Here is a 72,089-nt window from a genome sequence, read left to right as displayed (position 1 = left end):
ATACCAATGCAAACACATCCCATACCACAGAGAATAAGTGGGATGGCAGAGGTGGCAAACATGTTCTTATAGTGGCGCCTCATTTAAATTTCAATCACCACTTTTTATTTGTTGACTCTCTACTACATCTGAACCTAAGTCTAATTTATGTTCTTGAATAGGAATATAATTCAAATCAATTTTATTTGTATATTTATATAGTTAAATTTTAACAAACATTATCACAAGACAGATTACAACCCAACCCAAAAGAGCAACAGTTAGGAACAGTATAAATGAGACAGCACATTCTAAAAAAAAAAAATCGATAAACTAAGAAAAGAGAATGACATAGTAGAATAATAGATTTAAGAAGTTAGAAATAGATTCAGACCCCAAGCCTTGAGAAAGCAAAGCACAATAGCACTCTATGAAAAGCTGTCTTTAAGTGTTTTCAATGTGTTTTCAAGCTCTTGGTGACAGTGAGCAGGAAAAACCTCCAACAGAACCAGACTCAGGTTGGTCGGTCGTGGCCAAAGAAATGGGGGAGAAAGGAGAATGGGGGAAAATAATAAAATAATAAATAATAAAAATAATAAAAGTAATACCCATAGGTGTAATGGTGTTATCAATAATAACTGCAAAAATAATTGCAGCACCAATTAATAATAATAATAATAATCACAATAATGATAATAATAATGATAATAATAATGAGTGTTGTAGTGGCAGATCTGGATGCTGCACCTCCAGAGTCAGAGATAGCTGCAGAATGAGGAGTGAATGAAATCAGGGAAAAGAACATTTCACCTAAAAAGTTTTTTTCTTAAGCCAAAAAAAGCAACAGAGAAAAAGCACTTTGAGTTCTGCAGCAGTTCAGTCTCATGCTTCATTTCTAAATTTATTCACCCCTACTTCCTTCTTCTTATTTCTAATAAATCTCTGCTCCAAATATCCATCTTACCCTTCTCCATCACGAAGGTGTGACTTCATTATGTTTCACTCACAAACCATTGTTAGTCTGACTAATAATAACTGTTAGAGTTTTAATTATTTGCCGGTTGTCATATTCAAATGTGCATTGCATTGCGCGCTACAATACCAGTAGAAGAGTTCAGTGTTGCTACAGTTAGCTCAGGATGTTTCTCTATTATGAGACGGCAATGACTCATGAAGGAAAGAGGGACCAGTACCTGCAAATTAACATGTCAGGTCTTGTTTCAATGTACAAAAGGAGAATACTTTGAACTTTACACATCAGCCAGGCTAATAAAAAATATGAGATTTCAGAGAGTCCAAATCAGTGTAAACTAAGGGACTCATCAATATTAAAATGACAATTTGTTTGAGCCATACTGACAGAGCTACATTCTGTGTCCAACCTGAACTTCATATTGCATTTCACTCTGTGTAGCAGTTTTCAGACAGACTCACTGATGTTCTAACTGGTCTGCCTCAGGCATTTAACATTCAGTACATCTCATATGGAATGGTATTCCCCTATAGCTGTCCTCAACGTGGCCTGGCGAGCTCAAGGATGCAATCTGGATTGGTCACAGTGCGAGGACAACGCCGCCATTCAGCCAGCCAGCAGACCTGACAGACAGCCAGCAGGTCAAACAGTCAGTCAGCCAGTGTTTCAGCACGGACATGATTTAGAGTGGACAAAGTCACGTTCGCCATTTGTGAAGTGAGATGTGCCAACATGAGCTGTATGAGGAGTGGTCGTTTGATTGTGCCTTTTTGCTTGTACATTAAGTTATTCACTTAATGCAACACAGTCTGCAGGAGAAAACATCAGCAATGGACAAGAAATGCAGAATTTCCCCCAGTGCAACCATTCTTTTATTTGTTATGCAGAAGCATGGCAGTTATGTTATAGTTCTTTAGCCATGTGATGAAACAAGATGATTTTGGCAATAGATCAATTACTTCAGCATATGAAATAACCACTTAGTATTCAGGGACACTGTGTTGCCTGATAGGCCAAATATTGTTTATATCTCCGAAACCACAGATAATGTTTGCAATTGTTGACAACAATGGAAGTACTGTGGGCACTAGAGAGCAAAATGAGCTCATCCCATAGCATCGCTCTGTCACTGGAAACCCACTCTCAGGATCTGAGGTTGCTGGTGGTTGTTTCCTGGTAGGCATGTCTCCTCAATTCGTTGGTTAAAACCCTAAGAATCATTTGACAAATAGCTGTTGAGTTGTCAAATTACGCATATGCACCTTTTCATATGGCCAGTCATCTGTCAGTCATTTGTGTTGTAATGTTTTACAGACTCTTCTATTTACACTACTGTTAATTGGTATTTTGACATTTGTGTTTTCTGTTTAGATTTTCTTCTTTCATTTTCATTTTTTTCCAAACAAAGTAGCAACATAAGAATACAAGAACCAAAAGGTGAGACTGAGCTTTTCAAACATTTAAGTAGCAGTGCACCCAAAATCTATTTTAAGTAGCTGTTTTAACTGTTGAGACTTTTTTATTCATGGTTACGGGAGGCATTAGTCCAATACTAACAAGGTTCCATTTATCCATCCATTAGCTATGCTTTGTGAAATGATTGCAAACAATTAAAGTCTAAATATCATTGACCAAACCACCACGTCTTCGTTATCTCCAGGTTGGACTCCACAGGTTGTGGAGTTGGACGCATGTGAAACTCACTGGCTGTTTAAAATTGAAATAGTATCAGACACTCTGCAAGCAAAAACTGAACTCCATACAACACCCACACTTAGCTGGTTATCAGCCCCGTCAGCCAGCTGGAAAGTCATGCAAGCAGACTACAGATAGACCAGCAGCCACCTACTCAGTCCACTCAGCCAGTCAGGATTGCATCAAGACTGAAACCATTGTCTTGATGCACTCAGCCCTGGGCTGAGATGAGACGGAGGCTGGAATGCATGGAGAGGCGAGAGTCAAGCCAGACTGCTCTCGCTTTGCACAAAGTCCTTTATTCTGAGGCCGACATGAGAGAAAAGGCACGGTAGTTATTAGACCGGCGGAAGGAAGGGGTGAGAAGAGACTGATAACCAGCTGTGTAGAGAAAATGAGTGAAGTTACAGACATCAAAAACGGCGAGCGACATCTCTGAAGCGGGGTTTGGCTCAATATGTTTTCTGTTAAATTAAAATCCAGGAAATGGAAATTCAAAAGGTAGACCACATTAACGTTCCCCTTTTTCATTTCCAATTTATAAAAACATTACACAAATAGAACAGTTGTCCATTAAGTTGTATTTTGCAGGTTTTTAAAGGTAACATTTTAAATCAGGCAAATTGAAAATGAACTGCCAACAGAGACACTTCAAGTCTCCCTGAGTCTGATTCTCTCTCGCTAACTCGCTGCCGCTCCTTCTCTCTCTTTCATGTGTGTCAGTGTGCAGGCATATCTTAACTTTGACGATGCTATCACAGGATTCCTTCTGGCCCCCGGCGGGATCTGACAGAGGAGCAGAAACACAGACAGAACAGATTCGCTCGACAGCGCAGTGAATGAGCTGGAGTGATGAAGAGAGATGAAGCAAGCTGAGAAGTGATTCTGCCATGAAAAAGATGAAAATGGGGGAGAATGGGGGAGCTGAGATGTACAGGCCCTGGCTGAAAGGAGTTCTTATCTCTGTCAGCATGATGCCGTCTGACTATTGCATGTAGAGAGTGAAGGAGCTATTCTTTTTCAATCCCCAAAGAAGCAGATGGGAAAGCAGCAACCTTTAATTTCCTACATGTTGCATTCAAGTATTCAAATTAATTTGGATACTTTTTTTTGATTGCCCTCAACAAATTAGACTGTGGTCCAAATAATTATTCATGGCAGGCAGTATTGCTCATTTAAAAGTTTCTCAAAACAAAACCATATTCCCAAAAAAACCCAGTGCGTTTGATTCTAAACAGGATGTTGGATCTATTTATGTTGAAAGTGCAGTGCATCTTCCTGTTTTGTGCCTTCAAGCAATCTTGTCTTGTGCTGCGTAGCAGTATATAATCACAATATAAAATGACAAGAATAGCATTAGATGACATTTACGTTTATATCTTGTGTATCCATGGATATGAATTAACAGAGCAATGATATCAAAATGCTAATTGTAGCACCTACATGATAGTTAGAGCTTAATTGCACCAATACTATCTCTTCAAAAAAAAAAGGTTCAAGATACACTTAGTATCTTTCTTGCTGAGTTAGATCAGAGACAGTTGAGAAAGGAGATGGCACATTTAGAATCATTTCCTGTATCTGTGTCAAATGGGTTTCTCCACCTCCCCGCCCCTTTAGGAGACCAGCAACAAGTCTGTTCATTCCAATGGAAGAAGTGAACATGATCACATATTACGACTGATTCCTTCGCCCCATATAGTCACCGAAATAAATATTAACACAATAACACATTTTTGACAAGCCATAGATCTTCCGAATATTCTGACACTAAAATGTCATTTTTCAGACAGACAAAGCAGGAGAAAATTGACTTTGTTCGAGACCTGTCTCTGTCTCAGCAACACAGATAACTCTCTCTGCTGCTCTGGTTTCACTGCTACAGTGCTGCTGACATCGCTTTCCAGCCGGATAAACACAACTTAAGAGGGACTTATACAACCATGAATTAAAAGTTAAAACTGAAGTCAGTTTCTTTACTGATATGATCTTATTTGACACAGACAAGAAATTCATCAGTTTTTGTTAAAAAATACCCAAAATTTTGTGCAGCAATAGGGTGTAATAACAGAAAAAAAATATGTATTTTCTTTCCCAAAGAATGCAGACATATAAGTTTGGATAAGGTTAGATATTAATATTAGCTCCTGTCACATTTCATATCAGGTGCATAGGCCTGAATGAGCTAGCTTGTGTCGTGTGGCAACGCCCACTTAGGAGACAGGAAGTGTATACCATTTCATACCATATATGGCCCTGCTTGTAATGCTCATCTTTGTTATAGAGTATCTTTCATTATATCGACACCATTATCATGTGAGAGCGTTTGATACAGAGCTGGAGCAAGAGAGCGATTAGCTTAAATTAGCATGTGTACACTGTTTGCTAAATCCAGCCCCACATGGGATTTCTAGGGATTTTGCATTTTCTTTTTTGTTTGAATTAAACAAACAAGACACACCATGTTAATTAGAGAGCTGTAAAAGTGCTGGTAGGAGTATTTGGATCTCTCCTGAGTGTTTTTTCAGTTTGTACAAAGCCAGGCTAACTGTTTCCCCCCTGCTTCCAGTCTTTATGCTAAACTCAGCAAAGCTAACCACCTCCTGGCACACAGCCGTAAGAGTGGTATTGATCTATTCATCTAACTCTGAGCAAAGAAAATGAACATTACCCAAAATATTTAACCTTTAAATATATCCTACCCATAAAATATGATGTCATGCTGGATATAAATGATTTGTAACCATAGTTTGGCAAATCTCCAGTGTAAATAGTTTCTTTTTTATTTTTTTTTCTTCTCGTAAAGCCATTTCAGAGCAATTGGATGTAGGAATCCACCTGGTTCATAAAACCTTCCCATTTCCTCAAAGATACTCTCTCTCTTTCTCTCTCTCTCTCACACACACACAGACACACACTAACATACACATGCACTTGCCTCATTCCTTTCTCCATTTGGCATCTGTTTGTTTTATGTTAGTTAGTAACCTGCCTCACCATTCCTGCTCCAGCTGCCTGGAAAACATGACGGCATCTCCAGTCTCTTCAGGACCAGGGGCTCCCCTCCTGCTGTGTGCCCCACTACTGCTGCCTCTCATTGGGCTCCGCCGGCTCCAGATGTCCCCACCCTGATGGAGTTTCTCCAGATGAATGTAGTTTGTGTACGTATGTGTGTGTGTGTGTGTGTGTGTGTGTGTGTGTGTGTGTGTGTGTGCCACCCTAAAGGCTGTTAGACTGTTACCCATCATGGGTATATGCTCACCTCACAGTATCTGTGTGTTTTCTACGGTATCAGCAGTATATCCTGCAATAAACACACATATCACACACACCCTCACAACAAACTCACACCTACCTTCGGCTCAAAACATTTCAACTTCAATCTCAAACATTAGGAGTAACGTGCTGCAAATTCAAAAACCATTCAATTCAAAATGTCATATGAAAATATAAAACAAATACAATGATGGAAAAGTGCTGAAAACCTTAAAAAAAACATGCTGCAGGAAGCCAAAACAAATACACACTAAAAAACCATAAACACACAAACCCCACAAAACTAATGCAGTAGAAAAAACACAGCTTATCCTGTCAACAGAACAGGAGTTCTTCAGACCTCTAGGGGGAGAGATAAGTGGAACAGCATGAGCCTTGACTTAAGAGACAGAGACTAGACCTACGGACCAGATGAGAGGGAGAGTGTGAGGAGAAAGATGGAGTAAAGAGGCGCCATAAAAAGGCACATGTTCTATTTTGCATTTGGCCTTAGCAACAGATTTATCTAGCTGGGGTTAGCATGCTGGAGACTTTGACTTCTACTAGCAACAACGTAGAATGCAAGATCTTGCATTTTGTTGCTCTTTTATAATACTTAGCCAGGCCTTGGGACCACATACCATGCAATATAATTACTGAGGACGTCTTACAGGGGTCTTACATCCATGTTCCTTCAATGTTCACTTATCCACATATTTAACCTGTCTTCTGCTGGAAACCATTAAAACAATTGGAGAAGGCGTCTGGTTGATCCATATGTTGTAAACAGACACCTGACAGTGTTAACTGTCACTTTCCACCCACAAAACACATCATCACTGTTTACAAACACAAAAAAAACCCTATAGTGTCCACTACCAAGGTTTTGACAATGAGAGTATTTACATATTGATCTGGCCTTGTACCACACACACACACACACACACACACATACACACACACACACACACACACACCACACACACACACACACACACACACACACATACACACACCCTTTCACTCTGAACAAACCCAAATGGCAAACTAACACTCCTCAGTCCGGTCTGTCCAGTGACAAAACTTAAATGAATCCTGGCAAGACAGCAAACAAGATCCACTATAGGTAGTTGTGCGCACATCTGGACTAAAGCTCCCAAAACTTTCTTGAACTTAAAAAAGACTCCTTTTGAACCCAACCAATTCTTCATCAGGCAAAAGCCCAACATGGCAAAAGACAAATATGTAGTTATTAAGTTGATTACATCATGGTGACTTCATGTAAACTCACCAGACTGAAATACATACATAGATACATTCATTCAAATTTCAAGTGTTGTTATATGTGTAGTTGGTCCAGTAAAGTTTTCTGAGCTTTAATCCAATGTGCAGATATTTTCCTTTTCTACTTACAGTAAAAAACCCAACTTACTGAACTGTCAAATCAACAAAGAATTATGTAACTCCAATGTAATTACTTGCCATTAGACTATTTGATACTGGAAAAAAATTACCAAATAACATTGTGTTACATTAAAGGTCTCATGTTGTATGAAAGTAGATGTCCATGTTTCTTGATTATAAAGCAGGTCTAGGTTCTGTATTAATACTGTGAAAGTATCAAAGCGCTCAGTCCACAGAGAAATGGCTCAGAGCCTCCTCTCTTCTGATTGGCTCACTGATCTGTTGTTACTAGAGCTCCAGAGAGAAGCCTGAGAGAGGAGATGTAAAACTACATTAAGATAGTTTTTGGTTCTTAAAACCACAGATTTATCTTCTTAGGGATCAAAACTTCAAATAAAACACAGGAGAAGTGTAAAATATGGGACCTTTAATGTGTTACACAATGATGCATCACTGGCCAAAACTGAACATGGTCTTCATGTGTTGTACTGACTGGTCACAGTAGACCTTCATTGCTTTCTCTCACAACAATAACACACACACACACATACACACACACACACACACACACACACACACACAACACACACACACACACACACACACGAGCGCGCGCACACGCCATGTGTCCCTTGGGATGTTTTGCTCATTAACTTTATTACATCCATAATTTTATGAGCTTTCTTGCCGGTTGTTATGATAATAGGTTTAACATCAGCGTGAAACCAGACTCTGCAGGTTTTATCTGCATACACACTCTAACGCATTGCACATGATAGTGTAAACACACACTTGATGCAAGTTTTATTGTACAGATGAGGGAACCTCATATCATGATAACACATGCGGCCGCAGCAGGTTTGCATTAAATCTCACCACCTCATCTGTGTTCCCTTTGTATTCTCTTTTTAGCGCAAGCCGCTCCGCATCAAGAATTGATGGAGGATGCAATAAAAGTTTAGAGACAGTAATATAAAGTCAGGAGAACATGATGACCAGGTAAGGCTTCCCATGACTGTTGTGCGATTTCCCTGTGGATTTGATGCGTGAGTTGAATGTAGAGGGTTTGATAGCTGGTCTTAAAAATGTTCCCCACAGGGTGAAGGATGTTCTAGATATTTTGGTTCATCTAGAATTCAGTGATGTAAGTGTGTAGTGATTGAAAAGACCTGTGGGAGAGGAAATAGATTTCTTCATCATAGTTTGATTAAAACAACTAATGTTTATTCATGTAATTATCACAAAATGAGTCATTTAAAATGGTTCTGTTACCAAATTATGAGTTAGGCAATATTTCTTCATTTCCCTAATGCTGAAAACCGTGGCCTCACAGATGTGACAGAGGATTAATCCTGAGAGTATGTCTCCTGTCATTGTGTCTCATCTCTCCTGGGTCTGTGGAGGTCAAAGGTTCATAACACAAGGGGTTGTGGGAAGTGAAGAGCCTTTTCGTCTTTTAGATTCAGCTGCTGTGGAGACGAGGTCAGAGCTTTCTCTCAGGAAAAGAAGTAATGTGAAAATTTTGAGGAGACATTTCTGATGAAAATGGACCACAGTGCAAATTCACAATCACAACACATACAGTAGAGTGTCTGTAATGCTCATTGTTTTTGGTTTTTACAGGTTTTTACATGTAGCACATATGCAGAGTTGTGTTTTCTGCTGCAAGAAGACACTGACTTCTGCAGTTTACAGTTAACACCAGCCTGCTGTGGGTTTGAAAGCTCAGAAAATTAGGTGAAGTTAAGTGAAAATACAGGAAAAATTCAAATCAGCCACTAATTGAGCAGCAGTGTCTGTTGTAGAGAGGAAAAGTGAATACCAAAGCAAATAGTACAGCATTTTTGTGCTCCAAATTTAAGAAATAATAACAAAAAGGGAAAATGAAGAGTTTTAAAGCGATAGTTTGGGATATTTGATGAGGGGTTGTATGAGGTATTTATCTATAGTCAGAGTATTACCTGCAGTAGATGTGGATTGGAGTGATGTACTGCTGTTAACAGGGCCATGGTATCTTTCATTGTCCACCACATATTGTGCTGTATCAATACTTGCCAGCATGTGTGTGCTATAAGGTATTCACACTGCATCTGCACATGTTAATTTGTGCTTTCTTGGTATGTTTGCGTGTCCAGATGGAATTTGCGAGCACATCCAGGTGTTGTTTGGGTCCAGCTGGCTTTCCTTAACTGCTGAGTGGGCAACAGATTTCTACACAAAGTCAAGTGCAGAATAATTTGATGATTTACACAGATGGAACCTGAGTATAAGTCTAAGTTTTGACTTAAAATGATCTTTGACTAAATTTCAGTAATTACATTAAACAGTAACCTCTCGCCTTCTCAACTGAGGAGTGACAGCAACATGACGTTTAGGTAATAATCTGAACCATCCAGTTCATGACAGATGTTTTATTTGATTTAATAAACACCTGTGTACTAACATAATTATTGGTGGTGCGGGGCTCCAGACCTCTAGGGGGCTCTCTACTTCTGAATAACATAAATTCAGATTTCTTTTCTTAATGATTTAAAGTGATTTCATAATCTTAGGGTTATCACTGCTTTTGAAGGTCCAGTTTTCATTTTTCTATATAATGCAACATTTTCAGGATTCATCATAGGCATCAGGAGCATTGTGGTGTTGACTGGCTATCACACTATTGAACCTGTGCTACCCTTTGGAAGCATATCCACACCGTCTGCTGTGGTTACAAGTGCCAAATGTAGCACCAAAACACTGAGCTCCATTACTGCTCCAGATGTTGTCTCAACATTACCTCAGTGTGAAACAATAAGAGTGAAGGAGGAAGGAGGGAGACAGGGAGGGGGCGTAACAGAGAAAAGAGGAAAGGAAAATGGAAACTGTGTTTTTATGGAGAGGAATTTATACAACATTGTGTAAAGAAAAGAAAACAGTTTGAAAACTGGTTTACTGAATCCTGGTTGATTCTCTGACACCGCACTGTTTTGTTTTCTTATTTGTATTACATTAAATGGCTATTTCCTTTATTTAGTTTCAAATTACAAATAAAGCCACATTTCACCCCATATTTGTGAGATGTGGTCTATCTTGGTGAAAGAACAAGCTGTAACTCTGTACATCTGAGGTGTTTTTTTTTCTCTTGAGTGATTAAAAGGTTTTATTGAACTGATGGACCCTCACCTGCTCAATTTCCTTTTTCTTTGCTGTATCCTTTTATCTGCTGCCTCAGATCACCCACAGCACTCATCAAAGTTTCATCTAATCCAATCAGCTAATCTAAATAAATTATGTTACACCTACGTAAAAGTAAAATAAGATTGGAGAATTTATAGCACTTTTACTACTGTCTACATCTCCAATCGCTTTAAGATGCATGCTGATGTAATGATGTGTTGACTTTTCACTTTTCAACATTCATTATTGAAAACAGAGTGAGACTTTGGTCCAAGGAACAAGGTCAGTTCACTCTAATAACCATGGCAGAAGTTAAAGTTTCATCTGATTACAGGTGACATGTCATGGCCTTTAATCTGGAGGTGTGAGATGGACAAGATTAGGAACTAGTGGTACGTTATCTGCCTGTGAAACACACTCCCAAGCACAGTGCAGGTAAGAGGAATTTCATTTATGGGATCACGATATCTGAACAAGAGTCAACAGCCAGGTGAGCAAAACGATAAAGTCACCATGTTAAGAAACTCACAATGACAATGCTAACACGCTGATGTTTAGCAGGTATAATGTTTACCATGTTCACTGCAGTTTGGCATGTTACGATTTGCTCATTGGCACCAACACTAAACACAGAATCCAGCTGAGGTTGATCGGAATTGCCATTTGTAGTAAGTCATAAATTGAGGTACTGGGTAAATTAAAAGTCATGTGATCACCAAACTTCAAATAATTCATCATGAGGAGGACATGAATGTCTGGTTGTGGAAACTTTTTTTTAAAAGACCATGAAAGTCGAGGAAAAGTCAGGAGATCACCAGAGTCAGCAGGTTTCATCCTCTGGGAACCATGAATGTAGAGCTGTTGAAATATTTTAGTCTGAACATGACTTACATCACCATCCCTGCAGCTACACCTCTGGGATTACTGAAATCTCTTGCTAGAGATAATGTCCTTGTTTCTCTGGATAATCCAAAAAACTTGTTTTCATAGAAACACCTTAATTAGAAAGTAGTTCCAATGATGACAAAATAAATTTAATATTTTACACTTTTTGTGTGTTTTATTTGAAGTGTTGATCCATACGAAGATATATCTGTGCTTTTAAGAACCCAGATCTATCTAAATGTAGTTTTACTCCTCTCTGGCTTCTATCTAGAGCTCTAGTAACAGAAGGTCAGTCAGCCAATCAGAAGAGAGGAGGCTCTGAGCCTCTCTTCTGATTGGCTGACTGTTTTCTGAGTGATCAAATAGAAATATAGCATTTCAGGTAAACAAATAGAGAAACCAAAAATCTGCAAGGTTGGATGTTGGGTCCAGATGGGTCGGGCTTGAGGCATGGCCAAGAGCAGGGACTGCTTTATTGTGACATCACAAAGTTCCAGAAGTCCTGACGGCTGGTTTTAAGGCTCAATGTCTGAATACAGGCTGTGTGTATTTCTCTGCGGACGAAGCGCTTTGATACTTTCACAATATTAATATAGAATATAGTCCTACTTTATAATGAAAAAACCCATGGAAATCTATGTTTATACAAGACGGGACCCTTTAAAATCCTGATGCCCACTCATTTAAATTAAAACGCTTAACTGTTTGTATATACCACTTAGGATGCCCAACAGGTACAATACTGTAACATATTCTTGAACAGGTGGTTCAGCTTCACCACGTTCAGACATTTGCAGCAGAGTACTTCGCTGTAGCTGCTAGTAATTAACTTTGTGTGTGCATGCATGCTTTTGTGCGCTGTGGGGCTGAAAGTGAGTTAATTTTCTATCCAGAGGAAAGAGATGGCTGCAAGTAATTATGGGACTCCATGGGGTGTACCTGGTGATAACTGTAGCAGATAGATTTAACGAGCAATGATCCTGGCCAGACGCAGACTTCACTCACACACATGCGCAGCACGAAAGCATTAAATTCATGTAAACACAGAGCAAAGCAGGCCAGCATATACACACAAGACATGCACCATTAAAGTTGTTTGTTTACAAAGTGCACAGAGCTATGTCTGACAGCGCATCTAAAAGTAGGTCATGGGGCTGGAAAGTTTGTACACTCGTTGTGTATCCATCCTCCAAATCAATAATTGGACCAGCAAAACCGCCACTCATCTTGATGTTGGTAGGTACCTATTAGTGTAAGAATTTACAGTAGAAAAAAGTACATTTCTCAGGTATGCTAAAGGCTGTAGCAACCCTGGAGGATCATTACTGGTCTTAAAGCTGTTCTAATCAATATTTCATATTAACAGTGGCTGAAATGACTACACATAAAATGAAAATATTACCCGGTAGTAAAGAAGCCACAGATAAATCAAACCCAACTTTGCAATTCCCATGACCTCCGTGGAATATTTTAGAATATTTCAGCTTGTTTTGTTTTTACGCCCCACAACTTTTCAGTGTCTGTTTCCATGTTGTTGGCTGATTACAATGAAAAACTGACTGCTCAGCTTGAAAAGCAGCAACTAGCTGGTGAACACAGTGTAGCATTTAGCAGCTATAGAGTCATATATGTCCATCAGGATGTGGTGGAGATCAAAGCAAAGTGAATATTAAATTTACGCAGTTGGTTATTAGAACGACTCTAGATGAGCAGGATGTGTAAATAAGCATCTGTTTGTGAACATGTTGCCCTTTGTCACTGTTGTGTGTACAGCTTTTTGTACTTTGGTGTATCATGACAAAAATGTGAATGAGTTTGGAACCTTTACTGATCATAGAGATGGACCATGTAAGTGGATAATGCTGGAGGACAATGGTGGGTGAGACTTGATGGAATCTATTGTGTTTATTGTGCTAGCTGTGGCTTTTAAGCTACAGACTTTTCAGAGCCACCTTACAAGCCAACAGACGGTGAACAATAAATAGACAACAGGTTTTCAGTGCCGTATCTGTGAGTGTTGGGACCGTTGGGACATGTGACCTGTTGATGGCACCAGGTGCAAAGTCAGAGAATCATCAAATAATAAGGGAAGTGATATCCTCAAAAATCCCATGATCAGACCAAAAACAGCAATTGACTGAGTCGTGTATTTAGTGCTTGATATAGATAACTTCTTCCTTTGTGCCATACAGCTCCATTGTTGTCCAAAAACTATGGAAGCATATAAATAAGTGACACTGATACACTGAATGTTTCTTCATTACCCTGAACATGGACTGCTTGTTTTGAGTCAATGCCATGTTCACAGTGCTGCTGCAGTAAATGCTTTCCCTGGCTGAAGATTCGTATTTTCCTCCCTTCTCTTGTGTTTCCCTTGGGTCTCGTCCTGCCCTGTTTGTCTGCATATGCGTGTGTGTGTGTGTGTGTGTGTGTGTGTGTGTGTGTGTGTGTGTGTGTGTTGGGTGTGTCTACCTCTCCTGGCGGTCCTACACACCTGACGGCAATCTACTCATCTCCAACTGTTCACTCCTCGCCAGATTCCTCAGCCTGCTTCAGTAGTAGCAGCACATAGGCCACCAAGTATTTACTTGAGATATCTTTTGTGTTTTCCCTCGAGCTCTTTGCTAATCTGATTCACTCTTCTGCCTCAGTGATCCCTTGAACCAGACCAGAACTCCAACCCACACTGCCTCCTCATCTGCCATACTACACCTCAGACCTCAGTCTTCAGTTGGATGCCATCTCACCTCCTCCCCCAGCCTGTCTCCACCCTCACCCTTCACCCACCGTTAATCCCATTCTACTATTTTCCGACTTAATACCTTTCCATTTCACTCACTCAGAGTCTAGTGTCTGCATCTGGGTCCAAATACCTGAACCGTCACAAAATGTACTTAAACTCCTGTTTGACTGAAGTTTGCTCAAAACTACAGTGCCGAATCATAACTGAAATTATTTATTTGTTATTTGTTTTTTTTATATTTACGTCTTCAGTAGGAACAAATGGACATGGGGCTCACAGATAGGGAGGTGTTGAGAGATGGACTGGATGGTGGTTGTAGTATTTGTAAGTGATCTGACAATATTTGTGTCCTTTAAGTTAGGATTCATGTTATGGAGAACATTGTTACGTGTGCTTAATTCCAGCTATTCATCCAATGGTTGGCAAGGTTTTTTCCCTCTGGACCAATGCATCAGACAGTATCACTCCGTGAGACATGTCTTTACATCATTTCAGTCCTGCATACCTTCTCTTTGTGTTGAAAGCTTGCAGCCCTCAGCGATGCTCCTCAATTAACTGATCATGAGGACTCAGATGAAGACGGAGTAATTATCACTTGGTGTCAATTTTGGCCAATTACGCCTGCGATGGGATGTCAGTTGCTGTCACTTCATTTTCAGTCTTAGAAACAACTTAATCCAAGTCCCCAAAAACACCTCATTAAAGTCTGCCATCAGTCTCTGTTCTGACATTTAGGTGATGGGATAAAATCCATCACGGAAAAAAAAAACAAAAAACTGTGGTGCTGTGAACAATGAATTTCCTCTCAGCGTGATGACACCATCGCCTGCTTGGTTTCCTATAGGCTCTACACGCTGCTCGCTACTTCCTCCCTGCTCACGTGGCTTCCTGGCAGTCGGCCAGACCGCTCTCTCCCTTCTCTGCTCTGCTGCCTGTCCCACGTGAGACAGGAAGCAAGGCTCTATGGACAGTGACCTCACTGCAGGAAGAGAGTAGAGCGTGTGTGTGTGTGTGTGTGTGTACCCTACGTGTGTGTGTACATGTGTGTGCAGAATGTTCAGATAGTCAGCTAATTGTATATATACCTGTCTCTGCATAAAAAGCACTATTTTGAATATTTTCAGAGCATTTTTTTAATGTGTACATGTCCAGCATGGCTTGTTAACACACTCAACTAGAGGTGAACACACAACAACACAAATGTATAAAATCTTACATTTTTCTACACAAAAAAAAAAACACACTAACAACCAATCAAAAAAAAAAAAAAAAAAAACCTAATTGGAATGTTATTAACAAAAAAATGTCATATCAAGTTTGGAAAGAAAAAAATAAACAAAATCAAAATAAGACAAATTATCAAGGACAAACAATTACGTCTTGATCGTCTGCTGATTTCTTTTTTTTTGCTTTTTTTTGCATTTTTTCCTCCATCTCGTCTCAATCAGGGACGATGATAAAGTTGTTTTTTTTTTTCCGAAAGTCACTAAACCATTACTCAGGTAGTAATGAAGAGAGAAGTTCAAGAGAGCCTAGTGTGAGATGCCAAGTATCGATGGTCAGTGCAGAATTGACTGATTCCCAACAAAAACCTACTCTCTACTGTAGCTGCAGTTAGTGGATGACAACAGTTTTCTTAAGTTCAGCAGCAGTTTCAGTCTCTGCGTGAAGCACGGCGAGAATCCGCTGCGCTCGTCCTGGAGAGAGGAAAGAAAAAGCGACGACACATGTGCTGAGAGTCATTTGTCAGCCTCGGTTTCTGTTTCATCCCCACGATGAGAGGACGACTTGACCGAATTATGATTTAGAATGAGTGGTTTCAGAGTGGATGGGGCTCAGTGAGCGAGGTGAGATGCACTCTGGGGGAAAGAGAGAAGCATCTGGACAACCCACAATCCTTTAGGGTCGAGCCATCATGAACCACAGAGCTGACCAGAGTGAAAGTCTTACTGTACTCCGTCTTTTTTTCTATTATTTGATCTTTTCAGTCTCTTTAATTTCTTTTTTTATGGATGTGGTTTTTTTCTTCGTACAATTCAGCTGATGCAGTGGCTTTTTTTGAAGCTTCTGGTTATTAGGCAGTGCAGGAACACACTGCGACCGCAGGAAGCTAAAACACAGGAAAAAAGTAAACAGAGTGGAATAGCACAGACGCAGCTGAAAGAATACCTGCCTCATGAATGATTGTGGAGATTTAAACGGAGATGTTCATTAAGATATAACAAAAACAGAAAGGTATAAAGCCTGCGCTCAGAGCCAAAACGGCGAGGCTGAATGAGGAAAGCTTAACGTGCAGTGTTTACAGAAATACATCCTCTGAGAGATGAAAGCTCAGACAAGCTCAGCGATATGTCCTAACCTCACCTAAACTTTGCATCAAGGGCCCGCACTTCAAAACACACAAGGCATTAACATAAAAGAACCTCAGCTTTTACATTTAAATGTGACAGGTCTTTGTTCGACAAACTGAGAGCCTGACAGGTACAGTGTTTGTAAATGAAGCCTTCCACTGTGTTAAATGTTGCTGAACAGGGAGGAGGTGGATCTAAAAACAGGCTCTGCTCTGTGAGGCTGGACCTTGGCCTGGACTAGTTTCCTACGGGAGGGAGGAGAGGGGAGGAAGGTGAGGTTGGGGGAAGACAATAAAGTGTTTGTGTCTGTGTCTGTGTGTGTGTGTGTGAGTGTGTATTAGGGAGAGAGAAAATAGGGGGAGGAGAAAGAGTGAAAAGAAAGAGAGAAAGACAGAGAGAAGGCCATTGTTGTTGTTATGATCCCCCTGGGCTCAGAGGGCTGGGCTGAGTATGCAGAGGGGTGGGGATAAAGACAGTGTGGGAAATTTACAGTCAGAAAACAGTCAGGCCTCGCTTGTAGAGGGTAGAGCTGATTAAGTCGACACACTCGACACGCACACACACACACACACACACACACACACACACACACGCAAACATTCATCAATCAGCCTTGACATATTGCTCTCCTCTCTGCTGCTCGGTGTCCTGAGACAATGAACTGAGCTAAATTCAATCCCAGTCAGTGTGACCGCACAGAGAATCTCTCTCAAAACTGCTTTGTCACCGAAAAAAACTGTAAAAGCAAATTCAAGTAAAAGCGAACTCAGGTATCTAACTCTATATAGGTTTCCAACTTTGAAGTGGTTACTTTAAGCTTTGAAGTGGTTCGCTCCCTGTGGGCTCTGCGTTTGGAGGTTACTGAGGAGGAAAAGGAGGCTCCGTACGTCCAACGTCGTGTCAGTGAGTCTGCATTTTCCCAGCCTGTCCAGACGCTCGGCTGTCTAAGAACTCACTGATGCGTCTGTGGGACCAGTGGAAGAGCAGGACAGGAGGAGACGAGGGTGGGGGGTGGGGTGGGGGGGTGTGCTTTTAACACTGATTAGCTGCGTCCGCCAACCCCCCCACCCCCCGCAGCCTTGACGATGAGGAGGTGAGCGATGGACACAGGACACCGTTTCCTGGCAACCGCTATCGACTGGCCACTGGATCAATCTCCAGACTTCTGGTGATGGCTGATTATGCTCTTCCTTTTTTTTTTTCCCCCTTTCTTTTCACTACAGTGTCCTGTTAACTTAAACTCTGTGTGTCTCACCTCAACCTGTTTTCACCTCGCTGGAGAACATCAGGGTTACGTGTCTGCTCAGTCTGTCAACATACAAAGGGAAGACAGATGAACTGCTACTGCTTCAGAATAAAAGATGGAATCTATATGTTGATGTTAACCTGTTACCTGACGCCCCCATTTTGAAAATAATATACCCAAAATAAAAAGGTCACTGCTCTTCAATCTTTTTGATTACAGTCATAATCTTGGTCTATTTTGAAAGGTAAGTCTTTAAATTTTACAACCAAAAAAACCAATTCTGTGCCAACAACTGCTGCAGTGATATACACAGACACAATCAGGAGACTTAGAGCTTTCAAACAGCGTACAAAACACACCTAAAAGTAGTGCTACCAAGGCCGAAGCATCCCATGCGTGGGACTGTGTATTTTACAAGGTTCAAACATGTAACGGGGCAGATACACAACCACAAGCGAAGCACTTACAGTGAGCATTCCCACAAAAGGTCTGTCACCTACTGTAAGCTTAAGTTTCCTCTTTGGCCGGCACTGTTGTTGAGCTAGCAGGAGAATTTGGGTCACATGGGCTGTTGCCAGTGGGAGCCATCAAAACCCCCCCCCCCCCCCCCCCCCCCCCCCCCCCCTTCCCACCCCTCCTTATTCCTGAGATCCAAACTTTGCAAGCTTAGGCAGAGAGGAGGTCAGCCTCCCGCCCCCTTCCGTCTTTCCTTGTCTCAGCTGCAGGAAATTGGGTCTCTCCTCGCCCTCCCCGTCCACATCTGTGTAACCTGAGCTGGGCGAGCTGAGACCCCTCTGGTCAAGAGTGGCAGCTTACTTCATGCTACCTCAGATAAGCCTTCCTCCGATTCATATTTCAAGTCACACTCCCAAGTCTTCCACCCCCACACTCTCGCTCACCTCAGCCTGCTTTTTAAACTCAAAACCTTATTTTTATAAAAAAAAAAAAAAAAAAAAACAAGGATGAGAAAAATGTTTTGTTTTCAATTACTGCTAGAATTTTATGAAATCTTCAGATAGGGTCATTCCACAAGTATGTGGGTAAAGCCACCTGACACACACAAAAAAAAAGATTTTAAATAATTGATTTTCAATGTTTAAGCCCATTTACTGCTATTGAAAAATGTAGTAATCATTTTACACCAACCATTTAGCAAAACATGCTGTTTTGTTTATGTATGTTTCCATGGCAACCGGTGGTTTCCATTCATGTCTTTACAGTATAAAAATCAAATTTAAAACTTGTTTGAGTTGTATAATCCATCAAAGTGAACATCAAGTCCGTCAAAGTTACTTAAGTTATTTTTGTGGTTAAACAGTGTGATAACTGATTTTCATACTCTGTTCAAATGAATGGAAACCAACGGCCACCAATGGTAGAAAACATACATACAACAATGTAAAACTCCACGGCAAGCATTTGAAAATGGTTGGCAATGATTTGTGATTGAAGTAGCTTCATGGCATGGCCCCTTTAATCCTTGGCTAGTCATTATGAGAAGTTAAGATGGACATTTTTCTGTGCACGCACTCCTCCTCCATCCTGTCTCTGGTGTTGTGAGATGAAACGGGAGCGGGGAGTGTTTTGATTCTGGGAGTTCAAGGTTTAGTTTAGGGGTCACAGGGGTTAACAGCATTTGCACACACCTGCTGTTTTTTAATGAAGAGGATTAGTCTGCGTTCACATGAGCCCGATCCCACCCTGGTGCTTCACAGTTTCGCTATCTTCATAACAAAATTGTCCTTTAAAAAAAACAAAGAAAAAAACACTAGCAGTAAAAAAAAAGTCTTGTTATGAACTGCATTGCAGTGTAGTTGCTCCCTGCGAATGCTGCGCTGCATTTCTTGGGTTACATCCTATGCTGAAGTTAAAGGCCACAGCTTTGCTTTGTTTCTCACACACACAGATGCAATGAATGCTACCTCTCCTGTGCTATTTCACAGTGAGCTGACTTTTTTTTAAATTAACCATTAGTCTGTCTCCTCTGTAGCACAAATAAAAGCTCTTATTGTTGACAGAAAAACAGAGGCTCTCTGAGAATTAGCCACATAAATGAGCGTTAAAGGAAACAGTCCCCTTTAAAGTCTGTTTACCGTTTCAGCCAAATAGGTCTTTAAATGGTTTCCAAGTATGGAAAGAAAGAAGGTATTGGACCTATTATCTAACTGTGTGGGCACAGGATAAAGAAGGAAAACAAGGTGGTAGCGGCATGAATTTAAAGGATAATTCTAGTGTGTCACAGCTGTGAGTTTTATTTTTGTAGTTTTAGCTATCATTTCTATCTGTTTATCATATTTAAAATGATTGCAGATATCTGTGAACACAGCAGAATGGCGGCAACAAAGCCTGACGAGGCAACAAACACGATCAGTCAGACAATCGGCTAAATTTAAAAGAAGTAATTCAACATTTTGTTTGCTTTTTCACTGAGAGTTAGATGAAGTCTGGCTTTGTTCAAAGCTAAAGAAATCTGTTGAATTATTCCTTTAACCCCTTTTTCCTTTCTTTTAATTTGGATGTCATCCTCGCTCTACACCTGAAACTGTGGGTGCACAACTATGGCGAGTAGTGCAGATCAAAGTGAAGCCTTGAACAAAGTGGAACCCGGTCTGTAGACTGATTTATGTTTGTAACAAACATTTTACTGCCCGTTCCTCATTTACTCTGCCAGATAAATTGGGCTAACCTCGGAGTTGTGACTGATTTCTTTTTAGCAGTATCCTCAGATTCCCACATTCCCAGATCTCTGCAATTAACTTGGTGAGTGCAGTGTTATTATACCCATCAAAATCAATGGCCAAAACCTCAAAAATAACAGGGTTAGTTGTACTAAATTGGACTTATCTTTTACTGTATAACCAAAACGGTGCCTGTATGAACAACAGAGCTCCAACCTTCAGATCTTGACCTTCCAACCATCATCAGACAGAGTCAAAAGGGCTCACACTAGGCCTCCAAACACCTCGTACTGTCAGCTACCGTGAAATATCTGATATGATCAAACCCTGTTTCTCTCTAACTCGTCCCTCAGCCCATGACAAACTGTGCTGCAGAGAGAAGGGAGGAGACAGAACAAGGTGAAGAAGAGGATGATGAAAGGAGGAAGGTACTCTACTAAACCCTACTTGTGTAAGCGGTTCATTTATAAATCCGTTCTGACCCTTTGCATGTCTTTCATTTTGTGGCAACTGTGATAGCATAAGCAGATGTCGAGCTATCGGCGAGGAAAAAGCCCCTACTGAGATTAGGGGAAGGAGGAGGGCGGTCCAAACCCGGCAGAGAGAATAGAGCGGCCTTCCTGGTTTAGAAATAATAATAATAACAACATAAAGTCACACAAAATGAACCAAAACAAAACAACGAGAAAAAAAAATACAATGTGCAAACTTCTCTCATATAAATAGACTACAGTCAACGCATTGTAGAGCACCATGGGAGACAAGAGGAGGTTAGGATGGTGTGTGGATGTGTGTGAGTGTGTGTGTGTGTGTCAGACATGATTTATGCTTGCTTTTAGTGTGTGTGTGTGTGTTTTATCAGTACAGTATTTGCATGGATCTACTACCACATGTACTAAGAATTGCAGAAGCCACTGAGCACAGAGACTTGAGACAGATGGATCACTCGTGGGGGGAGGGGGATTAGAGGAGGCGGGTGTCTAAAGTCCAATTTAAGTTCAAAGTTCAGCGTCTCCTAATGTCAAGGGTCACACCCAGTCCTGCAGCGAGCGCTTGCAGTGCACCAGCAGCCGCGGCGCCCCTTTGCTCTGCAGCGTGTTGATGATGGCGTAGATCAGTCCCAGGATGCACAGCACCAGGACCAGCGGGATGGTTACCATCAGGATGTTCATGGTCCGCTCCTCGCTGTCGTCCACCTTCAGCACCACGTCCACCTCGTTGGTGTCTTCCTCGCGACCCTCGCGGTAGTCGTCATCTTTGTCATCTGATCCTTTTCCCGTGTCCTTGTCTGTCCCGCCTCGATCCGTTCCGTCATTGTCTTTGCCCTTGTCGGCGTCACGTCCGGCATCTGGGTTGAACGGTGGACGGTTCACATCTGGGAATTTGGGTCCCGAGTCTGTGTCCGTGTCTCTGTCCGGGTCCAGGTCCACACTGCAGCCCATGAAGTCTCTCAGGATGGACTTGGGGTAGCCAGGCTCGCTCTTCATGCGGTGGTTGTCAAACTTCCAGTATTTAGAACCCTTGTAGAAGAAGGTGTAAGCTGGAGAAAGAAGCAGAGCAGATGTAAGCAAACACAACCATGTGAAGACAGACAATTTAAATGAACAGTTCAACATTTAAGCTGCTTTCCCATTTTCCCAAACGTTAGAGGAGATTGATACCACCCTCAGATTTGTGCCATTAAGACCAGATGCAACGCACACGTGTTTATCCCTATAGACTAGATCAGGATAAGACTTACGCACATTTTACATGATGTCGTCATCTTTAAGACACATGAACGATGAAATGCACTGTGATTTTCTCAAATTCATGTCAGAAATGTGTAATGCATTAGGGGAAATGTATTGCATTTGTTTTTCTTTAGCCTGCAAACAAATTTTTAAAGTCGCGGTTCAGACAATGGATGACAACCTGAGTGAGGGGAGTGATATCGCAGCAGTACAGCAGTTACTTGGATGAAAACAACAATGACAACAACTTAGAAGATTGAGACACAGACTTCGACCTTCTAAGCTGCTAACTGGCTAGCCGTGGTGGGAGACATGTCGGAGGAGGAGGGGGAAGAGGAGGAGATTTTGGCAGGTAAAAGCCAGTGTCACCGCTAGCCAGAGGTAACTATTCACCTGATGCAACGCCTTTATGAGGGGTTCTTGTAAATCATTACATTAACCCTGGTGTTCATTAACATTTAAAAAAAAAAAATCAATAAACAATGCTTTGGAATGCTTTTCTAGAAGGCGCCTTTGGTTGTAATGGCTTAATCTGGATCCAGCAGCTGGTTATCTTAGCTTAGCATAAAGACTGGGAGCAGGGGGAAACAGTTAGAGCGGCGCTGACCTGGAGTCTCCACTGGTGGCATGAAAGGGCAGCTGGAAACAGTCTCCATACTTTAACTAAGCCAACCAACTGCTGGGTAATTCCACTCTAACTTAGCACAGCAAAGTGAAAAGCACAACACATGCAGGCTCAAATTCACTTCCCAACACACACACACACACACACACACATACACACACACAGATAAACACACCATCCCCTCTCTCATGATGATTGCGTGACCACGCCCTAATTCTTTGTTTCAGTCTGCCCCAGCCCCTCCTTGTCCTTTTTCACACACGCACACTCCCAGAAAGCACTCTTCTTGTCTTAGCTCACCTCCATCATCGCTGAGGAAGGCCCCCTTGGGAGCAGAGGGCACCGACGATCCCCACACGCTGATTGGTTTCGGGTATCCTCTGTCAGCTGAGCGCGACTGCTCGTTGAAACGCCAGTACCTGCAGAAAGCAGCGGAGAGAAGATGGTTGTTACTGTTTATCTGCTGTCTAAACCAGAGCGTGGTGAAGGCCTAGAGTACACAGTGTGTATATATAACAGTAGAGCTTCCAAAGAACATTCAAAGCTGTTGAGTGTAAATGCACTAGAAAACCTGAAGCAACCTCCAGTGTATTTACTTTCCTGTGAGTATTTTCATAAAGAAGCTCCTCTTGTGTTATTTCTTTTCTGCAGCACAGTAAAGGGGGTTCAATATGTTTTGTATCGTCCACAGAACTTTCTAACTTTATTAATAAAGAGCTGCACAAATGCAGATGCTTCTCTCCCTCTTGTATAACTTACTGTAATACTTATAGAGCCATGCTGTAATTAAATTGATAACATAAATCATTACGTAATTTCATTCTACATATGGAATTAAAAGACAGTAACCTCCTGGTGGACAGAAATAAAACTTTAAACTCTTTACACATAATCATTTCAAACTTCAGCACTACAATAAAATAGAAGATATACAGTAAATTTGTAGAAATACATGAGAAGATTGTTTGAATCTAAAATCAGAACTCAATACATGAATTAAAAGGCTGTAGTTGTAGTTACCAGTCTCCTTGAAAGAAGTAAGTGAAGCCGGATGGCTCCCACCAGATGGCTGTGTCTATTCGGTCGTAGGGAATTTCTTGACCATAATCAGTCAGCTCCTGTGGATAGCCAGGCTCCAGGTTAGCCTCCCTGAAAAGCCAGAATCTGTTTCCTGAGGAGAGGAGAGGAGAGGAGAGGAGAGGAGAGGAGAATGTTAACATGTACACTTATTTGAGTCCACACACACATATACGACATACACACTCTGACAGGCACAGACACTTTTAATTTGCTGGCGCAGAATATGTTGAATAATTGAAATTGAATGAGGAATAAAAAGAAAATACGAAACAATACGAGAAACCAATCCCGCATTTACACACACTTGTAAATTATATGAATGTAATAATGATTTGTTGGCAGGCAATCAAAAACACAGCAAAACCGAGTACAACACCATTGACTGGAGTTTGGGTTTGGCTTGTAATTATCCATTAGGAGCGGCTTGTCTCATGTCAGGCTGAAGCAGATTTCTCGCTGAAGGGAAGGTTTTATTATTTTCACCGTGTCAGACAGGGGTACTCTGTTTCTCCTGGCACCATCACATCTCTCCTCTTGGCTTCAATCTGCCTCTCCCTCTCTAGTAACCCACCCCCCCAACCATCCATCCACCCATCCACCCACCTCTAGCCCCTTGCGCCTCGTTTAAAATGAAAGCTCTCCACTCAGCATCTGGAGAGAACAAGAGGTTGACGCAATGCTTCCCAGGGTGCCTGCGGTGCACGGCCCTGATGCAAAATCCCATGACTTATTCCATGACTTTCCACGGCTGAGCCCGAGTGTTTCAGTGACCGAAAGATTCGATTGCTTCCTGCTATGTAACTGTTGTTTTTCTACAGGGATAAACAGTGTGGTTTCTGTCACAGTTAGGTTTTTTTTTAGGATGAAAACAGCTGTGAAACCTCTGGGTAATACAACAGCTGTGTAAGAGAGCTGGATGAATACAGTTTTGAATGTTACTGCACTGAGAGTTTCTCTTACTTCCCAAGTCTGGACTACACCTTCCCATTTATTTCTATTAAATACATTCACCATTGTCCCTTCTCAATAAAGAGTCATTCAATGAGTGCAACTTGAAGAAAATGACACAGTACTCTCTAAGCGGGTACAACAGTGTGCTGGCTGACGTCACCAGCTCAGGTGAACTCAGGTGACTATACTTCACAACAACTGTGCCTGTTATCCTCGCTGTTATTTTCTGTATACGTATAATGAATCTGATATCATACACTACACTGCCTCTGTTTATATTATGTAATTATTAGGGCTTAACTACTAATTGAAATATTATCCAAATCCCTGTTACAGAGAGACCATCAGCCTATAAATCATATTCTCAAAACATAAGAGAACATGCTTTTTTGGTACAAGACCCAACAAAAATCCCATCATCATCATTTTCATATTTTTTTCAGTGCAAATGAAATGCAAAAACGACTTATATCGTTGGACTTAATAATAAAAAAATAAATAACAGAAAAACAATTCACACAGTCATTATTGGTTATTGATAATTACTACATTTACAATATTTTTCACCTGAAAATAAATTTGGGGCCAACAGCTGAGTCAGCCAACATACACTCTGGCCTCATCACTTGCCATAAGGAAACACTGAGCTCACCACAGCAGGGAGTGGGGAGTGATGACAATCATTTCTATGATAGTTGTGGGTTTTGTTGTTCGCTGCCATTACTGCTGACTGATGAGAAATGTATCAAACACAACCAAATCACACAAGTAAGCTACAGAAGCATCCCTCGAGAAAAAAAAAAACCTCCACTTGGCAAGATGTGCAGAACTTTGGTCGTGATTCATGAGCTTTAGGACAAAAAAAAAATGCAGATTAAGATTTGTTATCAGGAAGTCAAACTGTTGTTGATCCTGATTGGTCCATTTAAATGTCTAGGTAACAGGTTGACCCTTTCTCTTGCGCTCCCAGGTTTCCTTTTTTCTTACCCTCCTCTTCCTGCCTCTTGTTCTTTCTTTGCTAATGGCAAGCAGCCAAGTGTCATACTGAGAGATCTGCCAATGACATCATCCTCCTCATCATCAACAGCTGCCCCAAAACCCTGTGGCTCCCCCAGTTCGAGCTGCATTAAAGGCTGCGTTCTTTCTTTTTTCGTTCAACAACTTTATCCACCATTGTAAAACACAAGCTGCTCTCAGGGACTCGCAGTATAAATAATGAGCTGTGCTGGAGGAGATTTATGCTCTGCATGTAGAATACATTATGTACTGCTGCCTTCTTGAAGAAGTGGGGGTTTGTAATGTATATCTTAAACATTATCTGCACGAGATGAAAAAGTCTCCACAATCTGTTTTACTATTTTGCTCTCAAAGTGACAGCTAATAATACCAGAAAAATATTATTCAGAACAGAGCCAGGCCTGTTTTTACAGCAACAATAAGCAGAAGTGGTTACCAGTGGATGGTACGTTCATGTCATAAAAGAAATTGGAGAGTGGAGACATTGCAGTTCGCTGGAAAGGGAAGAGGAGCACAGAGGTTTGATGATCCTCTGAAAGTCTCACGCCATCATATTGTAATAACAACAAACACTCATGAAAAACTGAGCTTGTATAATTTATAAATATCTTATAATTTATCTAACTGAAATAAGGAATTTAGTTTAGATAACTGAAGGTTTCTGTTTGTGTTATTGGGAGGGAGCTGGGAATCATCCCCTTTACTGAGATGAAACACACACACACACACACACACACACACACACACACTGACTGTGTAAAGTTGGACAAACTGATACAGGAATTTAAATTTTCTTATGTTGTGCTTTAATTGTCTGAACCCCACTAACCACTCTCTCTTTGGGGTTCTACTTCCTGGGGCGTGTTTTTATGGAGCGCACACATGAGACTGCAGCTTCGGGGCTTCAGCTGATGCCAGTTACCTTGTTAGGCTGAACCAAGTGGTCAGAGAGGAGAGAGGGGAGGGGGGAAGAGGGTTTTGGTTTGGTTTGGGCTTTTGTTCAGTATTTCTTGAGATGGTTATGTATTTCATTTATCCTGTGTTAGGCATTAGTCATGTACATGGTGTGTATGCAAATACTTATAATGTTAAATTGTAAATATATTTGCTGAATGTAGTGGGAGTGGTCATGTGTCCTGCAGTGTAGAATTGAACTGGCACATATACCAGGTGAGAAAGCAGCACTGAGTGTCAGAGAGAGAGAGAGAGAGAGAGAGAGAGAGAGAGAGGGTATCCGGTTGTCTGCAGTGGAAAAGCTGTATCGCTGTCCACCAGGCCCATACATGCTTGTAAGATCTACACCATGTTTTTGTAACCTCTTTGAAACCTTTTCTGGCACAAGTAAAAATAAAAACTCAGAGATCTGGAAGAAAAAAAAAAAAAAAAGCCCTGTCTGATGCTGTTCTTTCCTCCGCCACACCTTACACCTCAATCCTGCTGGCTTCCATCCTGTTTGTAAGGGCTTACCTCCATCTAAACCTTACACTTACGTAATGTGAAATAATACGACACAAGTACAGGCACTGACCAGCAGCAATTCTCTGCTCTTGTTCTTACAGTAATGACTGATAAATAACAAATAATCAATCAGATCATTTGACTGTCTCCACTAGGCTGCAAGGCACTTATGAAGAAGATTATCAGCAGTGCAATTTTGTTTATGACTGTAGGATACTGTCAGTCTGAGTGGGGACGTCGTCATATCCTGTTTCAGAGTTGTGTGCTTAGGCTCGTGCATCCATCAGTGTGGTCGTGAGTATTTGCTGCTTACCTTTAAAGAAGACGAACCTGCCGTCGTGTCTTTCATAGGCAGCGTCTATGTCTCCAGGCAGACCCCTCCAGAAGTGACCGATGGGCATGGGGTAGTTATCCAGAACCCTGTTCCTACGCACCCGCCAGAACCAACGGCCCTGAGGAGACAAAATGGACGAGCGTGTTTGAGTGTGTCATTTCTTATTGTCGGTTAAACACATCTCACTTTAAAAAACATTCCTGTGCTGCTGTAGGAAAATAATTTTTAAACGTCACATTGTGTATGAAGTAGATGTTTTCATTATAAAGCAGGTCTAGGTTCTATATTACTACAGAGAGGAGCTATAAGAGTACATTCATATGGTTTTTGGTTCTTAAAACCAACAAATATATCTTCATATGGTTCAAAACTTCAAATAAAACACAGGACAAGTGTAAAACTGGGGACCTTTAAGACTGTTGTAATGCTTGTTGGTCATTATGCTGAGCAAACTGGGCTCTGCAGGATAACTAGACCAGAACGTACAATAAACTAACAATAGCGGAACAGTAGCAGGCTAATAATAGTCAGTCTTCGCTCTGCTGGCTTTATCATGTCCCCATACCCCTCTCTCTCTGTTGATTACAGCCTGCTGCAAATGACTATAAAGACCTGTTAGAGGGATTTCAATGTCAAATCAGCATCACAGTAGCATATTTTAACCTAACCACAGAGAGAAACTTCTGCTTGTGAACATTAATATCTGTATATGCTGTGCACACAGGCCAGCAGGCAGATTTACACCAGAAGCCCTCAGACTCATTCATAAGTGGTGAGTCAGTAGCCCTGCTTGTCCTGGATAATGTAACGGTAAAATGCTCAGTGCTGCTTCTTTCTGGCAAGCACACCTCGTTTCGTCCTTCACGTAGGACACACTGGCAGACAGCACGGCGCGGCACGGTATGGAATGGAACAGAGATGGAGATGGGCTGGCGAGAGCCGAGAGAAACGTCAACAGGGCCGGACCGAACGGGCTGCCTGCTCTTCGATCTGTGTGGTCTGACAGGCTCCTTGCGTTGACCAGATTAAGACTGAATTGACCATATTAGTCCTCAGCAGAACAGACCAGACCTCAGTGAGGGAGGTTCAATACTGAGAGCGGCTCAGTGTGCTCTGCTGCCTGTCTGCATATCCAGCTCTCTGCTGAGAATAAATATAAGAAGTGAATAAAAGAAAAGAGCCATTTCTCTCCACCATGATAGCCCCTTTCTTCTTTTAATGGACAGGACTCTGTGGAAAAGACAGAGTGGTTCTGATGTGCTACAGTTTACTCCCACGCATACAGAAGATAAAGTAACCAACTTTGCCTATGAATAATGTCTATCATTAGCACGGTAACTACAGTTTCTGAACAGTGGAGGCATCACTTCCAAACTGGTACAGGGACTTTGTACAGCATGTTGGGAGATTATCCCAAGCTAAGCACTGAATGACAATGAAACAGTCACTGCTAGATGATCAAATTTTGAGACAATCATATCAGAACTGAGTCACTTATCAATCTGTGTTCTCTCTGACACACATCTCTCAAGAAGTGAAAGAAGACACAAGAAAGGACACAAAGCTGCAGCATTTCCAGCCATTGTTCTGTCTCTCTCTCCTCTATAAATGGTGTTTACAAAGCCTCGGATCAGATCAACGCTACCAATGCTAGCAGCTGTGTGAGGCAAAGAGGTGCTTCGAACTAAAAGCTAATGCCAGTTTAGCAGGTATAATGTTAACTATGTTCACCATTTTAAATTAGCATGATAGCATGCTAACAATTGCTAATTGGCACTGAACACAAAGTATGGCTGAGGCTGGGGGGAATGTCATTAGTTTTGCAGGTATTTGATCATAAACCAAAGTATTGGACAAATTAATCCTGAGTCGGGATGAGACTCTGAACCAAACTTCAGGGAGATCTGTCCAATAGTTGTTGGGACATTTCACTAAAAAAAACAAAAAAAAAAACAGATTGTCACAGCGGAGGAGAAGTCAGGGGATCACCAAAGTTACTAGGATTAATTCTGATATGCCTCTACAAAATCGGATGTCAATCTATTCTAGTAGTTCAACAACTATTAGAGACCAAACTAGTGGACAATCCGTGGAGCACCCCTGCTAGCGTGGCTGAAAAATGAATAAACAGAGCAGTAAATGTTTAAACATTGGGATCTTGAAATTAACTTTCAGGTTCAGCTGCAAGTGGCAGATAAATAAATGATAATTTCATAGCAAAACCACAAACCTGCAACAGATGATACATCTTATCTAACACTTAGTAAGTGGCTGTTCCTAATGTGCATGATAACAGAATTATATTCACAAAACTGATCGGATCACTTAAGGCATATTAATTGCTTTTGGTCTGCATTCACTCTGATCAGATCATTGGTATTAGTTTAAGAACCACTGCTAGGCAGGGAAAAAGTTAATTCTGGATGCTTATTAATGCTGTCCAGACTAGCTTCATGACTGTGGTTGAAACCCAAGAACATAGACATTACTGGCAGAGATGAAATCTAAGAGCACAGATATAACTGTCTGACCATGTGCAGCACATGTCCAGGCAGCTGGATGCCAAGTCATATAACTACTGGTCAGTGTCAGACACACTTACAGACCAAGATAGGAGATATTCATAGACTGATCTCTGTGTGTTAGGAGGGACAGGGGGCAGTGCTCTGTCACACAGTATACCTTTGAACCAGTGATGTTTGGTTTAATGTCTAAATATTCATAATCAGATTTACAGAAAAAACTAAATGGTGTTGCATTTCATCCTTGATACAGGCATGCAGCAGTTCAAAGTGTGGTTGACAGTTAACGCTGTTGCATATCTTCACTTGTTTGACTCCCTACTGCTGCAGTTCACTGTCAAATGTTAATATTTCTGATATCATGACAACATTTTGTCAACATTAGCCAGAGCACAAGTTTGCAACTGCACTGGAATGCACTGCCTCTAATCTAAAGTATATGACAATTAAAACAGCAGGAAGTGAATCTCAAGCTCCTTCACAATAAGGCCTGGGTGTTCTCTGTCCGGCTCTCTCTGATATCTGTGAACCTCTTCAGTATTCAGCATTGCCAACACTGGACACCTCCTCTGACCTCTCCCACTGAAGCACATCATTACTTATCTTTATAGAGCTGCTCTATGTATAGATTGTCACTGAAGTCATCCTGAATAGGATAAAATACAATGGAGGAAATTCTGCCCTATTTTCTGTTTAAATTTCAGTTAAATGAACTGGCGATGATCACGTACATTTCTTGCATCATCAACGCTGACCAGGAACAGCTACTTCCATGACTGGTGAAAACACATCAGATGTATAAGGGCTGGGCTGCATAATATCATAACAACTTAAACATTAAATGAATAATAAAAGCCAGCTTTCATCGACTGCAGCCAACAGCAAAATTAAGGATTCCTGAGACATATTTCTTAAAGGTAAAACTCTTCCTGATGGCTCACTGCTGCTTCAGCCCTTATGAATGTTTAGTGTGGGTCCAGAGGCTCTTTAAGGCAAACACCTGAGAACACCCCACCCCTTTAACAGTGTTCGCTCTCATAAAAAACACTGGCCCTGTTGGTTTACAATCCACAAGGACCTGATTGAAAACAGACCTCTTGTTGGCCGTGCACACGCCATTTGTCTCCAACTGATTCTGCAGAAAATAACAACTAATTTATTGACACAGTTAACTTGTCACAGCAGCTCCTCTGCTGGAAGCCAACTGAAGGACAAACAATAAACCGCTGTGATGGTAAACATAATTCTTTTCATGTTTTACGCTCATTACTTCAGATCAAGATAAAGTTAGCAGTTAAAAAGCCCCCATGTCCCCAAACCTCAAAACCCTTTACCTTGAAAACAAACATCTCTCCTCGGAGCATAGCAACCGTGTCAAAGTTCCCTTCACAGATATTGGGTCCGTAGTGATCTGGTCTGTCGGTGGTCCTGGGGCGGTCAGGGTGACGAGGAGGTGTTTGGGGTGGTCTCGGTTCTGGGCGACGGGGTGTCACTGTGGGCAGCGCCTGGGTGGGGCCGCTGTCTGGCTGACCTGAAGGGAAAGACGAACATCAAGGGTTAAATCTATTTTAACACATTATGCTGGACGACAAGATGTAGGAACGGATGACTGACTTTTTTCAGTCATCTTTTTTCAGCATCAACTTTAAAAGTACATAATTCAAATTAATAAAAAAATGCAGTTACAATGAAATTAAAAATGGGAATAAACCTAAGTTATAACAGTAAAAGTCAAAACTGCTTATTTTTGGAATAGAAACTCTCACTTTCTTGTTTGTTTGTTTGTTTGTTTTTATTGTTTTTAAATGCTATCTTAATGTCTTCTTAATGTTCTATTTTGAATGTATTTCCATGCCTCTGTAAAGTACTTTGAATTGCTTTCTGTCTGAATGGTGCTCCATAAATAAACTTGCCTTGCCTTTAATATTTCTGAAATGCTGATGAATTTACAGCTGAATAATGGATTCCCAAATGAATGAAGGCAACCTACTGGGTTAGGGTTTTAAAATGAAATGAAAAGAAACTTCTTTGTTGTAGGAGAAAGGCATAAAAACTACTTTTCAATATTACAGAAAGTGCAAATCACCAGTTCATATACACTGGACACCAGGACAGTCATCCAATATACGTCCTACCATAGATCTGTTGTATGCCGCGCCGGTCATCGTCAGGCAGCTCGAAGTTCTCAGTCTCCATCCATTGGTAAAAAGGAGCCATGATGGCCAGTGGGTTGTTGGAGTGCTCTAAACCCAGGGCGTGACCCAGCTCGTGCACCGCGACCAGGAAGAGGTCATTACCTGTGTGGAAATGATGGAGCATAGAAACAAGTTAGGAAGTTAGGGAGGAAAGAAAGCTAGAGTGAGTTATCTGAGTTTTTACAGAAGGAAAAAGAGAGAATGTCCCTCCGCATTCATACATCTGTGTCTTATGAAAAACACATAGGAATCCATATGCTGCAGGCCACATAAAGAGGAAAGTCCCTCATTCTATAACTATAAGGCCTCCCTAAGGGCCCAAAGTGTGCCAAGAAAACATTCCTCACATCTTTACACCACCACCAGCAGCCTGGACTGTCGACACAAGACAGGTTGGGACAATGGATTCATGCTGTTGACACTAAATTCCGACCCGACCATCCGCTGCCTCAGCAGAAATCCTGATGCATCAGACCAGGCTACATTTTGGAGTCTTTAACTGTCCAATTTTTGTGAGACTGTGCCCACTGCAGCCTCAGATTTCTGTTCTTGGAGTGGAACCTGATGTGGTCTTCTGCTGTTGCAGTCCATCCACCTCAAGGCTGGACGTGTTGTTTATGCTGAGCTGTTTTTTTTTTTTTTTTCTGCTCAGTTGTAAAGAGTGGTTATCTGAGTTACCGTAGCCTTTCTTTCAGTGGTTCAAGTCTGGCCGTTCTCATCAACACAGAGCTGCTGGGTAAAAACTCTAGAGACTGTTGTGTGTGAAAATCCCATATCAGCAGTTTCAGAAACACTCAAACACTGCCTGTCAGGCAGCAGCAAACATGCCACAGTCAAAGTCACTGAGATCACATTTTTTTCTCATATGATGTTTAATGTGATGCATGACTTAATGCATTGCTCTGCCACATGATTAGCTGTTTGGATAATTGCATGAAAAAGCATGAGTACTAGGTGTTCCTAGTAAAGTGCTCAGTGTGTTTATATCCATGTAGTTAATATTTGAGAATGCCTGTTCATTGTTCTCTCCACAGATCTGACACATGAATCACTAAAGGCATGCTAATGATTGCTGATATGAATCAGCATACATTTCTAACATTTCTAACCAGTCAAGGGATGCTGTTGTCCACGGCCAGTGCAAAAACTACACACTGACAAGGCCACGACACAGCTGTGCCCCACTGACCATTGCATCAACTTCCTCTGCACACAAAAGACCTCTTACTGATGTTTTTTTTTTTGAAAAGTAAAACCACAGAAAACCTGCTTTCGACTTGACCAACATATTCCTATATGGTCGTGTCTGAAGTGCAGCCAGCACACAGTCGGGTACTTCCCCCCAGTCAATCCCTCTTTGTTGCTTGAGACCTGCTCTCTGTGATCTTTGAACTCATAAGCCATTTTGTCTGGCTCAATCCTCTGCGCTGATTGGTCAAATCTGTGCCAGTGACATCATGCCGTTGGGGGGAATGGGACCTGGTGATGTCAGTGATGAGCATGCAAGGGAATGGGGTGATGCTCTGGATGCCTGTCCTTGTGCATCTCCTAATTTCCTTTTAGCAACACACACTCACAAAGGGATTCACACAGTTCATCTCCCCCACCATCTATAATTTCAGAGTCACATGAGTGTCCTCATGGCATGCTAAGCTGTGGCTAACACTCAAGGAGAGAAAACAGCAGAGGGCAAGATAGAGCGCTCCAGATAGCTGAGGATGAATAAAGAGAGAGAGAGAGAGCACTGAGAGCAGATAAAGAGGCCTTTGTGAGGTAACCGCGACAACCATTTAGTCTGACAGAGAAAAGCTTGAGTAAACTTCAAACATCTCAGCATATTTAGAAGTTCAGCCAACACATCTAATACTGACCACCCTACACACACATTCAGTCATTTTCAGTCCTATTTCACTTGTTTAGCTTGTCTCACACCTTATTCATCAGCAGCTGAGGGAACTCCCCGTGCAACACAAAGCAGCACCCTGACAACCGGAGTGCACTCTCCAAGTCAGCTCTGCCTTTTGCCAGTAACTTACTCACATTATTCTCATCGGACCACAAAGGCTTTCGGACCTTTTTACCACTCCTGGTCTTCAGGGTGTCATTTGTGTAAGGTGTGTTTGAGTGTGCATATAAGTAAGTTGTTTGGTTTAAGTCTAAAAGCTGTTTTTGTTATAGCATCTGTTGCAGAAAGGCTGATTAATCACACTGTGTGTCACAAGATTTACACTGAAAAATTTTCTAGCCTAATAAAATTGTTATTCGCTAACTAAAGAAACTGAGTTCAGGGAAAGGGGAAAAAAAACACTTCAACTGCAAAGGGGAAACAGATTTGTGCCTTACCGTCACATGCTGTCATATGAATTTTTCATGTGTAACTATTGATCGCTAAGCTTAAGTCTGTTTTTGTTTGACCAAAAGGAGGTCAAAGGTCAGGGCTGACTCTGCTTCATGCTCCAGGACACTTCAGCAGGGAAGATGCGGATAAGGTTTGAACATGGCTCTTCAAGTCTCACTTCTTTCTTCTGTGAGATTTTGTTTGCACTCTGAGTCAGCATCGAAGAAAGGCAAAATATCAATATTTCATTTGAAAATACTATTAGGGCAGCAACTAATGATAGTTTTAATTGTGAAGCAATAAGGCGGTTATTTTTCATTCATTTATCATTTAGTCTATGAGATGTCACAAATTAGTAAAACTAAAAAATGCATGTCACGATTTTCTACAGCAGTAGAAATCATAAGTGTTATTATGGCCTGAGCTGATTTATGGGCCTGTTAAAGATAATTTATCTGAGTACAAAACTATATTTTTACTTCTCACTCTGTTGTTTCAGGAAAGACTCTTTTGCATCAGTGTGCCCTGTTTAAATCAGATGTTTTGGTAAAAGCATAGGTGCGTGTTTATATTCAGTAATAATGCAGTTATAAATGTTGGTAAACCATTAATAAGTACATAGGGGCACTTTCTAATAAGTCATCATGTCTGCATGTAAAAATGTTAGTGTAGCATGAATAAAGGGTAATGGGTTTCTCAATGTCTGTTGAGCCATTAGCAGAAGTTGGTCAGTCACCTGCAATTATAAATGTTAATAAATCATTAATAAAGGGTTCTGCAATCCATCAAGTCTGCAGTTATAATGTTAATAAGCTGTTTATAAATGGATTTTATGTCCTCCAAGGACAAGTGGTCTCCAAGCCATGTGTCCTGCTAGAGGAGGATTTTCCACAGTCTGTCAACCCAAAACGTAACGTAACGTTACATTAACGTATTACCCGACTTAAACAATTGACTTAAAGAATTAACTTAATCAACCAAAAGACTGTTGCTGTTTAGATACAAATTTTGTTGGAAAACTTCAAATTTGGCAAAGGGTGGGGGCCACATTTCAAGACTAATGCAAGGCAGTAAAAATGCCAGAGCTAAATGAAGACTACATGTGTGAAAAGCTGGACTAACTAGACATGTGTCTAACTAAAGTCAGACAGGATTGTAATTTAGTTGTACTTTGCTTTTAAGCTGTGTAAGTAGCGTGGAGCAACAAAGAGCCCAGTCTACAGATCTTCCTGAGTAGAGCACACTCCCACTTACTGTGGGATTCTACTGCCCCTGTGATCTGTCCTGCAACACATCCCACTCAGAGCTGATCACACAGATACACACACACACACACACACACACACACACACACACACACACACACACACACAAACAAAGCTTAGCTGTCTGTGTCTGGTGTGTGTATGTAGATAACAGGGCAGGAAAACCCATTGTCGCAAAAAAAAAAAAGAAGAAAAATCCCTTTCTGCTCAACAGGGTGAATGGGTGCACAGAAAGAAGAGGAACTTCTCTTAAGATTGAAGGTGTCTTCTTACATAGGATTAGTTTAGTGCTAGGAATTGGTGCTCGGAGTTTTATTTGGGTTTAAGTGAGATTAGATTTAGGCAACCATTTTAGCAAACTGTAATCGTCACAGAAATACAAATATCTTGAGTGTGAGTGTCTGTGTGTGTCTGGCACAGACTGTACAGACCATGATGCATGGAGTTCAGTGATTAGTGTAAGTTGTCAGAATTATGATGGTAGGGGAGGAGGTAAATCGGAGACCTGTAAGGAGGTGCAGTTGGGGCAAATACTGTGTGATTTGACTTTGAACTTCTGAAGAGGTAAATGGAGAAGCAGAGCTGAACCATGCCAACTCTAGTTATGTGCGGGGAAAAGTGATGGGGACAACTGTTTGCAATCTATCATATAGATCCATTACAACCTACACAACATGACATGACTTTAGTGCTGCAAACTGCTCATCAGCTAAAGGACCTAATGACTCCTAAATGCTCCCTTTCCCTTTCAAGGTTAAGCAAATGACTCCATCGCATCACAAGAAGAAGCTTCATAACACAACAAGCTTTCCGTGTGTGTGGCTGCACACACACAAACACAGACATACAGCACTCCGCACCAACTCAACTTTGCAGTGCAGCAAAACATCCACCCACCTGAAGCCACAGTGTAAGTCCTGAAAACATCTCCCAGGAAGTTGTTCACTGAGAACTTTTCATTCCTGTTCTTGTTCAGGTTTTTAAATGTTTTTTTCTCTGTGGCATTGACTTGTACTTAAGGAAAATCACCACTGTCCCCATTTACCTTGAATGTTCTGGTTTCCTATGGTCCACGGTTCGTCGGAATCAAAGTGCGTGTCCCCTCCCATTCCAGGTCCAGGGAAGTAGGCATGAGCGAGGAAGCCCCCTTCTCCATCAAAAGGAGAGCTGTCTCCATGAAAACCTGAAGCAAAGAAGATCATGATGTCTGGCTCCTTGCGGCGTCCATATTTGATCTCCTGGTAGGGGATTTCGTCAAAGGTCAGTGGGGTGACCCTCTCCCAGACTTTAAAGGCCCGCCGGATGGCCTCATAGGAGTTATACTCTCCAATCTTGGGAGTGTAGTTCTGGATGCTGTGGAAACAAAGAAAAGAAATCTTACAAGGGGAAGTGTCCCACATCATCTTTAAGTAAGACATACCCATCTGTCGATTTATATTAAAGATGTTTTTCATTTTAATGCTGTTAGCAATTTCAGGTGTCAAAGTGTCAAGCACGTGTATCTAGTCTGGTGCATAGTATGAGGCGTCTATGGTGGTAAATGTATTCTTGATCCAACAAAATCAGCGAAAAAGAAAGGCGCATTTAAGATACGTTTGTGGCAGATTAGATTTTCTTTACAAACAGAACGTCTTTTTGATACCTGTATGTGAGGTGGCTCTTGTTCCATTTATGTCCAGTGAGGGCGTAGCGTTTCCGCCGCACGTTAGTTTTGATCTGGCCTCCAAACTTGTCAGGTACACCGCAGCGGGGTCTCCTCATGGCGCTAAAGGAGTTGAAAGGAGTCAGCGACAGGCAAGAAGGCATGTGCATGTGTGTTGAAAGGAAGAAGACACCCTGAGAGAAGAGATGAAGGGGAGTGTGATGTTGTAACCCCTGCTCTCTCCTCTTGATGTCTGTGTACGTTTTTGTTGTTTAATTTAGTAGTCTGTGTATCTGTGAGCTGCAGAGTACAGCCAGGCTACTGAGCAGTTCCTCTCAAGCAAAAGGGGAGAACGTGTTCAGTTTCTAAGGGAAAAGGAGAACTTTACAAATCTTTTTATACAACTGACGATTTGACCAATCCTGGTTAAAAGCCTATATCTACAAATTCTAGGCCAAACCATCCAACTAAAAACATTACAGGGCTTTGCAAAACTTGAAACTGAAAATTTAGATAAAGTTTGGGACTCAAAGTGTTTTGGGGGCTGAGTGGGTGTAAATCAAGAATATCAAAAATACAAAAATATCCTAGCTAACCGCTGCCGACCTGATAGTTTGAGGGTCCATGTGTCCGGTGACTTCTAGGCCATAGAACCGCTGCATATCGCTGATGGCGTTGGACAGGATCTGAGCTGATCGCATGGTGGACATCTGTCTGTTGGCCTGGGGCAGGTAACCGTACATCCTCAGCCATGACTGGAGACAAACAGGAAGAAAAACACAGAGGAAACTGTTACAAATAAAGAGGTATCATCTCTTAATATACTGTGATGTCGATTCACTTGAATCAAAGCTCATTAAGCTCATATTACTCATGCTGACAGCAATGAGAAAAGACTTTTTATATAATTAAGAAGTGAATTATAACATGAACAAGGAAATGGAAATTATGGAGACAGCAACAGCTGTTTTATAAGCATATGGTCAATTTGTGTTGTTTACATCTGAGAGCAATGATATGAAGGCCTGGGGACCTTTAAGTTTGTCTGCTCCTCAGCTTCAACACCTGTAACATGATGACATGACAGAGATTTGCCTTGGTCCTCAGGCTCTGTGGGAAAATTACTCCCATTTGTTATTTGATCTTCAGTTACAGGAATGGGGCAGTTTTGGTTTCGATTTTTAAGGAAAGTAAAAAGTGAAATTACAACGCAACAGTGCTCTTTTAAATGTATAAAATTGTGCAGTGGTTTGCGTTTAATGTTTTGTATATAAAAGGAGATCAGCCGACTGTATCTGACCTTACTCAGGGAGTATGTGACAGGGAGGGCTGGAGGGTTTAATGACAGACATGAGGGAGAAAACGTGATACTTGACCCAAACACAGATGACGCAAAGTCTATCCCACCTGTTATGCAGAAACCTTATATCTCACACACTTTTACACAGAGGCGAGCACTGGGTACTCTGAGATATTAGATACGCCTACACACGGACACACTCCCCTTGGTGGTGCAGGGAATGTAAAAGGGTGTGTGGCTTTGTGTGCATGTGTTGCTTATGTGTGTAGCTGTATCAGCATGTGTGTGTGTGCAGGTCTCAAGCTTACGCCCATCTTTCACAATGCAACAACACTGCTTGATAAAGCTCTGTGTCTACTTACCCACTCCTTTAAAGCCATAAAAACAAACTCACCTCTCTCAGTCCCTCTCTCTCACACACACGTACACATAGAACATGCATCTTATTTATGTGAAATGCTGTAGGCCCTATATAATAATTGCTCTGGTCACAGATATGTAGACAGAATTAGTGTTTATTCATTGTATGTGCAATTACAAAAATTTACAAAGGGTCTCCCAGACCGTCTTTGATTTACTGTGTACCCTCTGTCTGACTGTCCTGTCACTGTCTATACATCTACAATATGACGTACATGTAAGAAAAAGGGTCAAAGGCAGATGTGTGGACCTGTGCTCCAGATCAAATCTCAATGTAACTTTAACCCAAGTACTTCTTCCTGCAACATCCACCGACAGAAAAGCTATATTTCGCCTACATGTGTCCTTCCTCCACCATCGGCCCAGTAATTACTGCGCTGCTTTGATCAATTATCATGAAGTGATCGATCAATCAGTGTCAAGCACTGAGCTGAGTCTGACAGATTCTGACAGCATCTCCTCCTCTGTGATCAGTTAAGATAGTAGATGACTACTGTCAGCCATTTAATATATGACCTTTGTTGAAATACCACGTCTTCTCTTTTTCCTTGAAGGTTAAAGTTTTTTATTAGGTTCTCCTGACAGCAGTAATATAAAAAAAATGCTGGAAATCCTGCACAACAGAAAGTTTTTTAAAATCTTTAAAAACTAATGCAGCCAATGTAGAATATTTCTTCAAACTATACAGTGCATGTCTTTATAGTTTATGCACAGGCTGTCAGGAGGCAAAAGATGAAAACCAAAGGTGTTTGAGCCTTTAGCCTTTGAAGCCCTTGGCCTGAGGAACTCACACATTCAGTCTTTATGTCATTTCTCCAAAGACATCTGTTGTTCAAGCATTTTTTGCCCTTTTCATTCACTTTAATTGGTTTCAACTGATGTCTGTTAGGTATTTTTAATCAAATTGCCGGTTATTTACACCTCTAATGCTTCTATTGTAGGTGTAGAGCTGTAAAAAGAGCCCAGCTTATTATTTTACCATTACTCCCTCTCATCTTTATCTTTCCCTTTTTGGCAGAGGATGTACTGGCTATATCAGCTCTGTGTGTGTGTGTGTGTGTGTGTGTGTGTGTGTGTGTGTGTGTGTGTGTGTGTGTGTGCGTGTGTGCATGCCTGCGTGTGTGTGTGCGTGTGGGAGCAGGAAGAGGCATAGAGAGGGCTGAACTGGACATGACCCTGACCCACCTCTGCTTTTAGATAAGGAAGCTTCAAACACGCTGACATACAATTACACACACACATACACACACAAACTCACTCAAAAACAAAAATGCACTTCCTGCAACACTATGTAAATACTCTCTCTCTCTCTCTCATACACACACACACACACACACATACAAAACCACAAGCACACAGTTCAAGTCAAGGGAAACAGGTGGCATCGTTCACAAAACACTTGTGTTCACTGTTACACAGTAAAAAGACAACATACATCAGGTGAACGATAATTCAAGACAATTAACCAATCACTAAGCCACCAACTGTATTTAACCCCCCACTGTTAAATACATTTCTTATTCTTTTGCTCGTTTTTGGTTTTGAAAAGGTGAAAAAAGACACCACCCCACCCGCCAACCTCTTTAGATTTAAAGTATCACTTTCAAGGGGCTATTTGTCAGTTTTCTCTGCTGCTGAACGTGGTTTCTCTCTGGTAGCAGGCGGTGGTGATTGTTGCTTGACAAGAGCTTTGGTCATTGTTGCGTTTACAAGACAAGAGGTTCTAATACGTCCTCTGAACAGCGCTATGTCCTCAGGGCAGATTGGCAGCTAGAGTTAAGAGTTAGTCGCTATTGGTAAGTAAACACCTGTTAATGCTAATATTGGCTACGTAACAAAGGCAAAACTTACAAATAGCTCCTTTAACTGAACTTTGAAATGTGGAGAAATCCGTGGCACAACGCTAACTCTGCTATCTTAAATTCCACTAGATGGATTCAGGAAAATAAATGAATTTCCTAAATGACAAAAAACACATCTGCAAAAGGCAGAAAATCTTTCAAGTGCTGATTACTAATGAGCAGTATTGATTGTCGCTTTATGTCAGTTAATGGTATTCATATTTCATACTGTCTGGAGATAAGAACAAAGCACTTTGCAATGCCATGATGCACCCAGTAATGATCAACCAACCACAATAGATTGATGGAGAAACAAAGGGGTAAAATTGCAATTCTATCTAAATTCCAATAAAAGTAATTCAAAGGAAACCACAGTCTATTGTCCTGTGTCATCTCAAGCATGTGTCTTTGAACATTCCAGCCACTTCCTCCCTGCTCATCTGTGATCAGCATCTCCACTTGGTCAACACTGCTGCACTGATAGTGCTTGATGAAGAAGGGAAATGCCTTGTTGTCTGTTGATGTTTGTGTTCTTGTGCTGTGTGTCTTTGTGTATACATAGGAATCTGATGTTGTCTCTACACACTCTTTCTCTATCCCCTCCCGGGCCGTTATTGGATACATGGGCAGAGCTGCAGTGGTGTTAGGAAGATGTATGGAGACATATGAACCCCTGCCACCCCTCACCTAGAGTTTCCCCCATATGCACCTAACAGCGGCTGCTGAAATATCACTGCCACTAAGAGGAGAGGAGAGGAGAGGAGAGGAGAGGAGACAGCTCAGTCTTATCTCTTTAGAAACTAACTTTATATAATTTTGCCCTACAGACGCTTCATATCCAGGTCAACTCACACACCTGTGAGCAAAGCATATAAACGATAAACTTTGCGCTTACTTGATAATGAATTTTTGGCATGCTTTGCGGGCATGCCAAAAAAAATCTCTTTGCACGCATGCTCTTCACCTCTGCTGCAACAACCCCATCCTACGGGAAACACTGCTCCTCCCCAATCATCTAAAACTGCGAAGTACTCCAGTCTGGCTGCTCACCTTCCCTCATCAGCTGAGCTGAATACAAAACAAGTCTTAGACAACAGGAGGAATAGGGTTTTGTGGAGTGTGTGTGTGTGTGTGTGTGTGTGTGTGTACGCTACGCCTTTTCTATTAAATAGGCTTTCAAAGAGTCCTTGAGCTTACCTGCCAAAACCAGACCTAGCAATATACAAGGAGTTGTAAAACCTGCCAGGGGTGGGTGTGTGTGTGTGTGTGTGTGTGTGTGTGTGTCCACCACAATGTCAGCCAAGATACTAACAGAGCTTTTATTCCGAGGCTTGGTCTGCTGCCATGTCTTACCCCCCAAAGTCCTACCAAGAGGATGGATATGTAAATGGAAGAGTGAGAGAGAAATAGAAAACGGACACAGAGGAGGAAGAGAACATGACTTGTTCAAGTTGAAGATTTCTTGAAGCACAACAGATTACATATAAATAAACACGCAATCACCCTAATACAAGCTCAGAGATAGTTCCCATCTCATGGCGTCCCCCTGCCCCATCCCAACACTGTAGCAATGTGAGTCTTTGTGGACATGTTGAAAGCCATCACATGGGACTGGGGGGGGGGGGGGGGGGGGGGGGAGTGAAGAGACGACATGTTGCAGATTACATGGATACAAAGAGGATATGCACTGAGTATCCACCGATTACTCCTCCCCTCGCTACTATTACTCTGCTTTAGCTACAAATTGCTGTTGCACACTTTTTTCACTCCGTCACAGCCTGTCGTATCACGTCCATGTTTCTCTCTGCTCCTTCTCTCTCTCTCCTATTCACAAGTTTTCTCTCACAGCTCGCTCTCTTCAGACAACAGGGTCCATTGTATTTCCTAAGATGCCTTGGAGTCCCAGGCCCAGTGTGCCTGTGCACAGTGTGTGTGTGTGTGTGTGTGTGTGTGTGTGTGTGTGTGTGTGTGTGTGAGTGTCCCAGTTAGAGAACAGCTGTCACATTCAGCCATCACATGCTGCACAGCTGAGACTGACCACTACCTTCCCTGTCAACTTTCTCTCTGCCTTTTTCATAAATAACTAATTTGCATTTTCTTTTAAAACAAAATTTCTCTGATTCTTATCACACACACATTTGATAATCCCCTCTTCTCCCTCATTCCTTTAACCTCCCACCTCATCCTTGTAGTCCAGACAGAGTAGGAGTTGAGTTCTCAGACCAACTCCTAAAAACATGGATTGCACTGCATTTCAAGAGTGTGGATTGGTTTTGGTATTTTAGTATGTGAATTAACTATAAAGTAGGTATTTAATGAAATTTCAACACAATCCAACACAGTCTGAATTTGCTGGAAAGATACCAGATGCTTTGAAACATGTTATTTCATTTTGCATGTTAATTATGTTGTTCAAGACACATACAGTCCTCTTTTAACCTGTCCTTTATGTGATTAAGTAAGACTACAAAGTATGTGCTTTACTACCTTATCATCATGGAAATTCGAGCTTACTTTCTGTTCACACATAAAAATTTCTATAAACTGTTACAGCTCCTGTGGGTGAAAACAAATGTTCTCTCCAGAGAAACATTTATCCTCCACAAAGACGCAGTACGGCCATCAGTGACTTCATAAAAGTTGGGTCTCCCCTGCCATAAAGATTAGGTCATGGAGATTAGCAGTCCCACCAACAAACGAACCACATGACTTTTAAGTCCTCTTGAAGTCTTCAACTAACACTTGCAGTTTTACTTAAATCTAACAGATTCAAGCCTCCGCTCTTGGTCACATTTGCTGGACCACTGCTGATTTTTTAAGCTGGGCTATCAATGAAAACACTTTGTTGCTGCTGCACATAAAAAAAGGCTGATGTGAACTTGTCGACAGGAGCTTGTTGTACTTTGGTCGCAGCCAGGAATGTTATGGAAATTATCTAAATAAACTGTTCTGAAAGTAAAGGCAGTCCTGACACTCGTACATGGTTTCAGTGATTTAACTTTTAATCGTAACAACAGGATTTAGGGTACCTACCTTACCTTACCTACCACCTTATAACAATAAAACACTCATGCACTTTAAAATTACAGGTTTCCCAGAGAGTAGCCTGTTGTATCCTCTTTATTTTGCCCATGAAAATCCTTTATAATAAATTTAATTGAATGTCATTGAATAAACACATATCAAATGCAAGACCTGCTCGGACGACTTGTCACTGGTTTAATTTTCATGGACACTGAGCTCTTTTCAACAACATCCAGTTGAATGGAAAGCTGTCAAGTCTTTCTTTCGCCACTCAGTTGTGCAGCTTTAATTTACTTTTGTTGGAACAGCAACCATCTTAAAAGTTGAAGTCCCCTGTGCTCGAGAACATTGCTTGTATGGAGCACTCTGGATGTTAAAAAGACAACAAGGGCAACACAGTTGTTACTTCTTGAGCTGACACACACAAACACATTTAGCAACAAGTGATTAGGAATTTCTCACCAGTGCAAACATTGTGTAAACCTTACAGCCCTTGTCTCAGTGAGACACATTAGCACATACTGCACATCGCATGTACCACAGCTATGTTAATACCCAATCAGAATGTGTTGTAACCTGACTGAAGACCAGACCCCCGGTCACTGGGTTTTTGATAATGCAAGCTCCCCTTTAATGACCTGGAAGCCTCTTTGTCAGCCTCCCCTTCTGTCTCTCTCTCTGTCAAACAACACACTAATACAGAAACAAGAGCTCCACCATTAATTCTATAAAGTCAACTTATAGGGAACTGTCTCTCAAAACACTGATGGAAGAAGAATGTGCTGGTTCAAGTTCTGACTTGACAGTTGGTGGCTAATTGTAAACATAGAGTAAATGTGCACTGGTGAGGCAAAATGAGCAATGTGAAAAACTGGCCACCATTGGATATCTTGATGCAGAGATAATTTGGTCAATTTCATATATCATACTGATTCTTCCCTGTTTTGTGATGATTAACTGATGTAGTTAGATTCCTAACAGTGGTTTCTGATGTTATAATCAGTATAAGTGTCTATAAGGTGAGTAATTCTTTGCTATTCTGTGTTTTTGCATGTTCACCTGAGGGGAAAGAGACACGATTCCTAAAATCTAGCACAGCGATTAATCCAGAGACCACTAAGGGTGTTTGAGAATGGTGTGACATGGAAAGAGATAGAAGTGCTATAGGGGACAAAATGTTGAAGATGAGAATGGTCAAGAGTGGGTCCCTGACAAGAAGATTTTTGATTTCCTGCTGTGCCTGCTACATAGTCATTTATGAGGAACCACATGTGAAACCCAAGTGTGTTGAGGGGATTTTAATTATGATGTAATTAATATTAGTCACGTTAACCAGATGTTGTGTAGTTGGTAGTCCTGCCTCAGTTCTGACATGCTGGGACACATTTTAAGCTATTACACAGGTAAACATCATGCCTTCATATCAGTTGATTGAAATGAGGCAAATCAAATTACCGTTCAACTATAATCTATAAATATGAATTGTTAACAGCACATCGTTATCATTGTTAACATTTGAATGAGATTGTTATGTGATTATTTTAATTTGTTTATAGTCTTTATGATGGTGAATTACCGGTCTTTCCTTTGTTGTCACTTTCAATGGTAAATTGTTTAATAAGTCAGTATTATAAAGTCATCTCTAACTTCTGCTGCTTTTGTTTCATTGTATTTGGTAAGTAATGGGCTTTATTTGGTGTACAGTTGTAAAGCTGCTGTACGTGTTTTTACCTCCGCGTTGAAGGTGCTGTCATCCTCCGCTCCACTCGCCCCGAGCGCGCACAGCCACAGCGCGAGGAGGGTCCGTCTCCAGAGCAACCAAAAGCAGCGGTCCCGTGAGGTGGAGGCCATGGTCTCAGTTGTCGTTTGTCGAGGTTTTTACTCTAAGTATTGCTAGTTTATGCGGTGAAAACCTTCATTAAAAAAAAAAAACAGTAGCAAACTATTCCCTAGCCGTGATGCTACGACAGCCTTCAACAGTGCACTTGTATCCTGGGAAAGAGCTCCATTACACATTTACAGTCAGAGCCGCATTACAAAGTAACCCTCCATAAATGTCGGTGAGTTTGCACTGATATGTGACCCTTTGAGTCCATGCAGCTTTCTCCGTCAAGTTCGTTTACACCAATGACAGATAGACCGCCTCACCTTTCTTTACGCAGTGATCTGTTATCTGTGGCTGGAGTTAACCTACCAGAGCGCGCAGCTCATTTCATTAACATCAAAGTCGTTGCTTTATTAGTAACCTTGAATGTGCAGTTTACAGAAGACCCACAACGTCTCCAGCAATCGGCAAAATGGGTCTACAGCAGAAATGCTTCACTAAATCATTTATTTCTAACATGTTCAAATCCAGTGGGTTAACAACCTCTTCACGTGATAAAGCTTAATGAAGTGAGAAAGTTGCAAAACTATAAAGCAACAACCAAATAATAAGCCCAAAGTTCACCGCACATGACCGAATCCTACAACAGCAGCTTCAAGCAGTGTCGCAGCTGAGAGCGAGCACGGTTGTTATATATCGCGACCTCTTGTAAAAAGAAAAAAGAAAGAAAGAAAAAAAGAATATATTTAGCGTTTCTTCGCCCTTTATATCCAGTTTTCCCTTTTCCCACAGGACATACTGTCGGAGGCCGGTACTTAGTTAGTTGCTATCGGTCCTGTCCTGAGTAAGACGCTCACACGCTTCGCTCTCCCTACCGGCGCAGGACGTAGTGGTCTGCTGCTTCATGGTGTTTCGGTACCCTAACGTGGAGATGCCTGCTTCTAAAGTAACAGCACTTGGAAAACGTGTTCCTGTTATGAACTTCAAAATAAAAGGTTGCCCAAGTAACCTGACTTGTTCAGATGGCTCTTGACTGTCATGAGAATCAAGACTATGCATGAAAGAGCTCTATAGCACACTAATATAGAAAGATGATTTTATCCCATCAAAACTTATGAAAACGTTTTAAAAGTTAATGGGAAATCGGGGGGTTAATGGGAAAATATTTCGGAGGGAAAAATGTCATAACTATTCATGGGAGCACGTGAAACTCATATATTAACTTATTTGATTAATGTGATAAACATGTTGCATAGGCATCGACGGATTATGTAACTGCAAACTACATGCTGTTGTTTTTAATTGAAAGCTCAACATTAAACTTTCCTTCCATGTGATTACTTTTTGCCTTTTATTTTGAAGGCAGATCTCATTTCCGGTATTGTCTTTCTGGGGTTAACTTGATGGCGCAGACCAGTACAATGCCCTTATCAACCAGACGGACGGAGGTGGAAGTGGAGAGGGAGCAGAGCCCGAGGCGGACATGACCCTCCCCCCTGTGTTTTAAGCTCCCCCACACCGAGGTAATTGACACATTACACACACACATACACACACACACACACACACACACACACACACACACACACAGTGAATCAATGATAGACTCAATAACAGAAAAACATTTCTGTATAACACAATACAGTTCAACAGCACCACAAACTTTTTTTTTTTTTTAGTTTGGAGTACCTAATAAACTGACAACTGAGTCTGTATAGAAATCTATCACTTTGAATCCCTCATAAGAAATAAGGTTTTGTCAGAAAAAAAAAAAGTGTGTTAATTAACATGTGCCCAGGTCAAAAGAAAGCACCTGTCATCTGTGCAGATGGATTGGTAGGACAGCAGAGAGTGATCCTAGTTCCTGGGGCAGTCCCTGTCATTTGCTCCGACTGTGGAGACTGTGGACAGACATGTCTACATAATTAGATCACTATCAGTGGATCTGCTCGAGGGCAAAAGGAAGTAGCTACTTGCAGAATGGTTTTTAATGCTTACTGGTTAAAGACTGGAAATTGTAAGCATAACAGCTACTAAATAACCAATATCCATAGATTTCTTTGGCATTACTCATTAATTGAGGAGTCATAAAAAAAATATAAGGATGGTGAGAGAGAAGGTGATAGAATGATAAAGGCCTCTTGCATTTAAATGCAACACATGGTTGGTCCCTATGGTCTTAAGCCATCAGGATACACAAAATTTGATTTGAAGTGATTTTTTTTTACAGTCAAGCATTGATACAGTTACTGTTGGTTTTTATTGCAGGACAGTACCTCCACACAGCTCTGTCATCACAGGAGAAGAGGTGCTATAGTCTTCAATGGTCACTGGTAGTGCCTCCCTAAACCTAAAGTGCATGGAGTAAATTTATCATATTACATTTTTTTATGTATTTGTCTGAAAATATTCCATTATAATCAAAAGAATGGTGCCTCTTTACTACATGGACTGTGTTACCTTATTATAATATATATTACAGAAATGAATGAGAAATGCTGCAATGTGCTTCAGTGGGCTTTAGGCTTTTTCCTGTACTGTGAAGTAATTCCAGTAATGCAAAACAAACCAAACATGCATATATTCACAATACTTACATTGTTGGTTCTGTTCTCCTTCCATAAGTCTATTCTGTCTTGTTGTCCCTGTGCCACATGGGCCACCTGGCAGTAGGGCCACCTGTATGTAATAAGCAGTAAACTTGCTGATGGATAAAGCACACACACACACACACACACACACACACACACACACACACACACACACACACACACACACACACGCGTGGAAGGCATGCACAGTGTCACAAACTACAGGTGGGTCCATAAACACATATTTGTCCGCATTATAATTAAACAGGTGGTTTGCATGCAGCAGGTTCTTCTGATGACAATTCCAGCTCCAAACACCAAACAACATTACTTCTTCATCAAGTCACACGGGCCTGACAGAGGACTCAGGAATTTCATTTATATTCTTGATAATGATGTGAAAACATGGAATGAATAATGCACTTATGTGTTTTATGTTTGTTTTTGTTTTTTTTCTGTTTTTTTTTCTCGATTGAAAGTCACAACTGACAAGCAGAAAGTATGGCTGTATTAAGAAAAAACAGGAATGGCATCACTTGAAACACAGATCAAACTTTCATGTGGAATGCAGTCGTGTTGACTGGGCTGCCAGGAGAGACACAATTCAAATTGTTGCCTGTAACAGAAATACATTTTTTAGATAATTGTTTCTTCCAGTTTTGGTTTCTTTCTTGTAATTAGAGAGAAAGAAATCACAACATATACAAGTTGGAGAATTAAAAACTTGCATTCAACTCTCAACACCTTGTTTCAATAGATTTTTTTTATGTGTCACTCCCCTCTGTTGGTGGGAGTAGAGACATGCAGCCATAAACCAAGTGATGTGCAGCATATCCACCAGTGAACCAAAAGCTCAGGATGAACTAGTTTCTAAACAAAACCACAAATTAGTGCTGAATGTGTCCACAGAATGCTCGATGTCCTGTGGTGAGTATAACTGTTTTTGAAGATTTCCTTAATTTAATGTTTACTGTAGATTCAGTTGCAACACAGGTAAGAGATATTGGTTTTTTTTTTTTAGCTTTCTGTCTGTTGTTGCTTCCTCTTTTTATTTTTGGGGGTTGTTTTTTTTTTTTTTTTTTACTTCCTTTACTTCACATGAAGCTGTTTGGTTTCAGCAGGTTTCGTCACTTGTTTTTTGTCCTGCTGTCACATCAGCTGTGTTCTGTATTCTCTTCAGTTTAGATCATTTCTACAGGAGCTCAGCAACATACAAAGGTAAGCAGACTATGTATTTGATTCTTCTCAGAACTGCATGATTTAACTGTGTATATTGATGTTGATATAAGGCCAATTGGTTATTTAGCTAATTGTATGGAAATAACTTGTGTAAACACATTGGCTGTTGTATTCCCAGTTGAGATCAATAAATGTAGTTCGGCGATTGCGTTTGTACTTCTCCCTGAGTGTGTAGATGATTTTTTTCTTCAGTATTTTAGTCAGATTTAATGTCTATTTCCATATATTTGATGACCAATCAAAAAAGGCAGCAAGGCCTGAATGATAATTTTACTTTTAAATCGTTCTTGTAATAATTCTGATGCATGACACAATTGTATTCTTCTGTTCCAGTCCTTTATGTTAGATTGTATTTTGCTGCTGGTTTATTTCCTCTTCACTTCTCCTTGTCACTGAGTGTTTATTCACCTTTTAGGTGTGGTCTGCTGTATCCTGTGTTGAATTAGATCATAGCCCTCACTGTGATGTATATACATTATATGATTTGATAACACTACTCATGCTCTGAGGAAGGTCTATGGCTGAAAAACATCAACAGTGATATTTGGTAAAATGTAAAGCTCTACAGCCATTGCTCCATAGGAATGATTTCATGACACGTATCTGTTAATCAAGCAGAAACAGGTTTTCATTCTGAATGATCCTCTTCACAGGATGAAGTGGTGGTTCCTCTGGTGGCTGCTCCTGTCTTTGTTGTTTCACAAAAAATCAGATTCATTAGATTCATGCAAGGAAGAGGATTCAGGCTCAAACGAAGACGAAAATCAAGGTTCATTTCCAAAATGTGGTCTATCTGAGATGATATCAAACAAAAGACCAAGTAAGATTGTTTAATACATAGTTTCATATATACATATATATATATATATATATATATATATATATATATATATATACATGTATATACATGAATATATATGTATATGAATATTAACAAAGTATTTGTTCTACAGCGGTTTCAGATGCCAAATCTTGTATGGAAGAAGTGAACAGCATTTTGAGCAGTGGAAATGGACTGGACTCTACTGAGTAAACATTTTAATTACATATCGAAGAATAATTTTTTTTAAATCTTTTGGGATTTTAATGTTGTGTGAGTAATGTTTGTTTGTCGTTGTTTGTGAATAACTTTAAAAATGTATCAGATATGTACATGGGTTGATGTTGAAGATTAAGGCATTTTGTGATCTAGGTTAAATGTGAGGGTTTAAAACAATTGAATATCAGATTAATCATTATAATTTCTTGTTCTTTTCCACAAGAACCATTGAGTGTCTAGAACAAATTCTAGAGGAAACACAGGTGAATGAAACTGTATGCATGTCTTTCCCTCATTTGGTGGCTGTCCTGCTCAAACCCAAATGCCCCTTTGAGGGCGTGGAAATTCATGCCAGTGACACAGAGGTAAGGATATGTTTGTTCTGTCTTGGAGACTAAGTCAAAGTCAGAGTCATGATGACATTTTGAATGATGGTTGATTTTTTTGCCATCTAGGGTTGGCAATGTCCTCCAGTTGTGCCCAGAATTAAACATTTTTGTAACTATTGGATTGGTTGCAATGGAATTTTGTACAAATATTCATGGTTCCCAAATGATGTACTCTGGTGATCCCCCGAACCTTTACTTTAGCACTACAATAAGGATGGCATAAAGTTATTAAATTTTGAATCACATGCCTCAGCCCATCAGAATGAATTGAATAATGTTGGTATTTTCTTCTTGCACCACCAAAAGGTCAAACATTTTAACTTGTCTTATAAATACCTGCAAAACACATTCACATGTATAAGCCATATTAGTTAACATACCAACATACTTAAGATGGTGAACATGGAAAGCATTATACCTGCTTCAGCAGATTGGCATTGTCATTGTCAGCATGTTTACATGCAGACATTTAGCTCAGTGCAGTGCTGTACCCAAGTACAGCTGCTAACATGGTTGTACACACTTAGTCTTGTTTAACAGATACTTGTTTTGCAACAAATACAGGCATTTAAATATTAAGCCATCCTATTTGCCTATGATGAGTAATGTGTAGTAAAATGGAGGCAGACAGGGCAACGCTGCTTACAAGAAGTCTTCCTAGTCTTCTTTTTTTTCAATAGTATTGAGCAGTCAGAAGTGTGTTCTCACATATAATTGAATACTGAATTCTGACCCAGGCTTCCTAATAGAGAATTTATCTTGTAACCTTACTTGTAAACTTTTTTTTCTCTGATGTAAGATATAAATCACTTGCATTATTCTGATACAGATATTGTGACATTATTTCTCTTCCTGCTCTGTGCACCTGTTCCTGTTCTTTTTCTGATGTAGGCAGCATTAGACCAGTCGGTCACCAACAGCAAAGTGAATGTTCGACTGCCAAGAGAGTTGTACGCTGGAACAGACAACACGATTGTGTTTTGTATGATTACGTGGCTGCAAACAAACAGGGTCAGAATCTTCACTAATTTATGCAAAATGTTGTCGAAAAGACTCTGTAGAGCTTTTAACAGCGTGCAGTGAAAGGATCACTCTTGGTTTTGCATCTATTAGCACGAATTCTATCTTTTTTTTTTAAAAATTCTTTATAAAGGAACCAAGTCTGGGTCTTATTTTGCCTAGTTGTAGTTGGTAGTATAGTTTTTCTTCCATTGCTTATGACTGAAACCATTTTATTCACTAGTTTGATGACAGAGACACACAGATACTCTCCTATGATCCTGCTACCATCATCTGGCCTACCATTCAGAATTTTGTAGCTATGCCCCTGACCACTAAAATTCAGCTTAGTACATAGGCAATCAGAATTTGAACTCTGAGTTTAAATCATTTACATAAACAATTTATTTTTACTTGAAAACCAAGGGACCCAAGTTGTCTATAGCGTTTGCACAGCTACTCCCTGGTTCCACTTTGACATGCAGTTCTTGTTATAGTTGTGGGTGCCTTCAATTTTGCAGTATAATTGTAACTTGGTTTGTGTTCATTTCAGTACACTGTAAACATCAGTTTGCAGAGACTGCATGTGGAGAACATGTCCTTGTCTTAATTATTTGTTAGTGGGCTGTCTCGGTTGTGGGCAGGGACGCTTTTGAAACTAGAGTGGTCCTTTCCTGTGGTGTGTACATGTATTTGTGTTTACATATTTTTGGAAATAACCTCTGAACTCACATTTCAATTAGAAGTTCTAATGTAATACTAAAGGAAACATCCACCCTATGACACCTTTAGGAATAATTTTGTAGCCATTATGAGCTTCTTCCTAGCAGCTGCATGATTTAGTAAAAGGGATGGGTGCAACTCGTGGAATAGTGAACAAGGTTAAAAGAGGAACAATGTGAAATGTCATAATCTGTCTTAATAATACTTGGCATGGAGACATTTTTGAAACTTAAAGCTCATATATCTTGGAAAGACCGCATTCTCCAACTGTCCACTAACTGCTTATTCTAACTACAGAAGGACAAACTGTGACAACTCATATAAGGCACAGGTCCATTCATTTCAAAATGTTGATAATATGACCAGCATTGTTGTATTCAATTTCTTTGATTGAAGTAAATAGTAGTAGACATTTTTTCTCCATCGTTGTTTTACCTGGCTAAATGTACTTAATGTGGCACACACAAATGCAAAGGAAACCTAGAGCCATTATTACATGTAAGAGGGGAAAAAAATATTGTAGCGATTTCACACATAAACTTTATACTCTTTATTTTTTGGTTTGTAGTAAGTAGGTAAAGGTAAAGCTGTCTGGGTCATCATTTTGCATAAATAAAACACACAAAAGAAGAAGAGATGTCAGTTTGTGACAAAAAGCAATATCCCCAAATGCACTGGTGCAGTACGACATGTTTTTAGTAAGGGGAACAAACAGCTGTCACTTTTTTTCCTCATTGCTTTCTGCAGTAACATGCAAATTGTGATTGAATGCAAGATTAGAAAAGTTCTTATGAAGGAAAGTGGGTACAACAAGGTGAATACAATAATTGTCTTGGATAAACTGTCAAACTAATTGAATGAATGTTGTACTATAGACCATATTCGGAGCCCCAGGTGTGCTGTATGAAAACAGGCTGGTTGGCCTGAGTGTGCGCAGCAAGAATATTTCAGGATTACAGGAGCGTGTCACCATCACCATGGCTCTTTCCATGGACAAAAATGTAACTACAACTTCATTTCACAGATCATTTACTCCCAATCTTACATTGTGTAACCTTGTCTCATTATCGAATAATGCATGCTTATATTTTTGTTATTTGTGTCATAGGAGACTAAAAGCCCCAAGTGTGTGTTCTATGATTTTTCAAGAAAAGGTGAGTAACAAAGCATCAGCTTCATCTTGCAGAACAATGACTAAGACTCACTAAGACGTTATTTCACAGTATGTTTCTTTGTGGCTTTGTGGTAATTCAAGTGTGACATCATCATATGAATTATAGATCCTGTCTTTGTTTGACTTACCAGAATATTATAGTGAAGGCTGCCTAACCCTATGGGACTGTGGACAGAGTCACATCACCTGCTCCTGTGACCACCTCACATACTTTGGTGTGCTCTTGGTAGGACTGGCCTTTTTCATCATGAGACAATCACAAAAAAGTGATCAGTGTCTCATCAAGACTGCATATTCACACACACACACACACACACACACACACAGAGTAAAACATGTGACACAACAGAAACCACAGTGTTGTATAAAATCCTTTAAAAAAAATATAGACATCACAAATGGAGTATATACATGAATAATGGGTGAATGTGGGGAAGAGGGGACACGCATTGACCTCATGCATCCCCTAGCCTTACATTAACCATCACAAATAAATACCTATCCCTATCCCTAGCCTATTTCTAACCCAAACCCTAAAACCATGTCTTAACCCTCAAAAAGATGTAAATCATTGTCCCCATGTGAAACAACATTCAGATTAATGTCTTCACCGGGTTATAAGAAGAAAAAATATGTGGCTGTTATAAGGCGGTTTAATCTGCATATGTAATGTACAGTTAGATCTTCATATGACAATGGATGTCATGTGACATCAATATTATCTACATGTTATTACACACTGATGATGTTACACTGTGATATGTAGAATAATTGTGCACAGTAAGATGACATATAGTATAGAAATGAATTTGTTATGAACTCTGATGTGTTTGTAAAAAGCATGCACTGTTCTGTTGTGGTATGAATTGCTGTGTCATCCTTGATGCTACCACTAGATGGAACAAGAGTTTAACATTAATCAAATTCTACACAGTGACTTCAAGTACAAGTAGCAATGCCACACGAAAAGATCAATTACCAGTAATCAGGTATGCTGGTATTGATAGTTAAATCAGTCGTTATGTACAAGGTTTCATGCACTCCTTATCCTTTATTTAAAGTATATTCTATTCTATCTATTATTATTACTGATGTGGTAACATGTAAGGAGCAATTTAATGTTAACACTGGATGTCGGCGGACTTGCTTTTAGCAATGTTGTGTACTGTAACATAGTTTAATTTGTAACTACTGTCGAAATACAGAAAGTGTGCAGGTGCGAGACAAAATTAATGTATTTCATTATGTATCATCTATTTTCTCCGCAGGTGCCTGCTGACATCTCACCTGAAGACCAGGAGATTCTGAAACACATCTCTCTGATTGGCTGTAGTCTTTCTGTTTTTGCCCTGGTCATCACCATTTTCCTGTTCATCGTCAATAGGTACTTTATTCTTCCTTGGCGGATTATTCTCTGCACTTTTCACTGTCATTTATACCTTCTTATCTTCATCCTACCCTCCCTCTCATATATTGTCATTTAAAGCAGCATCCTTTCCTCCTTGCAATTACTTAAAAATGCTGCCACTGTCACTATGAGAGAGTTCCCACGCATCATGCAAAACCTGGAAAACAGATGATTTCCATTCAATGAAAACACACAGAAAATGAGAGAACAAGTAAAATGTCCTGTGTTGTCCTGGAAATTTTTTTCAACATTCTCCCGTTATCGGGCTAAGTCACGTTTAGGATCATGTTGATGTTCCAATGGTCGGCCAGTTTATGGACGGCAGTATTTTTGAATACATTTATATTGATGATAATAATGATACATTCTTATTTGACAAAGATCAATTTGTCATAATTTCATAATTAATTAAGCATGTAAGAGACGATTTCATAGATGAGTTTAGACTGCTCTTATTTTAAATCAGACTTCCACAGATAGGAAGATATTGTTGTATGGTGTGATTCCTTTCATATGAGCTTGATCATCACTAAAAATGTCCTGTAAAATGATCTTGAGAGAATAGTGGGAACCCTGCTATGATATGTCTGTGCATAATTTAACGCAGATCAATTCTTCTCTGTTTGACAGAAAAGTAAGAGCAGATGTCGCTATGAAGATCCACATCAACCTCGCCGTTGCCCTAATCCTACTCAACATACACTTTATGCCCAGTAAGGCAGTGGCGGATGTGTCCTCCACTGCGCTTTGCTTTTACGTGGCTGTTAGTCTTCACTACTCCCTACTGGCCTCTTTCAGCTGGATGGCCTTGGAGGGGTTCCACATCTACCTTCTCCTAGTCAGAGTCTTCAATATCTATGTCAAGAGATACCTGCTCAAACTGGCTGTGGTGGGATGGGGTGAGTGGCGTCACCAAGGCCAGGGACCCACAAGTTGTCAGTATCGGTTTAAGTGAAAAGATCAATGCCTTGCTTTAATCCTTGTGTTTCCTGCAGGTGTTCCTGCAGTCATTGTGTCACTGGTGATGATCATAGACAGAGACGCCTATGGTCACGTCTCTGTGGACTCTTCTAACCCCAACAGCACTATGATGTAAGGGAGAAGAGGGATAAAATTTGCAAGCATGTACAATCTAGACTAATAAGTAACTTACAGTTTACATGCAAAGTGTTTTGCATGTGCATCAGAGTGTCTGTGTATTTAAGGACCATTCACAGTTACAACAGTTATTGTAAATCATAAGAGGAAATAGCTTCCATTTCATTGGCAGCAAACCCTTACCAAACATCTAATATCCTAAAGTTAAAACACTGAATTCCTACTAACTCCAGGGATACTATTACTGCATATAACGAATTCTGTAGACACCTGAATCTGTATTTGTATTACAGAATGTTTGATTTGTCAGTTTATGATTTTAAATTGTTATTTATTCTCCCTCACTTTGCAGATGCTATATAACCGATGACACAGTAAAGCTGGTGACTACAGTGGGAGTATTTGCCCTGGTGTTCACCTTTAATGTAATCTTGTTCGGGGTGACAGTCAGACGTGTTTTGAGTTCCCACCCTACCAATGAGGTATGGGTCAAGCTGCACTGTTTGCATTCTGCTCTTCTTGCCTTAAAAAAGAGAAAAGACTAAAGAATAGATGTATATTTACTGTATATATACATATATATGCACTATCATCATAACCTTTCATTCCTGTCTGGTAAATACATTTGATATGCATGCAATGTGTTTCCACTCAGGAGTTTTCTAAACTAGGTTAAAAGCAGTTTTGGTGTTTACTCTATTAGACTACATACATTTGATGGTGCCTAACTGATAGTCTCTGATTGCCTATGGCCTCCTAAAATGGACAGAGTGACAGTGCCAGAGTCAAGCGAGAGATCTCTACCGTGATGGGAGTCGTCACTCTCCTTGGCATCACCTGGGGCCTGATATTCTTCTCATTTGGCCACCTGACCACTCCTGGCCTCTATATATTCTGCATCCTGAGCTCACTGCAAGGTCTGAACAAGCTGCTTCCACATGTTTGACTCTATTATGTTCTGATGTTGCTGTAAATATAACAGAAAGGTTTACATGAGGCAAATTTAAGAGATTCTGGATACGTTGTGGTACCTAATATACCACATAGTGTAACTGCAACATTGCCCACTTATGATGGTGGGAAATGTATACATTCAGATTGGGCCATGTGAATTGGAATAAGGAAGTGTGTAATTTCCAGAATTACTGAAAGCTAACCACAGCAAGTCTTTGTATTACTACACGTTTATGCCCAACTAAGTTGGTTAAGAGCAGAAACTGTAACCCTTTGTCCATTCCACACCTTACAGGCCTACCTGGCTGTAAATGTGTAATGGAAACACAAATTTGTACAGCAGAGCAAGGACAGCTTTCTGTGTCATAAAATAAAAGGCTAAAGTCTCTGGATTCTTACCCATGCAGCTTGAGGAATTTATTCCTGTTGCAAGCTGACATGATTACAGGAAAAGCTTCATCTATTGTAAGACACTTGCGTCATCAGGAATGTATGGTGCATCGTTTTAAAATACATGCTTTATATTTTAGCGGATGCTATTTGTATATTGATAAAGAGTGACCAGGCACAGTTAGATTGTTTATCAGTGGAATTTGCATGAGTTGCACAATCCTCTCCTCCTCTTGTATACACTCTCAAACACTACACTTCTCTTTCTGACTCACACAGGTTTCTTCATCTTCCTGTGGTTTGTGATGTCTCTGAAGAAGAATAGAGACTCAGCTACAAAGACAAGCAAAGAAACACATACCACCAACACCTAAGCCTTATATTACACCGAGCCATTTTTGTGCGTGTGTGTGTTTATGGGTGTTGGGGGAAGTTATACTGAAATACTATAAAGTTTGACATCATTATTTCTAGTTTAGATCAGTGCTAATTTAAAGCTTCATAAATATACCCATGTTGTGCTCATAAAAACTTTGTGGTGAGGGGTTTATTTAACCATCCATTGGGCAAAATGCAGGAAAATACAATCACATTATTTTACCTCAACCACTATGTTCACAAGTGTATGAACATTTGAACCAAGGAGTATTTATCTGTGATAGTCATACCTTTAGCAACTCTTTCATTTTGAAAGAAAAGCTGTGTCAGGAAACCAACTAAACAAAAAGAGAAACAGTTCTAATTCTCCAGTCCATAATTTATTATATTGTAGGTGTGGTTGTGCATTGTAACCCTAGTTCTCTGCAGGCAGTAGGAGCCCTCGTGCCAAAATACTTATTCTACTGTGCTCTGCATCCTCTAAACTTCATTGTCTGGTGCAGTGGCAGAAAAGCGTAAGAAAATGTGAGAGTATGAGAAAATGGTGAAGTGATGATATGATCCCAGGATGACTGTTAGGGAAGAGAGAGAAAGCATCAAGTTTGTCTACTGGCTAATGCATCCACTCCCACTGGATCATCCACAGGTGAGAGGGAAAACAGGAACTGGCGCAGGTTGTTTTTCTGCCTCAAAGCACACATACAGTGCCTTTCCTGCATCGTGGCCACATCTGATCTGGGTTTTAAGTGCAACTCACCAGGCCTTGATTGAGAGGTAGATTCTGTCTCCTACACCTGCAGCACAATACAATAGAAATATATCTGTTGTATATTCTATTTGAAATACTGATACTGTATGTGAACATTTTTCCTGAATTGTTTTTTGTTAGAACTTTGTCATATACATATTAAACTTTTTTCATATATATTTATGCAATGACAGTGTGGTTGTATGTATGTGCATAAATTATTTTAATGTGCAGGTTTTTAACTGTTACTACTTCACTATAGGCTGGCATATCAATATAATAGTCTTTAGTGGTTTTCCGAATCAGGATTTTTTTGTACATAATTTCACACTTCTGTTGACGTATAAAATTCAAACAAACTCACCTGGTATAATTTTGTTGCTCTGATAAAAAAGATTTGCATAAGAGAAACACCTCCGGCAGAGCGAACACAAGCACTGTTGTATTCTACTTTAAACCCCCAGTCATGAGCACAGCTCACTAGTGTTTGTCTGGTTCATCCTGTTCATGTCAGAGGTAAGAAGAGAACTACTTCTCTCCTTTATTAGGATATATTATTGTGATGTTTGTTTTTGATGAATTTGATCAAAAAGAAAAGTTGAACATGTCAATTAGTTTTATAGATATAGATTTGATAGAGGGGCTTCAACTGTGGAACTGTACAAAAGTTGAAGTTTAGTTTCCTTTAATTGACCAGCAATAGGGTGAGACTCAAAAAGCCATAGCAAGTATGTCTGATGTTTGCTCTTTGAGTCTTGGATGTTTTTGAGTTTTGAATTTTAGGTAAAGTGACCCCATATTTGTCTTTGTTATTTGGGTGTAGACTGGGTCCATGGACAAGAGACAAAGACTAGCATGGGAAAAAAATGTAATTATTTTGTTCTTTATGCATTTATACCACAGTTAGAAACTTGAGAGTAAGTTCATATTTGTGAGTATTTGTTTTCATATCACTTGCAGAACACTTTTTCAGGAATAGAAAATGAGTTTCTTTGTTGTAGCAGAGGGGACCAGTAGGCTACTGTGTTGATTTCTTGTCTGACAACGCAAAAGTATTTTCTTTTGGATGACATTTTCCTGACAGCTGAGATACACTGAAGGTATTTGTACTAAAATGTAACTTTATTTCTACTTCTTATTTATTCCAGTAGTCACAGAGGAAGAACAATGGTTCCCTTACTCCTGTTACTGCTGCTGCCTGAATCACTGGCTGACCCAAGTACGAATGTTGATTTTATTAGTTTAGCTTTTGTATACCAAAGAAAGAGTGTTTGCATCTATTCAAAATCAATGGAAATAGATATTACTTGTTTCTTTCTAATTTTTGTCTTTGATTTTTATTTGTCACAAACTTAAAGAAACAGTGTACCTGAAATTGAAAACGTATCTATTATACACCCAACCTATTCCAGTCAAAGCAGCAGCACACAGAGAGTTCATCTAGCACAGTAGAACACAACAGAACTGTCTGAGACCTGGTTCCGTGGAGTTCTCTTTGGCTATGTGCACACTAATAAGTCTGCATTTTAAAAAACGGTTTTAAAATGAAAACTTTCCCACACGCGTGAATTAGCTCCATGCCAGAATTGATAAACTAAACTAACACACCTGAAAATGCATATCACATGAACACTGGGTATGCAAGAAGCAAACTGTCTACTCTGCAGTTTGTTAGTTGTAGAAAAGGAAGGAGGAACAGCAAAGACAGTTGTAAAGTGATAAAATACAGAATTACCTGCACAACAGCTGCTACTAAAGACAACAAGGTCAGTAACACTTGGAAATCATTATCTATGTTGCATTCACCGCTGGTGGTCATCACTTATAATCCCAATCAGGGAGTGATCTGGAGTAGTGCGGACGCCAGGTGTAAACCAAGCGGCAACCTCTGAGGCTAAAAAATAAAGCCAACACGGAAGTACAAAAAAACTTCAGTTCTCGGAATGGCCGCTTGAAGCTGGTTCCAAAAGCAAGTCAATCCCCATAGACTCCCACTTTAAGATGCCTTACTTTATAGGAGAAATAAACCGGTTTACAGCCTGGTACAAAAAACAGTTTTAGTCTCTATAGCTAAATTCCTCCTTCATAACAACTGTTTGGGGGGTGAATTTAAAAAATTTTTTAAAGCTTAAAGTTCTGCACAATTGAGGGGAACAGGTGGGCAATGGTATGCCTGTCACAAGCCGGCATACACCAAAGTCTCGGCTCGACACGTGCCCCTCCTCTTTGCCCATTTTTGTATTAGCCCGGAGTCCGGCAGGATCAGGTACTGGCAAGATGGCGACGGCGTTAACAGCCCTCTCTGAGCTTCAAAACAACTCTTCAGAAACCTATGGGCGATGTCACGGACGCTAGGTCCAACTTTATTTACATTCTATGGTGCAAACGTAGCAACAGTGGTGCGTTTTAAAACTGAAGCATATTAGTGTGGATATAGCCTCAGATTTCCTCCATTTGTTGCAGTAATCCTACAGCCTACCATGTGATCATCATCTAGAGTCAATAAAATCTGAAAATGCCTGAATATTTGTAATTCTAATGTTTCCACACAATGAGTCAGCTGCTGAACCATTAAGCATTTAGAAAAATTGTATTTTTCATGTCACGGTGATTGAAGACAGTAAGATATACTGATACAATGATTGAATCTTGTCTTGTGTTTCTGTTCTCTTCAGTTTGTTTCAACATTTCAAATGGCGACATTAACATTACCCTATCAAATGCTACCATCGTTGAAAGCCGGGTTATGGGTGTGAACTGCAAGGTTGATGGACAGCCCTGCATCTTTCTGTGCACATTCAGCAATCAGACATGGTTCAATGGATCATCTGGTTGCTTAGACGCCAAAGTGACAAGGTTGGAAGTGAAGAATATATATAACATAGAACCATGTAAGTAAAGTGTCTCTCAAGTAGGCTGCTGACTTTGTACACATAGGCCTTTAAAAGTGGGCAGCACTGTCCTCTGCACTATGAAGCACATTATCTCTGATAGAGTCAGAAAGTGTTCAAAGGTACAGCAGCTGATTTATATCCATCCCCTACTGGCCTGTTTCCTCCAGCAGGGTGATCATATGTCTGCATCTAATGTCTGATTACTGTGTCACTTCTCAGATAGCAATTGCACCAAATACTTTTGCAAGCAGAACGCCATCTCATCACTGATTAAACCTCTGGATAGTCTCACCGCTGACCAGAGGGAAATGATGCAACTCTTCTTCATAAGGGATTCCTGTGTAGAGCTCTTCAGTACCAGCCATCAAGTCAAGAAGGACTTTATAAAGTAAGTGTCAGTCCTGCTGCATGTATTACTCTGTGTGCTGCTGAATAGACAAATTTGTTTCATTCATTCATATTATTGTCTGCACTACTGTTTGTTTTTTAGCCATGGCTGTAGGGATAGCAACGTCAGTCTGTTGATCCACCACTTTGGTCCAGAATAAAATGTCTCAACAATTATTGGATGAGTCGGCACTAAATTTGGTTCAGACATTCATGGTTCCCCTAAAGACGTTGATCTTGACTTTTCCTCTTGCAACATCAAGAGGCTGACAGTTGTGGTTTTGAAATGAGATGAAATCGGATGACTTTTCATCCAGCACCATCATCAGGTCAAAATGTCAAAAAGTCTAATATTTGCTGTGTTTTATGGTTAGTGCTAATAAGTAAGCAAATGTTAGCATGCTAACAAGCTGAACTATGATGACGAATATGATAAATAAATTAAAGGATAGGGTAGTCTTTTGTAATCTATCTCTCTATACTTGCTGTAAACTTGATTTAACTGACAATCTGTTTGCACGACTGGACAACTGCTTCTTGGTTCTTTCTGCAGTGCGGAAAGACAGATAATCCATAACATCATGAGAAGATCCCGGCTTGAGAATGGAGGCTCCATAAAATACAACCTGAGGATGTTGTCTCTGAATGTGGTTAACATCAGTGATGCTGAACTCAACTCTACAGAACCTAAGATCCAGATAGATGCTCCACAGGTACACTAGCTTTGATGGAGACGGTGCTGATTAATTTAAAAGGAACAGTGATGATTAAGATAGCATGACGCCACAAACTACCCAACATTGATCATCATCCTCTTATATCCACTGTTAGCTGCTGCCTGAGAATGCATCATTTGTCCCTGACATTTGGCTGCCGGTGAATGACCTGCACAACATCCCAAAGAAGGATAGGATTATTGGTTTGGTCAGCTACATGCAGCACAACCAGTTCCAAGTATATCCTCTGTCCTCTTTACTCTTGAGTTAATCTATCCTGACACCTTCATGTTTCAATTCATATAATTACATTTACAATTCAGTCCCTGTCATGGCTCTTGGTCATTATGGGTTTGACATTGAACATTTTAAATGTCTCTCTCTTTTAACAACCATTATATATATTATGATTATATAGTATTTCAATTATATCATATGCACACTGCTGTAAGTCATGGTGTCCTGTGTTTCCTGCCATGACTGTAATGAAACTGTCTCATTAGTTTAAACAGGAGAATATCTCATCGATGGTCCTCAGGATTGAACTACTTGGGGAGCCCCTTAAAAATCTGAAAACGCCAATCCAGATGATTTTTAGAGTTTCTACAAATGTACATATGGATGTAAGTCTGTTTATGCATGCACTCTTTAATATTATCAGTAGGTTCTGTCAAGATATCGGAACTGAGTAGAAGTCAAAGGTCAAAGGTCAATGTCAGGGTTACCTCACAAAATGTGGTTTTGGCCACGTGACTTCAATATCTCCATAACACATTTAGATTCTTCATATTTGGTATAAATGTTCACTTGGACTCAATGCCTGAACTGATTAGATTTTGGTGGACAAAAGTCAAGGTCAGTGTGACCTCAATAAAAACTTTTTAGCCATAACTCAAGACTGCACACAGCAATTATGACAAAATTTCACACAAATAGTTAAAATTATAGATGAATCTGGATAAACAGGGATGTAACCTGAAACTAGTTTGCGTGGCGGAGGGACACAACTACTTACTTTTGATTTATTGGATAAACTTCTCTAACTGTGCAGTATGTATGGTATATACAAGTTAATTTCAAAGCAGCTTTATATTTTTGTTTTTTACAGAATCACTCAAGGTTACAGTGTTGCTATTTTGATGAAGGCGGTAGGTGTACTGTGTGTCAGTTTATGCTGACCTAACTTTGTGATTGTTCATCTTTGATTCATCTAATTATTATGTATTAAATATGTAATGAATATATGTAATTATAGTGTCTTAGATATTAAGTGTGAGTGTTTGTGACATACAGTGGAATTTTTTTTTTAATGCCTTTTAAGGATATTTTGCTAAACAGACAGCAAGAATTAGGCCTAATTAACTAAATAAGTTAAGTTAATTAAGTTAACTTGTATTGTTCATGTTCCCAGAATGGCTCTGGAAAACTAATGGATGCGAGACGAACAACACTAACCAAACTGACATTATTTGCAACTGCAACCATGCAACACCCTTTGCAGTTCTATTGGTAAAGAGACACACTTAATTTGACTGACATGTTGGTATATTAGTAATGATATATTATTATAACTTAGTAATGGTATATTACTATAACTTATACATAACTTTATTCATACAAAACCTTTCATAAAAGAAATAATAAATACAGCACTGGTATTATTGTTATATGAAACAATCCTGTTTCATATAACGATAACGACATTTATGACTTATTACTAGTTGTTAGTAAAATTTTATCTGTAAATTGCGAGCAGTTAATCACTATCCCATCTTTTCTGTAGATAAGAAACTCAATTGCAGAAGAGCACTGGAAAATACTGTCATACCTCAGTTACATAGGTTGCAGCCTGTCTGCTTTCTTCACTGCTTTGTCCCTCGTGTTGTACGTCTTCAGTCGGTAGGTATAAATGTATTCTTTGCATTCTGTGCAGATATTTAGTGAGGTCAAAAAGACTGATACCAACTGAGACCAGACGATGGTATGATGTGTACAATATTTAGTGTGTAAATATTACATATATACATAATATGTAAATATGCCATGCAATGCTAAAATCCAGCAGATTCACACATGACCAAACATAAGCTACACATCGAGGGACTCAATGACACACGCCTGTCTATAACCTATAACCAATAATCACATCCATGCTCTCTGACTTTGTTCACCAATTCAGTCATTCTGGTCGGAGGTCGCTAAGAGACCCCCATCATCCTTTTCTCCTGCCTTTATTGTTGCATTCCTTTTTCTTGTAGTGTTATCACCATCTGTTCATAAGTCCAATACTGTGAAACCACAGTTAGAAATCTGTATTGCATCACTCATATAAAACAGTGACCGACTCATAAAAATAGTGTTTCATAACACTATTAGATGAAGCCCCAAACTCCACAGGTTTGAAACCCCAAGTCTTCTACTTAAAATAAAAAAAAAAGATTTAAAAAAACCCAGAAATAAACAGAAGAATAAAAAGTTACAAGTAAAGGATTCAGCTTTGGATTGGTGTTTTCAGATCATAATGCTGCAGTTACATGTTAAGAGATGATACATCCAGAATCAGAAACCACTCATCTTACCTGTTCCTGTGGGTGGATCACATGTCCCTCCTGTTCTCCTTCTCTCTCCTCCTCAGAAACCACAGACTGGATTACTCCATTTCTATTCATGTATCTTTGAGCGGGGCCTTGTTTATGCTCAATATAACCTTCCTGCTGACTGAGTGGGGGGCCACGGTGGAGCCAGACTGGGTGTGTGTATTTGTCGCAGCTTTCATGCACTACTCCTTGCTCTGCTGCTTCACCTGGATGGCTATTGAGTCACTTCACCTCTATCTACTGCTAATAAAGGTGTTTAACACCTACTACAAACACTACATGGTCAAACTGTCTCTTGTTGGATGGGGTGAGTGTTGCGAGAGTACCTACTGTATTTACTAGACGCTGTGGTGTATGTGTGATGACTGACATGATGACACCAGTATTACTAGGACACTGACAGACAGTCAGTTTGTTTTAAGAAAGACTAATAAAGGAAACTATTTCTGAGGAAATCCACTGAGCTTCCTTATTCACAGAAAGAAGGCAACTGGGGACGTCTATTGTAGGTGGATGATATGAATATCTCTGGATGAATGTTTTCCTTCATCAAACTCCATTGCATAGAGTATCTCCTGGAATAGCGCCCTTACGGCGGGAAGCATACTGGACTTGGTTGTCATGATTACAATTATAAACACGTGGATCGCACCAACCTTTGATGCCATGGTTACTATAATAATAGGTCTAGGCACTAAAACTACTTGGTTATGTTTAGGAAAAACTTGTGATTTAGTTAGGCTAATTTTTACGAAAGGACAGTAGCCCACAACCTCATATATATCACACACTGTAGTAAGATAATAATGTTAAACTGTGTGTGTGTGTGTGTGTGTGTGTGTGTGTGTGTGTGTGTGCGTGCGTGTGTGTGTGTGTGTGTGTGTGTGTGTGTGTGTGTGTGTGTGTGTGTGTGTGTGTGTGATTCTCAGGTATCCCTGGTGTAATCGTGACAGTCTCTGCAGGATTGCAGGACTTCAGACAGTTTTATGGAGTTACACAAACGACCATGGCCAATACTAACCAAACGAATGCTATGTGAGTAAATTGTAATTGCTTTTGGCAAAATATAATAATCTTTTTTTTTTTTTTAAATTACTATCTGATTCACATATCTTTTGCAATTTTTCTTTTAACTTATGTTTATATGTATAAATGTAAATGTATAAAAAAAAAAAAGTTGTACTCAGAATTTACGCCAAGGTCTCCCACTGCAGCTTCAGTGATGTCCTTCATTTGTAAGTCACTTTGGATAAAAGCATCTGCCAAATGACTAAATGTAAATGTAATGTATAAGACTGTTCTAATCTTGGTTAATTGGTAGATAATAATTTGGCGAAACCCATTGGTACTGGTGGAAACATCAGTGCAGTTTACAGTAATGAAATAAAACAATTTGAATCCTTCATGGGAATGGTGGACTTCAATTATATAGAGAAGTATATACAGAATGTAAATACATTGAATGGCTACTGTAGAAAAATGACAACTATAAATAGTATCAAAAACAGGACTCATAAAAAACATAAGGATTGAAACTTAAAACGTTCATGATAATTTTTCTGTTCTTTTCACTGTACTGTACGTACCCTGTACACCCACATCTGTCTTCTCTGCAATATTAGGAATCTATATTTTGATAGTCTTATGGATTACCTGCCTGTCCCACAGCTGCTGGATCAAAGATGACTCCTTCTTCTACGCCTTGAACCTGGTGTATTTCACCCTCATATTCATCTTCAACTCTGGCATATTGATGGCAGTGGCCTCGAGCATCTGTAAGATGAAACAAGTGTTCAAGAACGGCTTGAACCATGGACGAGAGGCTGAGGGAAAGACTCACAGCGACTTACAGAGGTTCAGTGACTCCTGCAGGAGTAGCTTCACTGTGCTGGGTCTTACCTGCCTGATGGGGACCACCTGGGGCCTGGCCTTCCTGGGCTCAGGATATGTCAACTACCCCATCCTCTACCTTTTCTGTATCCTCAACTCCACACAAGGTATGCTCTCAGTTTGGTTTGAGTAGTGTTTGACTCTGAGGGCTTTTGTCTTTTACCAGCTCACAAACCCACCTAACATGTGTGTCTCTTTGTCAAGGTTTCTTTATCTTCCTGTGGGTCTGTCTATCAGTCAAGAAGCAGAAGAAGAGAGACATGGAGGACAGATGGAGTTCAACTCCAGTGAAGATTTCAGGAGTCAAATCTGACTAGACCTCCTTTCCTGTGATTGCAAACCTCCCATGTAATCCCATGTACCCATAGCAGTAGAAACTACTGCATATAACCCCGTCAACATTAACTGTAAACTTTTAATCAAACTTTTTAAAACATTTTCCATAAAATGCTATAAAATTGAAGTTATTTCCTTTGCTAACTTACTGCAAAATATTATGCATGTGTTTTTTGGATAAAATTTTAATTAATCAATATGGGAGACTGATGAAGTTTTAATTAAATGCACAGTATGTGTCTTTTGCCGCTAGTGGTCCCTCAATTTAACAAAAGGGAGGAGTTGTATTCTTCACCACCATCACTGTAAGCTTCTCCTGGTTAGAATTCCTTCAGCGTCAGTGGTTCAGGAGGTTTTTACCAGCAGCTGAATTATCCACTAGAACCGGTGATTACTATAAAAGCACTGAGTAAAGAAGTTTCCCATTTAAAGTCAATGTTCTCTATATCTCTTAAATGCAGTGGAGTAAAAGTCATAAGTTTCCAAAATTATACTCAAGTAAAGTACAGACACTCAAAAAATATACTTAAGTACAGTACTCAAGTAAATGTACTTCATTTCTGTCCACCCCCGTATAAATGGCAATTCTCAACTCTCTGTGTATAAGTTTGAAATGACATACAGCTGCCTGAGAAACATTTAGTCGCCAAGAGTCCAATTACTTTTGAATCCTTGCACTTTGGTTACTAAGTATTAAAAGAGTTATATCTCATGCACAGCTCTTTCAGTGTTGGTGTTAAGTAGCTCAAATTAAAGTTCAGACTTGGCATTCAAATATAGTATCTCTTATTTTATTTCAAATTGAAATTGCTGCACCACGTAACTTTTCAAATGCTTACAGTCTGGACTGTATGTGACAGCTGAGTTCACATTTTAAGACAAGATGTGACAAGATAAATAAACACACCATACAAATAAAGTAATAAAAATATAATAAAAATAATAAAAATAAAGTTAAACATGAGCTCTGTCTTTTGTAGAGATTTCAGGTCTTTTTTTACCGAAATTAATCAGCACAGAAATGCGTCTCATCGCTCTTCAAAACTCAGAGGCTCTCATACTGTTAGTATTGCATTTCAAACTGTGCAAACACACTGTGAATTAATTTGTACCCCTCATACATTATAATCATATGATATGAATCAGATTTGCTGCATATCACCCTCACAGCACACTCCCAACCACCATCATGTGATAAACCATATGCAGACAGTGTTCTCACTCGCTCATGAAGGAAACCTCAAATGTGCAACAGATCTTGATGACAGTTTTTCCCCATCACACTCTCACACACTCAAGCACTTGCTGACCTTTTTTGCAGTGAACCAGCTACAAGGTATGACTAACATTCACCACTTTGCTTCATGGTTAACTTTGGTGAAACTCCACTTAAAGATATGAAATGTTTACTGGACTCTGCATTGACAGTAGGACTAGTCCACCTTGTGGTACTCTACAAACAAGCTCGCCCCTTTTTCCCAATATTTTGAAGAATTTGGAGAATTTAGGCCTGTGACCCTCTAAGTAAAGCCTTTCTGTCACTTTTTGATACTTTTGGTTTTCACCCTTGACTTGATTCTCTCACATGTGGTTTCTGATGTGACTTTCTATCTCCTGACAGACTGTGAATGTTGCGACATCAGATCACTCTCTTAATATGAAGACTTGTCTGTCCTTTTAATGGAAGACCTGAGAGACAAGGGAGAATCATCTATGAACCTTCATGACACAGATGTATCCTGAATTACAGCTGTGCGATACCCACTGCTAAAGCAGCTTATTTCTCTCACTTAATCAGTAACAATAAACACAATCATTTCTATTTTACTCTATAACCAAACTTAAACTTAAAAGCAGGCTTCTTGCCTTAGTTCATGATTTCTCTAGAAAAACAGTTGAGATTAGAGACTAACTTAGTTCCTTTTTCTACAGGACCACTTGAGCATTATGTTGAAAACCAGATAGTTTCTGTTTTGACAAATTTGAGACTCTATCACGTGAAACATTGTCTGAGCTGGTGTTGGCCTCTACCAGCTAAACTTCTCAACAATCGTTGGCCAGTTTTGGGATCTACAACGTTGATTATTGTTAACTTACCCCATACAACTTGCAGTGTCCTCACTAGCTTTGAGACTACTGTGGTTAAACCTCTGCTTAAGAAAGCACACCTTGATACAGGGTCTCTGAATAATTATCAACCAGTCTGTCTATTTTTCCAAAGTACTGGAAAGATTTGTGTCACAGTAGCTTTCACCCCATTATCTAACAGCAACCCTTTCAGCCTTTTCAACCTGCTTCGTCGGCCTGTCACTCCACTGAAACTTCATTAAGTGGTGAAAGATCTTCTGCTTACAGAGGTGTTGGTGTTCTTTCTGTTTTGTTGCATTACAACCTGGAATTTAGGTGAATCTTTGGTCAGCTTTGTACCATTTACACAACATGATGCAAAATATTTTTTATTGTGACATAAACAATAATTAAGACAAAATCTGTGTAAGAAAACCTGAGTGGGTAATCAGACCAAGGGAGTAAGGGACCAAGCACAGATCCCTGCTGTACTCCAGTGGAAAGAAAGTGATGCCTGGACTCTTGTCCTTGCCATGCCACTTTGAAATGTTGTGTAACTACTATGTTAAAGAAAGATTTAACAGACCCACAAAGTGAGACTGTTTGGAATGTTATTCACAGTATTTAATATAAATACCAAATAGAGAACTGAGGTGTACTCATGTTTCCCCAGTGACTTCACTGTAGTCCTAATCATTCCTGTTGGCAACCAGGGAACAATACTCATTACTCATTAAGAACTGGTCTTAATGCTACACAGCACTGATTGATAAGTTTGAAGTTTTTTGTTGTTTTTTACTGTGAAGTTATAGTCATGAACTTACTCACCTGAAACAGACAGAAAGGTCTTCAGGTCTTAAGGACCAACTCAAAGCTTGGAGCAGAGACTGAGGGAAGACTTGGAGTGACTGACAGAGGTTCAGTGAGTCCTGCAGGAGTGGCCTCACTGTGCTGGGTGTTACCTGCCTGACAGGGACCACCTCAGAATATGACAACTATCTTCTACCTTTTCAACATTCTGGACTCCACAAGACCAGCTGTCCGAGTAGCGTATTTCTCTTTCTTTCAGATTTAACCAGTCTGTATACAGTCCCATTTTTATTAGAGGTATCTGTTCAAATTCAATTTGGTCAGATTTAATTATAAATTGATGGATCTGTTAATCTTTTACCAGCTCATGAACCCACGCAACAAGTGTGTTTCTTTGTCTTGGTTTCTTTATCTTGCTCTGGATCTGTCTGGCAGCTGATTAGCAGAGGAAGAGAGATATTGAGGACAGGATGATTTCAACTCCCGCAAATCAATTTTGATTAGGCCCTTTCCTGCTATTAGTCTGGATGCTAAACCCTAGATGTAGTCACTGATGGCATAACTGCGCTTGTGACCACCTTCACATAACCATAGCAACAGTAACTCCCACATGTTACCCTGCCAATATGTCATAAATTCCCCTAACTTCAAGGTAACATTAAGCTTTGAAAATTTCCCTGTATAATTTTTTCCTGTCATTAACGTAAAGCTGACTTTGTCATTAAGCAAGATTATCATACAAGTTTTTGAATAACTTAATAAATCAACACAGAAGAATGGGAAAGTTGCTTTATGGTTTTTATAACAACCTTTGAAATGATTCAATATATTATAATATTATAATATTTCAATTACTCAGTTGACATGACACATTAAAGGTTTTCTAAAATTACATTTTCATTTTCTTATGTGTTTCGCCTACTTTGGAAAACATGTGCTGCAAGAGTTTCAGTTCCCCTGTCGGCTGTGGATGTCTGTGATAGTTACCATTATGAGGTTCTTTTTTCTTGTGTATATGGGAAAATGGTAGAATTTGTAATCTTCCTCTTTTCTCTAGGAAGCGTCTAATGTTGGAGATCCAACAGTAAAATACAGATATCATTTGTAACTCTGAACATGTCACATTGTAAGTATTTGGATTTCTTTCTTTCAGTGATAACTCTGGAAAACAAATAAATAACAATAGCTTGGCTTCAGATGAATCTTTCAGACTGATTTATTCATTTATTCTCTGATGGGCAGATAAAACGTGTTAACAAGGTTTCCTAAAATTATCATTAAGAGTTTATAAGAACTGGGTCATTACAATACCCTTGAAAAAACA

The 72,089-nt window shown here is 40.1% G+C and overlaps 4 protein-coding genes across 6 annotated transcripts in view; 3 read left to right on the top strand and 1 right to left on the bottom strand.

Moving 5' to 3' along the window:
- Positions 1-18,628: 18,628 nt before the first annotated feature.
- mmp15b (matrix metallopeptidase 15b) lies at positions 18,629-46,829 on the bottom strand. Its single transcript, XM_056375490.1, has 10 exons — positions 45,845-46,829; positions 38,135-38,283; positions 37,529-37,651; positions 36,932-37,239; positions 32,224-32,385; positions 31,423-31,619; positions 27,546-27,684; positions 23,747-23,897; positions 23,027-23,145; positions 18,629-21,908 (listed from the first exon to the last, which is right to left on the bottom strand). Exons 1-10 carry the CDS (start codon positions 45,962-45,964, stop codon positions 21,397-21,399), a joined length of 1,980 nt encoding a protein of 659 aa, XP_056231465.1. The 5' UTR covers positions 45,965-46,829; the 3' UTR covers positions 18,629-21,396.
- A 2,616-nt stretch (positions 46,830-49,445) lies between these two features.
- Positions 49,446-59,351, top strand: LOC130170717 (adhesion G-protein coupled receptor G2-like). 2 transcript variants are annotated; one of them, XM_056378298.1, is made up of 14 exons: positions 49,446-49,747; positions 50,422-50,588; positions 50,722-50,797; positions 51,031-51,172; positions 52,088-52,207; positions 53,794-53,919; positions 54,027-54,072; positions 54,224-54,318; positions 55,361-55,476; positions 56,131-56,399; positions 56,496-56,592; positions 56,951-57,080; positions 57,368-57,515; positions 58,222-59,350. In XM_056378298.1, exons 2-14 carry the CDS (start codon positions 50,423-50,425, stop codon positions 58,314-58,316), a joined length of 1,626 nt encoding a protein of 541 aa, XP_056234273.1. In that variant the 5' UTR covers positions 49,446-49,747; position 50,422; the 3' UTR covers positions 58,317-59,350. The 2 variants fall into 2 exon arrangements, with proteins under 2 accessions (XP_056234273.1, XP_056234283.1); XM_056378308.1 differs by lacking the exon at positions 52,088-52,207 and having other exon boundaries at positions 58,222-59,351.
- A 186-nt stretch (positions 59,352-59,537) lies between these two features.
- LOC130170537 (adhesion G-protein coupled receptor G5-like) lies at positions 59,538-68,841 on the top strand. Of its 2 annotated transcripts, XM_056377949.1 has the most exons (14): positions 59,538-59,584; positions 60,217-60,287; positions 61,744-61,959; positions 62,182-62,350; positions 62,903-63,062; positions 63,181-63,303; positions 63,569-63,688; positions 64,174-64,213; positions 64,477-64,574; positions 64,849-64,964; positions 65,701-65,969; positions 66,592-66,697; positions 67,331-67,659; positions 67,757-68,841. In XM_056377949.1, exons 2-14 carry the CDS (start codon positions 60,236-60,238, stop codon positions 67,867-67,869), a joined length of 1,911 nt encoding a protein of 636 aa, XP_056233924.1. In that variant the 5' UTR covers positions 59,538-59,584; positions 60,217-60,235; the 3' UTR covers positions 67,870-68,841. The 2 variants fall into 2 exon arrangements, with proteins under 2 accessions (XP_056233924.1, XP_056233932.1); XM_056377957.1 differs by lacking the exon at positions 67,757-68,841 and having other exon boundaries at positions 67,285-67,484.
- A 2,970-nt stretch (positions 68,842-71,811) lies between these two features.
- The window catches only part of LOC130174168 (adhesion G-protein coupled receptor G1-like), a 7,885-nt gene continuing 7,607 nt past the window's right edge, over positions 71,812-72,089 (top strand). Inside the window, exon 1 of the mRNA XM_056383809.1 lies at positions 71,812-71,891. The gene's annotated coding sequence lies outside the window, so the exon portion shown is untranslated. The remainder of the gene's footprint in view (positions 71,892-72,089) is intronic.

Source organism: Seriola aureovittata, chromosome 1 (assembly GCF_021018895.1).
Source record: "Seriola aureovittata isolate HTS-2021-v1 ecotype China chromosome 1, ASM2101889v1, whole genome shotgun sequence".
NCBI classification, from domain to species: Eukaryota; Metazoa; Chordata; class Actinopteri; order Carangiformes; family Carangidae; genus Seriola; species Seriola aureovittata.
This window is presented reverse-complemented; position numbering and strand designations above follow the sequence as displayed.

Bases quoted from the DNA above. Each gene is read 5' to 3' on its own strand.
- LOC130170537 (XM_056377949.1), top strand. From the start codon at position 60,236: ATGGTTCCCTTACTCCTGTTACTGCTGCTGCCTGAATCACTGGCTGAC. The intron at 63,063-63,180 runs GTACACTAGCTT...ATCCACTGTTAG, and splicing joins TCCAGATAGATGCTCCACAG to CTGCTGCCTGAGAATGCATC. The intron at 64,965-65,700 runs GTAGGTATAAAT...TCTCCTCCTCAG, and splicing joins GTGTTGTACGTCTTCAGTCG to AAACCACAGACTGGATTACT.
- LOC130170717 (XM_056378298.1), top strand. From the start codon at position 50,423: ATGAAGTGGTGGTTCCTCTGGTGGCTGCTCCTGTCTTTGTTGTTTCAC. The intron at 50,589-50,721 runs GTAAGATTGTTT...TTTGTTCTACAG, and splicing joins GATATCAAACAAAAGACCAA to CGGTTTCAGATGCCAAATCT. The intron at 54,319-55,360 runs GTAGGACTGGCC...TTTTCTCCGCAG, and splicing joins CATACTTTGGTGTGCTCTTG to GTGCCTGCTGACATCTCACC.
- mmp15b (XM_056375490.1), bottom strand. From the start codon at position 45,964: ATGGCCTCCACCTCACGGGACCGCTGCTTTTGGTTGCTCTGGAGACGG. The intron at 37,240-37,528 runs GTATCAAAAAGA...TTGTTTCCACAG, and splicing joins AAGAGCCACCTCACATACAG to CATCCAGAACTACACTCCCA. The intron at 23,898-27,545 runs GTAAGCAGCAAA...TCCTCTCCTCAG, and splicing joins CAGGTTCGTCTTCTTTAAAG to GAAACAGATTCTGGCTTTTC.